The sequence below is a fragment of the Vicia villosa genome, linkage group LG2, assembly GCF_029867415.1.
Source record: "Vicia villosa cultivar HV-30 ecotype Madison, WI linkage group LG2, Vvil1.0, whole genome shotgun sequence".
NCBI lineage: Eukaryota > Viridiplantae > Streptophyta > Magnoliopsida > Fabales > Fabaceae > Vicia > Vicia villosa.
In genome coordinates, this window is record NC_081181.1 from 176,280,515 (window position 1) to 176,352,603 (window position 72,089).

General features: G+C 32.0%; 2 protein-coding genes across 2 annotated transcripts; both read left to right on the forward strand.

Moving 5' to 3' along the window:
* The first annotated feature begins 6,550 nt into the window (after positions 1-6,550).
* On the forward strand, positions 6,551-13,681 carry LOC131653057 (polypyrimidine tract-binding protein homolog 3-like). The gene is made up of 15 exons (XM_058923095.1): positions 6,551-6,630; positions 7,557-7,623; positions 8,244-8,315; positions 8,404-8,480; positions 8,597-8,675; positions 9,379-9,502; positions 9,755-9,819; positions 9,916-9,965; positions 10,716-10,757; positions 10,847-10,898; positions 11,008-11,059; positions 11,157-11,170; positions 12,225-12,332; positions 12,421-12,564; positions 12,901-13,681. Exons 2-15 carry the CDS (start codon positions 7,567-7,569, stop codon positions 13,288-13,290), a joined length of 1,326 nt encoding a protein of 441 aa, XP_058779078.1. The 5' UTR covers positions 6,551-6,630; positions 7,557-7,566; the 3' UTR covers positions 13,291-13,681.
* A 1,881-nt stretch (positions 13,682-15,562) lies between these two features.
* On the forward strand, positions 15,563-20,420 carry LOC131653058 (5-formyltetrahydrofolate cyclo-ligase-like protein COG0212). Its single transcript, XM_058923096.1, has 6 exons — positions 15,563-16,012; positions 18,695-18,785; positions 19,082-19,308; positions 19,389-19,464; positions 19,588-19,713; positions 20,122-20,420. Exons 1-6 carry the CDS (start codon positions 15,611-15,613, stop codon positions 20,274-20,276), a joined length of 1,077 nt encoding a protein of 358 aa, XP_058779079.1. The 5' UTR covers positions 15,563-15,610; the 3' UTR covers positions 20,277-20,420.
* The last annotated feature ends 51,669 nt before the right edge of the window (positions 20,421-72,089 follow it).

The window sequence follows — 72,089 nt, forward strand, 5'->3', positions numbered from 1 at the left end:
TTCCCTACCCTGTCTAAGTCGTGCCTGGTTTCCTGACATTTTCCTAAAAAAAATTGCACCAGGTAAGACGTTGAAACAATTAAGAAAATAAAAAAACAATTCAGATTATATTCGAAAGTGCATTTTCGAAACTGGTCAGAGGTGATTTCGAAAATGCACTTCCGAAAACGCTTGCGATTCTCCATTTTTTAAATCCCAATTTCTTGCCCTAAACCATTTAAAATCCAATTTTTACCAACCAAACACTACTACATGTTGCTAATAACTTCAACTAACTACATTTTGTTAATTTCTATCACCCCTAACAAGATTAAATTCAATTCAGTTTAGTGTTTAGAAACTTACAATTTGTTTGAAGCTTTTAGTGTGCCTTTGAGTGATCCTTTTAACCCTTTGATGTTGTAGAGCAACTTTAGATTGTGTGGAAAGTTTGGAGAAATGGATGTGGTGGTGAAATTTTTAAGTTTTGAGTAGAATGAAATCAGAGGGGTGGCTGTTTTGAAATAACAGAAAAACGCAGCATAATTCGGAGATGCATCTCCGAAGACGTAAAAAAAGGGTTATTTCAGAGATGCATCTCCGAAAACACCTTTTTTTTTCAAAAATAATTAGTTTCGTAAATGCATCTCCGAAATAATCTTTGTTTACGTATCCGAAGATGCATCTCCAAATTATAGGGGCATTTCTGGAATTTCTCTAGGGGTTGCCAAGAAGCCAGGGAGGAGTATAAAAAAATTGTCATAATTAATTCTTGAAAATATATCCTTTTTTCTTTTAATATTTATAAGGTTTTGGTATTTGTAAATATTTTTATTTGATTTTTTGGTTCACATTCTTATGTTTTTTTGTACGAAAGGAATGAGGGCTAAGTCCAAAACAACAAACAAAACTCAACTGATACCACTAGAGCCCCTAAATAAAATATTGAGCATAAAATTCAGACAATCTAAAAACTCCAGACGCCTTTCTCCATAAAACTTTAGGCTATGTTTAGCCAAGGTTTCAGCACACATATTGACTTTTCTGTGAATTTTCACAACGTTGACCTCTTGGAAGGAAGACATGGTAGCCTTGATGTTGTGAATTAAATTCATATCCATTAACTTGTTGATCTTCCCCTAGATTATATTAACAACTTCTAGATTATTCACTTGGATTTCAATTTGACTGTAGTCTTTATTAAGAGCAAGTCTAAAACCTTCAAGAGCACCCCAAAGTTCAGCGGTTAGGATACTACATTTACCAATACTCTTGGAGAAACCACACAACTAAACACCTTCATTATTTCTAGCTAAACCTTCATATCCAACATCGTTATTCTTTGAGACTACACCATCAGTATTGATGTAAATCCAATCTCTTTTAGGCGTTATCCACTTTGTATCCATGTTGTTTGGCTCTCTATTGATAGCCTTTTCTACAACATCATACTTTGGTTGTAGCACCTGTCAGGCTCCTTTATATACTCAACCATGTTATACGAAGTAACAAAATCTGGAACGAAATACCTTTCATTACGCCAGTACCAAAGTTGATGGCACGTAGTCGCTCAATGGGTGTACCAATTATTAATTCTCCCAGGTTTCATCTTCACATTCAGAGGAAGCCAATTTGGAATATTAGCTTCGAAAAATATATATGTGTAAAAAATTCTCAACATTTAAAGCCACACGGTTTTCGCATGCCGACAATCTCTCATAACATGAAGAATAATTTCTTCTTCTCTAGTGCAGTCTCCACAATAAGGATCCCTTAGGTTGAATTGACTAAGGTATTGATTGGTTTTGATTCCTTTATGGTGCAACATCCAAATAAAGCTTCGTATTCTCTCTAGAACATTTAATTTCCAAATGTGACGCCACAAATCCATATATTCTTCTGTTGTTCCTGCTATAATGTTAATTCTCTATTTTATGGTTGGGATTATGTTTGATAAAAACTAACTTATGGCAACATGTTAAACAAGATGTTATATCTTCAATCGGTGAGACATGTCGAGCAAGATGTCCTATGCAGAATCATCTGACAACGTGACTGTTATGAACAGTTGGTTTTTTCAAGTCTGTTTCAGTTACAGTTGCAGAATGTTTTGGAATATTATGCAATCCTATGTGGCGCTTGATTCAGGGACAAAAGATTGTCTCTATTTTCAAGATACATGATAAGCTTTTAAATATGGAGAAGATTTAGGAAACTAAAAATTGGAGCCTTATCTTTATGGAGAAGATTTTGGAGAATATTTTGCAGTGCCATACTGCGATTTGAAGGCCCGATCCAGTCCAGAAGATTGTTTTAAATAGCAAGCAACAAACCTAATTGTTTCCTGTAACTTAAGTGTATTTTGTGTTAGGGTTTGTGCAATCGTGTGAATTGTAAGCCTCTCTAATATTATCTTGATAGAAGAGTAGGACCGTGTCTTTGAGTTGTAAGTTTTGTCATTCACTCATAAGCTTTTAAGCATTGAGTTATTGTGTGTCTTGGAAGCGTGTCTTCTAAAGTTTTGAAATTGATTATCACAGTTGTGATTGAGGGGGATTGAGAACGGTCTCATACCTAGGTGAGTCTTAGGTAGAAGTGTATAACGGGTAGTGATTAGGCAAGAAGGTTGTAAACCGGAGGTTGTTTACGTGTAAACTAGAGGTTGTTTGCATAGAACTTCAAACTGATATTATTATAGTGGACTTATCCTTGACTTGGTAGCCCCTGAGTAGGTGTTTTTATACACCAAATTGGGTGAACAATTTCTTGTGTTCATTTAAGTTTCTGCACTATTTTATTGTATACATTGTCATTGTGTGTTGTTTAGAGATCATTGTCCCGACATCTCTTAGGACATTTGTGATCTAAACACCAGAATTTCAATTGGTATCAGAGCAGACATCCTGCTCTAACTCTGGGTGAGATTTTGGGAATATAATTTTTGGTACAATGGACAAGGAAGGATTAGGATTCATGAATAGTTGCTGGCCTCTTCGGATCAGTTTGTGGCTTTTTCCTTTGTTTTGGATGGTAAGGTCTTGGCTTCTGATGTGGTTTGCACTTCCAATAATATGCCTAATAGAAAAGTTTTGTGGGATGACCTTAGTAATGTTTTGGAATTGCATTTGATCCTTTGGTCGATTCTTGGTGATTTTAATGCTATCATTGGTGCCCATGAGCATAGTGGTAGTCATGCTCTGGTGAATGGTCCTATGCGAAATTTTTAGTTATGAATTGATGTGAACCAGCTGTTTCATGTCCCTACTAAGGGAGTTTATTTACTCGGTCCAATAAAAGGTTTTCCCCTTGTTTCATTGAGAGAAGGTTAGATAGGGTCATTGTCAACCAGGCTTGGTTGGATCTCTGTGTAGGTAATGTTATTTGTACTCTTACGAAGTTGCGTTTAGATCACTTTCCTCTTCTTCTTGAGTTATCCATATCTTCCTCTAAAGTGGTTTCACAATTTCAGTTTTTGAAGACTTTGTCTCTACACAATGGTTGCAAGAAGTTACTTTCGGATTGTTGGAATCATAAGGTCTCGGGGTGTCTGTTAGAGGTTCTGGACAGGAAGCTTAAGATTTTAAAGAAGTAGCTTAAAGTCTGGAATTATTCTAGTTTCGAGAATGTCACAGATAATGTTTTGATGGCTGAAACAGAGCTGGACCAGATTCAGCTTGTCCGGTAGGGGCTGATGGTAATTTCAATAGGTTGGAGAAGGATGCTCAGGACCGGGTATCTCTTGCATTGGATATGGAGGAATGGTTTTGGAAAGAAAAATCTAAGATTAAATGGCATCTTGAGGATGATTGGAACATATCATTCTTTCACCGTATGGCTAAAATTCGCAATGCGTTTAAGTCGATGTCTATTCTTAGGAAGGGAGAAGAGACTTTGACGGATCCAGTTTAGATTGCCTCGCATATGGTGGATCATTTCAAGAATCTTTTTGCTCATAACGTTTCCTTTTTTAGGATTGCTATTTGGTGGCTGACAGCATCCACTGGTTGGTAAATGTCGAGATGAACAAAATGCTCACTTTTATTCCCTCTTTGGTTGAGATAAAAGTTGCGGTGTTTGCGCTCAATTAAGATAACTCTCCTTGTCCGGACGGGTTTGGTGCTTCCTTCTATCATTCATATTGGGAGATTATTCATCACGACGTCGCAACTACGATTATTCAATTCTTCTATAATGGGTGGCTTCCCCCACAGTTTCAATGCTAATGTGTTAATGCTTATTCTGAATGTTGATAATGCAAATTCTTTGGATCTTTTTCGGCCTATAGCGTTATCTATCTTCAAGTGTATAGTATCTAAAATTATTGCGGTTAGACTTGCGACTATAATGCCGTTGTTAGTTTCTCAAGAGCAAAGGGGTTTTATTCAAGGTAGACAAATCAAAGATTGTATTGCGTTGGCTTAAGAGGCGTTTAATCTTCTTGATTCCAAGACTTGGTGCGGTAATGTTGCGCTCAAGGTGGATATTACGAAGGCCTTTGACACGTTAAATTGGAATTTTCTTCTTCAAGTTCTCCATCAGTTTGGGTTCAATGAAAAGTTATGTCAATGGATTATATGTATGATGTATCTTGCAGTTTGGTTGGCTTTCTATATCGGTATACGACGCTCTTCATGGTTTCTTTAATTGTACTAGGGGAGTCCGGCAAGGTGACCCGTTATCTTCGTTTTTTATTTTGTCTTGTGGAAGACGTTCTTGGAAGGCAAATCAGTAAGATGGTTAGTGCTGGAGCTCTTTCTTTGATTAGGGGGCCTAATCTCATTAAGGTTCCTTCTCATTTATTCTATGCCGACGATGTGCTGATTTTTTGTAAAGGAAGTGTTACTAATACAAAGAACCTGGTTATTACTTTTAAGGCTTATGAGGCAGTGTCTAGCCAGGCGGTTTATTGCATTAAGTCTAATATTTTTGGTGGAGCTATGTCACAATCTCAGTTGAATATTATCTCGGCTCTGTCGGGTTTCAATATTGCGAATTCTCCTTTAGTTTATCTCGGTGTCCCTATTTTAAGAGAAAGTCTCGGGCTAAATTCTTATGCCTATTGCGGACAAAATTATTCTTAAGCTTGCGTCGTGGAAAAGTTCTCTTCTTTCCTTCGCGGGTAGAGTGGAGTTGGTTAAATCTCCGATTCAAAGTATGCTTATCCGTTCTATATCCATCTATGATTGCCCAGTTTCGCTGTTGAGTTATATTGAGCGTGTTGTCCGTAATTTCATTTGGAACGGGGAGGTTTCCAAGAGCAAGATGGTCACTATAACGTGGAAAAAAATTGTAAACCTTATTTTGAAGGAGGGCTTGGTATTAAATCTCTGTTTCATCTTAATGTGACAACGAATCTAAAATTGGCGTGGGACTTTCTCAATTCGGCAGACTCTTGGGCTACTCTTGTTAGAGGAAGGTTCCTAAAGAAGAATAACTTCATCAAGCATCATATTTTTTCCTCTTGTTGGTCGAGCATAAAAAGTGAGATGTCGGTGATTTCTGATAATTCTTCACGACTGCTTGCAAACGATAACACTATTCGGTTCTGGTATGATTCGTGGTGTGGGGAACCGTTTAATGTGGAGGGTGGAAGCTTTTCGAATCCTACAGATTTGATGGTTAATTCTTTTATTTTCAACGGGAAATGGTCTTTCCCGAATGATTTGGGTATGATTCCGGCTACTGTGAAGGACAAAATTCTACATTCCCACATTCCATACGATCTTTGTGCTATGGAAGAAGATATAATTTCTCATCTCTTTTTTGACTGTGCCTATAAGAGGCAGTTTTCGTTCTGGTTGTGCAAAGCTTTAAAGATCTCCTTCAGTATTTCGTCATGGGATGACATTTGGAGGGTTTGCAAGCGGAATTGGTTAAACCGATGTAAGTTAGTTTTTAACGTTGCCGTCATATTCTTGCTTAATTCTATTTGGTTTACTCGTAACAGTTGCAGGGGTATTGCTAGAGATTTTGACGGTAGGTTTTTGGGGGCTTTTACTAGCTTTTTAGGTGTTACTAATTCTTTCATTGCCGAACTCACATGTGCTATGTTAGCCATTGAGTTCGACCATGAGAAGGGTTGGCGTAAGATTTGGTTAGAAGCTGACTATTTGGTTGTGGTTTGAGCCTTTTCTCCTCCTTTCAAAGTGCCTTGGCAAGTTCGGAACCGGTGGGTCAACTGTGTTATTGTCACTAATAGTATGAATTTTATGGCTTCTCATATTTTCAGAGAACGAAATAGTTGTGCCGATTCTTTGGCAAATATTGGACTAACAGTATCAAAATACATTAACTATAATTGCATTCCTAATTTTTTACAGATAGATTTTATAAAAAATAGGCTTAATTTATCTTTCTTTAAATTTATTTTTTATCGAGAGAGTTTTGATATAATCATGTTTTTTTTTTTTTTTTACAGTATCAAAATACATTAACTATAATTGCATTCCTAATTTTTTTTTTTATCGATGAAACTTTATTAAAAAAAATTAATTTAACAAATTTTAATCTTTGTGCCTTGGAACTCAATTTTATTAGGTCTTGTTACTACATAGAGCTAGAATTTCACAACTTAAAAAACAAAACATCCGAGTATAACATACAAACGCACGCGTGCTCTCTCTCTCTCTCTCTCTCTCTCTCTCTCGTCAGGCAAGCGCTCTCTCTAACTTTTTCTCAATGTTTTTTTTTTCCTCTTTTCATTTTGTAAGATTTTTACCTCCGCAATTTTGATGAATTATTTGCGCTCTTTTCTTCAACGAATTTGAGACACTCTTTTGCTCTATATCAGTTTTTCTTCACCACTTTTCATTCTACTTCACTTATAGATTCATATGTTGAAACGGGTACCTGAGTTTCTCTCGAGTTCGATTGAGTAGGACTTAATGTTTGAATTTTATGCGATTAGCACTTTGTCTGAGAAACCCTCACGGTTTTATCAATTTGGATATTGATTTACTGTAAATTGGGATTTGAAAATAATTTGGTAATGATACACATGCTTATCTTTTGTTTTTATTTTCGGTTTTATTGTTTTTATGATTAGAATTGTGTTACTGAGTTTCCTTGTAAGCATTTTCTCGTTTGCACAAATGTTACTAGAGAATTTAGGGTTTGATCATTGGTGCTATGCTACATTTAAATTGGAAGAGAATGAGATGAATATGAAGAGCTATCCAGCTCAATTGATGAGCCGTCTAATCTCAAAGGAGTTTTAAGCAAGGTTTAACAATACGGTCTGTTCCGTTACTGCGAAAATGACTGCGACAAAACAGCATTGAAAGATGCTGATACAGATACTGTTAATCTCCAGTTTTATGATAAATAACATACTGTGATTAATTCACACCGCGACGATTGCAATTACTGTCGCAACAACCCGACCGACCGAAATCACAAAAGCCTTTATACGTTTAAAAACTTTTTAGGGTTTAAACTAAGATAATCGCTCATGTGTTAATATTTGGCCACCAATCAATTGATGAGCATAAAGAATTCTAATGAGCAGTTTTAGGGTTTAAATCTTGGAAACTAACATAATCACTTACTTACTAATATTTCATTTTCTGATTTTATAGGTGATTTGAAATGGCTGAACCTTCCAAGGTTATTCATGTTCGCAATGTTGGTCATGAGATATCTGAAGTAAAATCTCTCTCCCCCTCTTTATATACGTTTGTACTTGTTGCTTATGGTTTTTAATATGATCATGTCCAGAGTCATCTCGAGTTTTTGGAGGTCCTGTGTAGGTTAACCGCAGTTTAACCATAGTAAAACAAATAGAGGTCCTGTTTAACCATGATTTAACGTTGGCAATATTTTATGAGACCTTATTTAGCCATGGTTTAACCGTGGCAAATTTTGGGATAGCCCACCTTGCACGCCCTCAAAGACAATCCTGATCATGTCATTGATTTAGTATGGGCTATGCTGCACACAGAATGTGTTTTATGTTATATTTACTCTTGTTTAGGAATGGAAGTATCTATGCTATATCTATCCTGATCTTTTTGTTATTAATTGCTAAATTTATTAAAGGAAGCTGAAAGATCATGTCAGTAGATTATATTCTGTTGGCATAATTCGAGGTTTATAATTTGATGCAATTTTGCGAGCCAGTGATTTGTATGAATTATATCTTTTAATGAATACAAATGAATTTGAATCATGCGGTATGTGTATGAATTGTTGACTTTCTGTGTCCTTTAAGAGATCTAAGTTTCAAATTTCTTCATTCATTTATATACTGTCTCATCTGGTTGCAGAATGATTTGCTTCAGCTATTTCAACCTTTTGGAGTCATAACAAAGCTTGTGATGTTGCGTGCTAAAAATCAGGTTTTCTTCATGCCTTCAAAATCAAATGAATCATTTGGTTTTTCTCAGACTCATAGAACTCACAGATTAATTGTTATCGTTCTTACAGGCTCTTCTCCAAATGCAAGAAATTCCTTCTGCAGTTAGTGCTATACAGTTCTATGAAAATGCCCAACCAAGCATAAGGTATGCAATTGTGTCAACTTGATGTTAGACGGCATATTTTTGGTATTTAGAAAACACTATTCATTCTCTTTGATGTTAAGAAGTTGCTGTTTTAATCTCGTTCTGTTGCATTCAAGGGGGAGAAATGTTTATGTCCAGTTTTCCTCTCATCAAGAACTGACGACGGTGGATCAAAATCAAGGACGAGAAGATGAGGTTGGTTTTATTTTGCTTTTTCTTTAATTGGATGATATATACTCCTTTTGTTCCCTTTTACTTGTCGCATTTGCATAAAATTTACGTTCCTATTTACTTGTCGTTTTCAAAGTTCAATGCAACATTAGTTACCATTATGTCAATATAACCCTTAATTATTTATTGCAGATAGAGTAATAGATAGATAACAATAATAAATAATTGAGTGTAATATAGGAAAAGACAAATACTTATATCAAAGGCAACAAAATTTATCAATTGTTTTGATATGTGTCAGTGTTATCAAATAGCGGTGCCATGTCCGCTATGGCGGATATACATGGCAGTTTTTGGGCTCGCCATAATGGTAAATATCGATCAATATTGCGGGTTTTTCCGGTATTATCCGCTAGAACGGCGCCACAAAACGGCCGGTATGGCGGGATTTCAGCTCTATGTCATAGGCCGCCATTGACAACACTGATATGTGTAAAAAATCCTAAAATGACAAGTAAAAAGGAACGAAGGGGATACATTTTTCTTTTAGCATTTGTATTCTCCATTTTTCATGCAATCTCTTTATAAATAATTATCTTACTTTCCATATAATGAGCTTATTATTAAATTTTCTCTTTCTCTTATCATATACTTTATTTATATCCTTTCTCTCTATCTCTTCTCCTTCTCTATGCTGTCTGCGGTCGGCAACTCTTTGGATGCACAGCCAAATCGAATTCTCTTAGTCACGGTTCATCAAATGCTCTATCCTATAACAGTGGATGTGCTACAACAAGTATTCTCTCCTCATGGATATGTGGAAAAGGTTGTAACATTTCAGAAGTCAGCTGGTCAGATTCTCTCAGATTTCTTCCTTTCTTTCTCTTTCTTTTCTTATCAAGCGCTTTTATCACGAATATCACGTCATTACATGCATCACTTTTTAAGAATCAAGAATTAACATCTCAATAAGATTTTGACGGAAAACATGGGTGAATGGCCAATAATATTATTTTAATGGATAAAGATTATCCTTATATTGGATTTACGCAAGTTTAATGGTTGCATAATCTGTTTCATCGTCTTTTTGAAAAATTGTGTAGGCTTCCAGGCTCTCATCCAGTATGAAACTCGCCAAAGTGCCATTACTGCCAGAACTGCACTTCAGGTTGTTTTGAAGTTGCATAGGTTTCACACTCTACTTAGCTTGTTGATTCTGATGTTGTTTTTCTGGAATGATGATTGTACCTTTGGATCTTTCTAGGGACGCAATATTTATGACGGTTGCTGTCAGCTGGATATTCAGTTCTCAAAGTAGGTTAAAATTATCTCTTTCTCAGCAATTTCATCTGATCTTCATCTTACAAGCTAATTTTTAAAAATGAGTCGTGCCCAATATAAAACCTACCAGGGTATCAAAACAAAACCTATCAATTCGGGCCACCCACCAAAACAAAACCTACTAAAACAGATATTGTTGGGATCAGTGTAGTCAAGAGAGTGCTGAATCGTAAGATCGTTAAATCTTATGTGCTAAGGATGCTTGAGAGTGCTACGATCAGAGAAAGATCGTTATTGCGGCCGGCGTGGTCAAGATCAAACTTTTTGAATCAAGATCGTAAAAAAAAACACGATGGGACTTTTTTGGGGCCTGTATTATAGTTTTCATGTTTTTTGCATGTGTGTGTATATATATGTATGAAATTACCATTTGATCTTACACGTCATACTAACGATCCGTGTTTTACGATCGTTCACAAGCCGAACAATCCTACATAAGATATCATGCTTGGCCACATTGGTTGGCATGTGAGGGGTGTGTGTTGGAAAAAACCGACGTTCTACATTGAAAAGAGAAAAGGCTTGAAAATAGTTTATTAAAATTGACACCCTTGCCTTACAAACTGGTTTTCATAGCTGAGTTAGGCCCAATATAAAAACCTAGTACTTGGTTTAGATAATTACGTTGTTCTCCTTTGCTGGCTCATTTTGTATCTCTCCCAACCTTCTTTTAATCTTTTATTTTATTTTTCTGGTTCGATGTTTGATTCATGTTAATTGCAGCCTTGATGAACTACAAGTGAACTACAATAATGACCGTTCAAGGTGATTCAATAAGTTCTGTTTATATCTCAACGTCATCTATTTTTTAACAGCATATTCATTGTTGCTGAGTTTGTTCCTCGTTTCTGCAGGGACTTTACGAACCCAAATCTGCCTACAGAGCAGAAAGGCCGACCTTCACAAGTATGTTCTATGTGATTTTCTTATAGTCTATTTACGAACAAATTTTCTTGTTGATCTTTATCAACTACTTTCTAATTCTAGTTTCATATTTCAATCTTCTATGAAATAGTCTGGATATGGCGATGCAGGATATGGGGTTCAAGGTTCTGGACCCAGATCAGGTGCTAAATATTTTAAATTGCTTTGGTTGATTCACTTCGTTTGGTTATTGAGGTCTGGTTGTAATGTACTAATATTTTGTCATTTCTATTTTTACAGCTGGATTCTCTCAGGTGGGTACTTTTCAAGCTAAGTTGAAGTCACCATATGCAATTATTGATGCCCGGTTTAATATATGAAGAAGTTACTATCGGTTTGCATCTTATAAGAAGTAGCATTAAAAATTTGCAACAGTTTCTGTCTTTTCATTTTCTATTTCAACAATGAAATAAAAATTTAAATATGCTAAGTACTTGTTTTGCTTGAAGCCTCTCTAGCGAGAGTCCCAAATCTCCCTCACGTTACAAGCCGGTTTTGTAAGGTTGTGCTCAACCTAAATTTTAAGATTTTAGTAGAGCTTATCCAAGAACTGTTAGGGTTACTTGCTGTCGGGCCACTCGGGTACTTCAAATGTCCGGTCCTAGCCGCGAGGGTGTGTGTTGGGAGTCCCACATTAGACGTGTTAGGAAATATGACCTGAAAACAGTGTATAAGTGACAATTTACTTATCTTACAAGTTGTTTTTAGGGTTGAGTTCGGTCCAACTAAAATTTAGACTCCCCATTTGCAATCAATTGTGGGAATATGATTTTGTTTATATTTGACAATTTACTTAGATGATGGGAAATGCATGGAAATGTCATATATTAATGGACAGAGTTATAAAGAAGCATTTTTTACCTTATGTTGGGTTTGATTAAAGGAAGAGTTTATTTAGCTTTTTGCATTTGTGAAACTCTATTGGGTTTTCATCTAGTTTTGTGATTAAGTGACATTACATAATCAACACATTACTATAAATTTCTTGTTTGTAAATCAACTGTAGATATGCATTTAATAACTTTTAAGATTTTCATTTACTTTATGATAAATTACATTATACCGTGAACCCATTATTATAACTTTCTTATGGCATTGATGAAAAAAATAACTTTCTTATGTAATTAACTGTATAACTGTATACATGCATTTGAAGTGAACTTTTTTTGCTTATGTGTAGTGCACAATTTGTTTATTTAATGTTTTCTACCCAAAATATCTATAAATAAGATTCTAATTATTAGGTGTTTTAAACACAAGTTAATCCCTCTAATACTTATCATTTATCCCTGGTGTTTTGAATTATAGATGGGCAATGCTGCGGCTGTTGCAGCTGCTTTTGGGGGAGATTTTCCTCCGGGAATAACTGGAACAAATGACAGGTGTACACTTCTTGTCACTAATCTCAATCCTGATGTAAGTACATTTGACTATAACTTTTTCATTCTGGTAGAAAGTTGTCTCCCTTTTATTTAATTATTTGCTTTAAATTTGGTTATTTCAGAGAATCGATGAGGATAAACTGTTCAACTTGTTCTCCATTTATGGGAACATTGTCAGAATCAAAATACTCCGGAATAAACCAGATCATGCACTTGTTCAGATGGGGGATGGTTTCCAAGCTGAGTTGGCAGTATATTTTCTGAAGGTTTGTATTATGCATACATTGGTGATTTTTTATATCTTTGTACTAGGCTGTTATATTATACCTGTTTTTTCTGTGTCTGTATATTATTTTCTATGAAGTAAATATGTGATAAAAAAGGATTAAAAGTGCAAGCAATAAAGAGAGTGTGAAATTTTCTGTCCAAAACTGTTCAGTTTGATTGATTTGAACTGTTGTATTTATTGAGATGCATTCAACACTCAAAGCAATGATTAATGTGGATTCATTCAAATATTGGTTTTGATTGTATTTTCTAGTTCTAGATGGTAGAATCAAACATGTAGCTGATACTAAAACCTTTTCAATCTCAAATTGTAGGGATCAATGCTATTTGGAAAGCGAATGGAGGTGAACTTCTCAAAGCATCCGAACATAACCCAAGGTGCTGATACACATGAATACATAAGCTCAAATCTCAATCGGTTCAACCGAAATGCTGCTAAAAACTATCGCTATTGCTGCTCGCCGACAAGGATCATCCACTTGTCCTCCCTCCCACAAGACATTAATGAAGAGGAGATTGCAAGTCTTCTACAGGAGCATGGAATCATTGTCAACTGCAAAGTCTTTGAGATGAATGGGAAAAAGCAGTCTCTTGTTCAATTCGAGAACGAGGAAGAGGCAACTGAAGCCCTTGTATGCAAGCATGCAACTCCACTTTCTGGCTCTGTGGTTCGCATCTCCTTTTCGCAGTTGCAGAATATATGATGCGACACACTTTGATAAGGGATTCTGAATTTTGGAAGGATAATTTTTATGGTCTCATTTTTAATTAACTTATAAAACCAGTTCTAGACTTTTTTCTCCATTGCCTTGACTACTTCTCTTATGTTAGATCGATAACATAAGGTTGATGAGGTAAGCTTTATGGTTGCAGGTGGATGAAGTTTTGAGGCATAAAAAAGAGTAAATTAGTACCTTGTTTAGAGTTGAGGGATTTATTTAAGGTTTTTATAATGATTGTTGATGTATATGCTTTGTAATTTGGGCTTAGTTGGCCTTTCTGTTGTAACATCATTAAACACCAAAATTTTCTTGCCCAACTAAACAATAAGCTACATTGTTGTATTTTCAATAAACATCAAAATTTTCATGTTCATCTAAATCAGAAGCTACATATTTGAAAACATGTTTCATTGTTTTTTAGTCTTTGCTCTGCCTTGGATGGAAGAATGGAAAATAAAAGCATCAGATTTGAGGGATGTGTTCTTATGATCTTCTATTTCTCTCAAGGGGATGTGTGCACTAGGTGATGCAAGTCCATCTATATGGCGCCATGATAAACTTTTGAGGAGAGTTGAACCTGTGTAGATTGAGTAATTATTATGGGCCTTTGGCCCGTCTAAACAATTATCTCCAAGTCCTTGTTATCATGCATGAAGCGAGGATTATTGATAAAAATTGTTGCAAGCGATGTTTAATCACCGCAATTTGTTTCGTGTGAGTATAGTTCCAATGTTTTGGGCGAAATTGCAAACGACAAAGATTTGATCGAATATAAAATGCCTATGCCATGAAGGAGTATACTGTATACCCTATGTCATGAAGGAGTATACCCCGTGTCTATTGATACAAACAATATCCCGGTAATCTTAGTTCCAACCCGAGATTATTTACAGTTAGTATTCAAACACGAAATAAATACTCCAAATTTCGTAAACAAAAAAAAAAATTAAACACAATTATTGAATAACACAAATTAGAAAAAATTCATTAAATAATATATTAGCGCAACAATTGGGGGAGGGTCGACTTCGGGAGCATTGTATGCTCAAGTCACCACATGCATTATCAATGTGGGACTATAGTCACTCTCCCTCAAGAGCCCCCCCTCATTCCACATGTATCCGTTGACTTTCAAGTACTACATGTATTCGTTGATTTTCAACTACAAGTTTTAGCCGGTCCCTCCCTTTTCTGGACATTCCACATGAGCAACACACCTTTGTGGGAGAGACACCACTTCTCCACCTAAAATCTTAAGGTGATAGGTGAGCGGATTCTCCCACTTATATATGCTCAAGTCACCACATGCATTTCCAATGTGAGACTATTATTCACACTCACACTCACTTGATTCTCAATAAAATATTATTCAATATAAGAAAACTAGCCATCTCATCTTTAAAGAAGTCATGAAAATTAATAAAAAGAAAATAATTTATACCTTAGAAACAATGAAGAATGAAACCTCATTTTCTTTTCCTTTCTCCACTATTGTAAAATATGTTTATTATCTTATTAAATTCAAAATCCTAACATTGATATAAACTTAAAATATCATTGAATTAATATAAAATATTTTAGGATTCAATTTGTTTAAAGTTAGGTATTTTTACTTTTCATCTCTTTAAAAATATTTTCTTAAAAAACTATCCATATAAAATTAAGAATTTTAATTTTTAGTCCCTCATGCAACTTAGCAATGATTTTAACAATTTAACGACTGAATTAATGATAAATTTTAGTGACAGTTTACTACTTAACGACTGAATTAATGACAGATTTTAGTGACAGTTTACTACTTAACGACTGAATTAACGACGATTTTTATAGGAGAGACTAAAAGTTAAAATTCTTAACTTTAGAGACATGATTCTTGAACAAAATTTTTTAGAGGGAAGAAAAATAAAAATGTCTAACTTTAAAAAAACTTTAACATATTTAACATAATATTTTAACATTCATGAATGAGTGCTCAAACCAGATTGAATTCACTACCCGCCAATCCGACCTCCGCACTCTTTTTTTTTCCTACGTTCTCAAAATATATTTTCTTTTTATTCATCATTAAAAAGTTTTAAGAGATACTTTTACACATGTCTCTAATATTTTTTTTTTCTTTCCTATTTATTGTTTTTTTTCAGAATTTTCTCCCTTCTACTTGTAGTTTGGTTGATGGAAGAGGGAAGAATATCTCGTGAATATTAAATAGGATGAACAAAATTTGAAAAGATTTTTATTTTTTTATAAGAAAACGTACTCGTATAACTAACTACCATAATTTGAAACCGCGAACTCTCACAAAATGGACACACAAGCATTTCGGTTATGCTATCCATTATCATTCACCAACAAAACCAACAACAACTACACCATCAAAACACTCTCTTCTCTTTGGAACAAAACCCACCTCAAATCTCGCAGTTGCAGGTTCTTCAAACTGGAAGCCACCAACAGCATCAACAACAACACCCCCTTCAATGAGGCTGCTTACGAGGCGGAGCGCCTCACCCTCGACGCTGAAGCTCGCAAATCCATGGCGGCTGAGAGAGAGAATTCTTCTCTCCAAGATGATCCCAAAGCTTGGAAATGGATAATCCGAAAGCGAATTTGGGATATGATGGAAGCTAATAATTTTTCACAAAATCCGAGACCTGTTCATCATAGAATCCCCAATTTTGTTGGTGCTTCCCTTGCCGCTGAAAAGGTATGCTTTGAAACACATGAAATTAGGGTTAACAATGCTCAAATTTGTGCTCAATTGAGTCTAGTTTATTGTTAATGAGTTATTCTATCATGATATGCTTATTAATATTAATCTCACTGAATTGGATTAATCATATTTAAGAACTCGGTGAACCATTTAAAATTTGTTGAATTCTATTGTCGAAAATTGATCTTCAAACACGACTTTTGTTAATAATAGTACAAGGTCTTGTATAGATTTTGAAGTGAATAAAGTTTTGTTATTTGAAATTGCAAGGTTGAGTAAATTTGATCCCAGATTTATAAAATGTTAAATTAGTTTCATAAAATTGAACATAATTTGTCAATCAATTTAGTCTCTTCGTCAATCAATTTTATAAACTTGGATTGTAATAGGTTAGAAAATAGGTATGATAATCCTGGATAACTTCGAAGAATCGTGTTCTAACACTTTCCGAACAAAGTATTTCGACCCTATTCTTGCCTGGGTTCACGAAATCTTTGTGGGGATAATTCTCGAAGAACAATCTGTTTCTGACAATAGAGAACATATCAGGAATGTAGAGAGGAAGTATTATTTTTGTGCTGTTCAGAAAAACGGTCATGTCTGTTGGGAAAGGGTACAACGGTCAGAAAAATTTTCGAACGGGGCGCTGCCCCGCACCCCGCCAGGGGCTCTGCCCCTTGGACCCCGACGGGGCGCTGCCCCACACCCCCGCCAGGGGCTCTGCCCCTTGGACCCCAACGGGGTGCTGCCCCCACCCTGACGGGGCGCTGCCCTGCACCCCGCCAGGGGCTACGCCCCTTGGAACTCCGTTTCAATTATTCATATTCAATTATACGTTTGGCTTGACGAGCGTGCACTCCGCACTACCCTAACTCGTTTCAAACTTAACGCATAATTGCATCGGCCTATAGTAAATCACATTACTACCAAAATACATTGATGATACTAAAATCACCAACATAATATAGAGATCCATCAAAACCTTAAACATAGTTTTGAGAATGTGCTTCAACCGAACATGTCATAAATGTACAAACTCAGCATTTCTGACTTGTGACAGATGAATTAAATGTTTATCGGTCTTCAATTTAAGTGACTTATTTTCATTTTGTAAATTTTGAAGAGTAATTAGGTGATTTATGGATAGATTTTGCTTCTCAAAATAATCTAATAACAGGTGATGAAATTTTGCATTAAGTTTTTGCCTTCATATTGCTGGCTTAAAAAAGTATCACATACTTCCAAGCTCTAATGTGTTCAGCTGACGGTTTGATTCTAGACCAGGCTTCTACTGGTGTTTTATGTTTGACAAATGATAGCAGTATGTAAATCACTTTCATTGCTTCCATCAACCTCAGACAGTAACTAAACCTGACAAATCATACTCATATTTTGGTCTCCCATTAAAACGTCTACCCTTCATTGCTACTGTCATCAATAAGGAAACCTCTAGGATTTTGTATGATGCGTGTTTGATTTTTGAAAGTGAGACATAACTGTTTCCCCCTATTTGTCTTAGACTTAGTAAATTCTCGTTTATCTTGGAAACATAGTGAACATCATGCATTACTTTCTTACCAGAAGTAGTTTTGATCATCACAAAACTCGTTCCGTTAGAATCAACACACAAATTAACAATGCCATCATGTGGTTTCTACAACCTCTATGAATATGACAGTCTCTTGGGCCTTGGCTTATGTAAGCCTTGTAACAGGATCCTAGAGCAATGAGTACTTGTTTGTTCCAAATGTGTTGGAGAATTATAGTCTTCAGCCGTGTTAGCCTGTTTCTTCACTTGCTTTCTCTTGATTTGACATACCTTTTCAATATGCCCAATCTTCTTGCAATATATGCATCGAATATAAGTTTGTGCCAGAAAAACTTCTACAAATGAATAGTGTTCTTGCAATTATAGGACATGATAAAAGTTTCCATCTTTTCATTTGCATTCCCATTGTTGGCGTAAGTACAAATCATAGTTCTTCCCTAAATATAGATGGGAAGGAGACTAAGGAGGAAAATCATGTTTGTGGAGGCCATTTCTGAGGGTTACCTTGCTTGTTCCTGTTAATCTTTCAGTCTTTAGTGTCCCTTATAGAGAATATTGTTAAGAGATAATTCATTAAAGATATAGAGGATTTACTAAGAAATTGAACCGTAAGTTTAATATAGATAACAATATTGATCATATTTCTAAATCTGTGTGTTATTAAAAGGGAGCACAAAAGAGTATCCGATGCATTTATTTTTCTTTCATTTTAAATTTGGCTCTGCAGATGGATCTGACTTACTATATAATATTAATTTAGCATTATGATGTTTCTATATGCCTTTTTCGAGATGATATACCATTGGCAGATGCCTAAATTAGTATTTCATATTTATTTACTTTCATTTTTGAAATACATACATGTGTTAAAATTAGATAGTTAAATAAAATTAAATAATTTTTTAAATTTTATTAAATAGGAGTTTGATCTAAATCTTGTGTAGTAGGTGAGTGAATGGATCTAAATCTCCGTTGGATTTGGTTAGAATTTACTTTTTTGAACTGATCTAATCGCATAAGTACTTATTATAATCGATTCTTTTTTGATGGGGTGTGGAATAGGAAATGACTGTTATTTAGAGTTTGAGTAGAATTATTTGGCATGTTGTGTGGGTTTTTTTTTGCAGATGAGGGAGCTAGATGTGTTTCGCGGTGCACAATGTGTGAAGGTTAATCCAGATTCTCCTCAGAAACAAGTCAGATTTCTCACTCTTTCAGGTTAGAAAGATGCTTTGAGTTTGTTGAGTAGGGAGAGGGAAAGTTACTTATGAAGTATTCGCATTTGTTTGGTCTTAGTATTTAACTGTGGAAAGTGTTAGCCTAGATCCTTCATACAAGTAAGCACAAAATTACAATTAAGAAACTCAACTTACTAAAACAGAAACTGTGCTTGATAATAAATTTCCAATTAATGACATGCGAGTTGTGGATATTTTTTCAAAACTTGCTGTACTTTTCCTTCTTTTTCTTCTCCTCTTGGTTCTCTTTTAATTTTACTATTGATATTTGTGCAGATGGAAAGAAGTTGTTAACTCCTCAACCACGCCTGAGGACAGGTTTTTTCTCTGTAATCGAGTCCAATATGTTAACTTTGGGTACCATCAAGGAAGCCTGTACTTCTGTTGGTGTTGCCAAATATGGACGACCAATCGGATTAGATGAAAAGATAAAGGTAGATCTCATTGTTATTGGATCTGTTGCTGTTGACCCGAATACAGGTGCTCGATTAGGAAAAGGAGAGGTACATTTCAATGACTTTCTGATCATTTACCTGACCTTGAACTAGAATGTTACTTCAACTAAGAGAGGACTAAAGTGCAGGGATTTGCAGAACTTGAATATGGTATGCTGCGGTATATGGGAGCTATTGACGATTCAACACTAGTTGTTACCTCTGGTAATTTTGGTTTCTGCTATGCTCCTTCCATGCTTCAATCATTATTGATTTACTCATCATGTGTAAAATTTACAAATTTCATTTATTGATTGATATATAACACAATGAGAAGTAGTGTTACAGTGCATGAATGCCAATTGGTGGATGATATTCCAGTTGAAAAGTTGTTAATCCATGATGTACCTGTTGATATCATTTGTACTCCAACCAAGGTCATTTTTACACACACATCCATTCCAAAGCCTCAAGGTTAGTCAAATACTTCTATCTAACTTCCCATTTTCTTTTTGCTTATTTATAGTGCCTTTCTTCTTCTCCTTTGTAACACCGATACATCTAAAAAAGGTGCGTTGTTGCTGTTGTACACCAACACGACACCGATCTTTGTGATTACGTTCAATTTATTAATTTTTTAAAATTGTTACCAGTGTCAATGTTGATATCATGTCCGTTGTTCAGTTTAAGAAAACAACTTATACATAGAAATAACTAATGCATAAATAGTTTAATACGATGAACATTTATATAGCTAGAAAGAAGGGCTTAATTAAGTTGTTTATTCACACATGACTTTTTCAGTTTTTAATTTTTTTAAAGCAAGAAATAGTTTTTGAAAAAAGAATTCGAAGGCTCTAACTCAACTTATTTCTCTCATAGGAATTTATTGGGACAAATTGTCTCCTGAGAAGCTGGGACAAATTCGTATACTTAGAGAGCTCAAAAGGAGGATTGAACAAGAGACTGGACAAAAGCTTCCTACTGGTCCATCAGAGAAATTACCTCCTACTGCTCAACGAGGTAGAAGGGCTTAATTTAGTAAATATCAATTTTAACAAATTTATGTATATTGGATATGTTTAACATATGCTTCAAAATGGAAATGTTTAATAGCTAAATAACTAGATTATCTTTACCTCAAATATTATTTTAAATAAATACATATATTTTAGTAATTATAGTTACATATAACTTATACTAATAATAATAATAATAATAATAATAATAATAATAATAATAATAATAATAATAATAATAATAATAAATATTATGAATTTATACTTTGGTGTTTTCCGTGAAATTTTATAAATAAAAAAAGTTACAACATGAAAACCAATATCATTATATATATAAATATAAGATAACTTATTTTTTATTAATTACTATTGAATAGAAAATCTTGTCTAAATTACATAAAACTGTATTTTTTCACATTTAATTATCAATTTAGAATAACCAATCGTTAGTTAGTTCAGTGGTGATTGGCGTTGAAACTTATCGGTTTTCATACAGTAAAATTTTTTATTCAACAAAAAAATTAAAGAAATCATAATTACGATAATAAACAATGGCTAGTCAATAATAAAGAAAAAGTAATGAGATTTTTTTAATTAAATAATATTTTTAAATAATATAATACTTAGTCAATATCTTCAAAACATACTTTATATATTTTATTTAATGAAATACAAAATATTTATAGAACTCAAGTATTTCTTTTAAAATAATTATCGAATATTTTTTTAATTTTTTTTTAATTTTATACAATAAAATATTTTATAATAAAAAGTATTTTAATCCAAGTTCCTAACAAATCAAACACAAAATATAATTAAGTTCAAAAATATAATCATATTCGATACAATAAATTTAATAAGTGTATAAAATCTTAAATATAATATAATATAATATAAATATTTTCAATGTCATAAATTTATTATAGTAATATTGAAGATTATAAAAAAAAACAACCTTTTTCTTTTATCACTCATGCTTCACTTGACAAACATATAAATCTCCAACACTATCTAATTGATTCATAATATTAAAAAAAATAGATAAATATTAATATAGTTCTCTTCAATACAATCAACTTAAAAAGTGAATTAAAAGTATTAAACTAATATAATATAAACAACTTCAATACTACAAATTTATTATGATAATACATTTTTATTCATTAAATTGATTTATACTATATCAATATCAATTAGATTTAAATTAATAATAAACTTAATCACATCTTATTAAGAAAACATATTCTTTATTAAAAATCTAATCTTAATTAACAAAAAAAAATTATAATAGTGGAAGAGCAACTCCTATCCTAACAAATGACAATAAAATAAAATAAAAGACAAAAATAAAAGAAAACAAGTAAAAATTGAAAAGATATTAAATAAAAATCTAAATTATGGAGGTCAAAACGATTCTTGAGAAAACTTTCTGAATGAAATGTAGTAGTGTGTTCCATCCGATAAAATTTTGTAAGATATGTCCTTGGTTTGTCAGTTTGTCAGCGCATCTATTCCATTCATTGTATGCATGCGAATAAATAAAAACATTTGTGCGATCAAGTATAATTCATAGATCTATTACTCTAACCTTCAAGTTAATTTCAATCTTGCCACCAAAATCTCATATACAGAGTTATCATGGAAGGGATACCTACAAACAACAAAACAACAATAATATTAATATAGATACATGTGTGATGAGATGACCAAATAAAGATAATGAAAGAGATATTCATAAAGAATAACAAAAATATTAATATAAATATGAATTAATATATATTTGGGAGTTACAAAATCTTAATTAATATGAATATGAATTATATTATATCAATATGATTAATGATGGTTAATCATACTCTACCGTTTTTTTGGTGAGATAATACTTCACCGTTTTAGCAAAATATATTTAGTAAGAAAGTAATTGATTTGGAGTTAGTGTGGAGAATTTGAAAAAAAGAGTAACTATAAGAACTGAGGATATGTAGATTTTTAATATGAGGTGAGTTGGTTAATGATGGTTAAATTTCGTTTTAACAAAATTGACTTGGAGTTGGTGTGGACAATTAGAAAATGAGTTGTATTAAAATTAAAAATTCTAATATAATGCCTCATCAGCATTAGGGTTAGGGTTGTATCTAGGATTGTCATCATGACAACCTTAGATTTATATTAAGTAGATACCAATTCTAAAATAAGAAAGGCTTGAAAAATAAGAAAGGCTTGAAAACCACTTTGAATGTGTATGTGAGCTGTCTTAGTATCTTGAGAATTATATTGTACCTTTACATTAAACGGATCATGCAACACATGCTAAGTGCATGATCATATAAGCTTTCATACTTCTTTTTTTTCAAAATATTGGAGCTTCAAGTCTTTTTGCTAGATTCATTGATGACTAATTACTTCAACTGAACTTGACTCTTTTAATGGACGGGGCTTGAGATGAATTATTTGATCATATGTCATATTTAGAGGTTGCTGGAAATTTATACTGTAACACCCCAATTCTACCCGAATAATTATTAAGAAAATCAGAGTTATGAAGTTCTTTTTCGACAAACAATTGGAGTATTACGATACAACTTTGCAACAATATCATGCTATCATATATACATAACACAAATACTCGAATGAACTAAAACCACATGAATCCACTTTATTAACATTAAGCAGCGGAACTACATTAATCCACTTTGATGACATAACATATTTTCAACTTAAAACCATTTTAACATCAACAATTACTCTTCATGTATCAACATAGTTATTCAACAATAAAATCAAACAACTAAACAACTAGTGTTCATCCCCCCGAGTATTATGTATCAGAGCGACAACCCGACTTGGACTAACGGCAGCTAATCCTTCAATTCTTGAATATCTGCACGTTACCAACAAAGGGTAACATTCAAACAGAAGGGTGAGAATTCAAATAATTATGAATAAACATAATATGTGAAATGTAAAACACAAGAAGAATACATTTCAAGAATTCATCACTCTTCACATAAACATGCATTCGTATACAATATATCAAGATTCACATGTTTAGCACATTCAATTCCAAGTGATCAAACATGGTTACTAAACAATGTACATAATCATATTTCACCAACATATAGATTCTATATACATATCCTTTCCAACAACATTCACAAAGTAACAATTGTATACAAACATAACCATATTCCAAATATACAAGTTATCTTCACATAATCACGTACACACGTTTTCCAATTATATATACATGTACACAATTTACAGACATATCGCAAGTATGGACATATATCCCCAAATGCACCTATTCATCTCTATCCCAATTCACAAAACATCATAGAATATATTTATATCATTGGAATCATGTCGTTTATATCAAAATATACAAGTAATTACATCTCTCATCACATGTATCATCATCAATCAAACATGATTCTCATATCCACATATATACATATATCATTAATTCATATATATTCACATCTACATCACATATATCACATCAACCATTCATATCAAATGATTTCAACTTAGAAACAATATCATCAACGCGGTACAACAATCACTTCATCATCACAACGACTCGAATGAAACTCGATATGCAACTCAATAATATGCATATGCATGTGGTACCATTTGGATTAAAACTCCCGTCTCAAACATTGTCACTTGGGCCATCGTCGTTGCCATTTTCAGGCTAAAAGTCGTTGCCATCTTTCAGGCTAATAGTCGTTGTCATTTTCAGGCTAATAGACACTTATGTAATGGATGCGACTTAAATGATGCACATCCATAAATACAACATAAACAGCACGTCACAACATCGTCTAAACAACATCAAATTAATGCCAAGGTTCTATGGCAACAACCATGTCATTACTATGATAGTAACTCATCACTTCTCAATCACGTCTTTTTGTCGTATCAACATACAACAATATTCGCTTCATACTTATCAACACAATACAACTTATCAACATTGACCATAAGGTCTACAACAACAACAAAAAATTCAACATACAACTTATCAACATTGACCATAGGGTCTACAACAACAACAAATTCAACATACAACTTATCAACATTGACCATAAGGCCTACAACAACAACAATTCATCATAGTACACAATCAAGTAACGACATGACACGGCTAACTCAACTTCTTAATAAAAGCATACATGTCATGAATATCATATCCCATAACATATCCTCTAATTCTATCCACAATTCATCAATCCATAATGCACACACACTTAATTACATGTTATCCACAATTCGTCACATAACATGTGTTGCACCGTCATTCACCAATTCACAAAACACATAAGAATAATCATAAGTTATTCACGCAAAAACATCATAGTTAATTTATCAAATGCTAACATACTCTATCCTATCATATAGATAATACATTAGCTTCCTAACGCTTCGAACGACACATAAACCAGAGTTACAGATCAAAAGTTATGACATTTTGAAGTTTCACAAAACATGGCATTTTCACCCGGCGGAAGAAATCCTTCGCCTGACGCTCTAGGTCAGTAGCGCGACCACAAAAAAGGTCACTCGCCCGGTGCTCGCCTGACGGAAGACACCAGACAACAAAATTTTGTGCATTTTCAGCACTTTCAATTCCAACTCAAATCTGATTTTTGCCAACTAAAACTCATCCAAACCACAATTTAACACACATAAAAGGTTCCTAAACATGTTTCTAATCATTAGTTCACATAAAAACATCATCAAACATGATTAATAGCACAAATCCCATGAATTCAACATAAACCCTAACATGTGAAAATCTATGAAATTGAGAAAATAAGAGATCATACACAAAACATACACACAATATTACCCAATTATATAAACCTATAATCATTTGGATTCTAACCCTTACCTTGAATCTCTAGTCCACCTTCTTCAAGAATCTAATTCCCTCTTATCTTTCTCTTCTTTCTCTATTCCTCTCTCTTTATCCTCTTTTCCCAAATGAAAGTTATGAAACAATTATCTAAATCCCTAACTCTTTTACCATCCCTCTTTTCTTAATTGGGCTTAACCCACAATCTTTCTAGCATCATAATTATAACACTTAGGCCCAATTAGTTATATCTCTCTAATAACTCAATTAACTTAAATAGCACAATTACACACATAGGAAACCCCACGCAGTATAAAGATCTGGGTAAGATTATTATAATCAGGTCGAGGGAAGGTGTTAGGCACCCTTAACCCTTTCCTAAGGTTTTGAATTGAGAGGCGGAGGTTTATGGCTAAAATTATTAAGTTAATAGCTAAGAAAGTGAATCGGGAAAAAATGAGATTTGAAACGAATTAGGATTTAGGGAAGGGGACTCGCCTTGTTGCCAAGTGCCTACGTATCTCCTTAGGGAGAGTCAGAGTCAACGTAGTTCGGGGCAGGGTTGTACGCCTTAGAATTTAGTATGAGGTGGTTTGAAGGTATTTTGAATTACCTTATCGTAGTTTTGAAATGCGAAGTTTGCAAGGTATTTTGAATTACCTTATCGTAGTTTTGAAAATCGCAGTTTTGAAGAGATGAGTTTTAAGTGTGTTAGATGGCGTACAACCCTAGTTTAAATTTGTACTATTAACCGCAATGATCAATAGGTTTGATCACCATAATTAATAGATTAGTAGGGAATTGTTACCAATTCTAATCGATAGGTTCGATTATCACTAATAACAAATAAATATATTTTTTATAATTTAATGGTTTAATTTTTATCGTTATCCCTCGTAATCGATAGATTTGATTATAAATAATGACGAATTCTTAAAGGGAAATATGCTAATCATCGTAACCAATAAGATGGTTAAAACCTTTTAGCAAAATAAAATGTATTTTGGTTTAATTAGTTAAATGATTGATTATTAACCATCGCGACCAATAGATTTGGTCGAAACGAATAATGAATTAATTTCCTAATACTTTGGCCAAATGGCCAGTGGGATTGAGCAAACCCTAATGCATCGATAACAATTTTCTAGGGTTTTTTGTGACTTTTATAATTAAAATCAATTAAACAAATTAAATCGACATAATCGGAATAATCGGGATAATCCTAACTAATCATAACCCTAATCCTAATTATGTTAATAATCCTAATTGAATAATTTAAACATAATTAATCAAATCTAGTTAAATATTAAACCTAAGAAGCTAATTAATAGTTATATAAATAGTATAAAATTAATTAAATAAAACCTGGAAAAAATCCTGTGTGATGGCTCTCTGAGTATCCATGGTGCATCTTCAGCCTTGCGTGCGTTAGATTAGATTGTAGGAGATCCAATGGTGCATGAAGGAGGACGTATGGTAGGCTTTCATGGGGTATGCTGCGTTGGATCTTGTAGGAAGTCTTTGTAAAAAGAAAATTGGCACTGCAGGGGTTCGAACCCACCCCCTTTATGTACGCTTCTCCCCTCATGAGCCAACCGAGCCAGGTTTTTCAATTGTAAATAAGTCCAACACAAAGCTATAAATATGAAATTAAATATGATAATAGAATTCAAACCCAAAAGTCTCAGTGGACCCCATCAATGCGTTGACGGACCAATTGCAGGGAGAGAGAGTAACTATTTTTTGACCAACGAATGAGAATTGGCCATGCAACAGTCAAAGGGTCCAAGTCTACTGTTCATCATCTTCCTCAATCCACCTGCGGAATTTATTGCGAATTCTGCCACGGGCTTTCCTGCGGATTTCACACGATCCTGCAACTAACCATTACCACCAATCGGAACCTGCAAAAAGTGAATCAAACAACAATAGAAACAACCCAGATCGATTAATTCAAGTATCACGAGTTGATTGGGGGCATCCTTAGGGTCTGAAACATCTTGTGTCCAGAGATTCGAAGATCATCTTCTCCATGCCCTAACCATGGCAACTCGTGTTCTATGCGGCAAAGCTCCAAAGCAAGGGTTCTATTCTTCCCTAATACAACTCAGAAACTCGAAACAATCGTCAAATCATATTTAAACACTACTATATGCGTTAAAGGAAATTTCAAGAAGTGGATGAAAGTATGAACGATATACCATGGCCTTTCAGACGTTTTATGACTCAAGCATTTGTATAGGCTTACTCTTTATCACCTTGGGAATGGAATGGAACGTCTAGGGAGCTTTGAAATTGCTTAATGGAAGCTCTTGAAAATTTACCTCTTCTTTGATCTTTTTGAACCTTGAGCCCTAGCCTCCTTTTAGCAGATTTTCGTCCCCCTAGGCGGCTGCACATCTTTGCTATATATATGGGAGAGAGTTAGGTTTAATGCCATGGAGAAATATCTTGTTTTTCTTTAGAAAAAGATTTGATTAAAACTTGTATAAAATCTTGCTATTTTTGGGCCATCTCTCTCCAATCTCTTTTGAACGAAATTTGCATCACATATGGAGCATTTGGATGATTGGATTTGGTTACAAAATCAAATCTTTGACTTAAAACTAATTTTTCATTTTTATGATAATTTATCCATATTTAAATGAATTAAAAATTCAAATAAATAAAGTAAATATTATAAAAATAAAATAATTAATAAAAAGATCATTATAAGGCCCATGGTCATGTTTGGAATCCATATTTTAGGCCCAATGGTTCAAAAAACCAAACTTCTCCACTTTGCTTTAAGTGTATTTTCTCAAAATCGCCCAACTTGTACAAGTCATAACTCCTTCAATTTTTAACATATGGAGGTGTTCTTGGACTTTTTGGAAATCTTAAAGAGTCCTTTAAGCACTCCTTTTGGTTTCATCTCCATTGAAGCTTCCATGCTCAAGTTATGAGCTTTGACCCAAAAGGTGTTTTTGTTGACCTTTCGGAGGACCTGTAATGTATTGGACTATATCTCTTGAATGAAGCATTTCTGGCCTTGGCATGTGAGTGACAAAGTTGTGGAGAGTCCAATTTCCTTCAGAATAGGCTTTGGTTGGGAAATTTTTGATACTCCATGTGAAAGTTATGACCAGTCAAAGTTGAGTTGACTTTTCCTATAAAAACCCTAATTTAAACCTTTTGACTTTGTTCATTTCTGAGTTTTTATTAATGGATCATGGTCAATCCTTTGATCAAATGATGGATATAACTTCAAATACTCGATGTTGACCAAAAGTCTTGAAGTTTGACTGTATTCTGACTATAATTGACTTTTAGGTCAACATAGTCGATTGTTGATCATCTAAGCCATTGAGTGAGCAATCCTTGGAATTGAAGCTTGACTTTTGACATGGAGATGCTTTGAGACATATGAGACACCTTGAGATCCATTTGAGGCCTTAGAGATTCAAATTCTTTTGATGAAGTGCAAACCCTAATTTTGAATAGGAGAGAGTGACTTGAGAAAACCCTTGAACCTTGAGTCATTGAAGATGAAAAGAGGAGGGCAAATTTTGGTGTATGACAATAATTACTAATATAATTAATAAAAATTACATATACCAATTACTTCACTGACCACCAGTTAACCTTAAGCATTATCATCATCATCAAAAACATCAAGATCATCTAACAATCGCATATAATTGTACTTGCAAGTGTAACACCCCAAATTCTACCCGAAAATACCATGCGAGAAATCAGAGTATTTTAAAAACTATCAACAAGCATTTGGGATATCACATTTAATTCATATAAACAACTCATAAACAGATACATAGCACTTTAATCTCATAGAAGCACAAAACAACTTATAACAGCTCTTAGACAAACTAACTTCAATTTAATATACAGCGGAATCATAACATTCGACTTTATAAACAAATCATCTTATTTAATCGGAAACAACTTCAAACATCATATTACTTCTCACTATCCAATTTGGAACTCAACAACTAAAACATGAACAACATAGAAACAACAATATAGACAACCCCCTGAGTGCTACATATCAGAGCGACACACCAACTGGACACAATGAAGCTACAAACTTCCACAACTATACTTGAGTACCTGTCTATTTCCCATGGTAGGGGAAACATCAACAGAAGGGGTGAGATATCAAACATTATAAAGGAGAGTATGATAATAGATATAGCAAGATAAGATCATACACAATTCACCACTTCTCAATATAAGCAATTTGCATCACGACAACAACATGGTTCATATATTCCAACTTATACACATATATCATTAATACATATATATTCACATTCTCATCATATATGTTTCATTCTCGTACATCATATCTACAACACATCAACAATCCATATCAAATGAATTCAACTTCACAAACTATGCATTCACACACCATAACAATGACTCGAATGCAACTCGGTATGCGACTCGAATGCGACTCAAACTATGCATATGCATGTGGTACCAATCGGAGCTTCAACCCCCGTCACCAATTGCCCAATTCAGAGGCACAAGGCATAAGCCTTCGTCACCAATTTGCCAATCCAGGCCGTCACAGAGTATGCATATGAAATGTGACTCGAAAAACAAGACATATACAACATACTCATCACAATCACACATCGTCACGAGGCATACGCCTATATCACTGATAATTACCAATTATTAGAGGTAATTCAACGTCACAATTAATCTTTCATCTTCACATAGAAACAAAATCGTCACGATATCATCACGTCTCGACACATCATCGCCAATATACAACTTCACACATTAACAAAATCATCACGACATCATCATGCTTCGGTATATCACGACAAACATATAACTTCACATATTAACAAAATCATCACAACATCATCATGTTTCGGTATATCGCAACAAATCAACGCATTAAGTAAATTCACATTAGTCTCATAATTCTCTATAAATTAGTCGTTTAATTAACTCACCAATTCACTATCAACTAACTAAAATCATTCACCTAATATTCTCTAATTAATCAGATATATCCTACGCCACTACCGGTTAAATTCACTACTTACTGTCATACCATAATCCCTATGATATTTACTAAATCCCAAAACATGATTACAGTCAAATTCTCAAGATACCGTTATTTACCGACAAACCGAATAATTTATCTAAGTCCAAGTATTTTCTAATCAAATAGACTAATTGAAATTAATTCAACTATTAATCAATAAACCAATTAATAATCACATTATATTAATTTCAATTCAATTATATTTCTATTCCATTATTTTCCAATTCCTAGCATCTACTGTACATGTCATTTGTAACATTCCATATTTTCGTAATTTAAATTAAATTAATTTAGTTAAATTATGGGAATTATTTGGAATTATTGAGAAATTAAGCAAATGGGCTTGAGCTGTGATTAGTAAAGAGGGTGTGTGTTGGTAGGCCCTATTACTAATTAGAATGGTTTTATTATTTTTTTTCACAAAATAAAGGATTGTGAGAAAAGAGGAATAGAACCAAGGAGAAGAGAAAGTCTGAACGTGAAAGAGAAGAGAAGCGGAGAAGTGCGAAAAGGGGAAGAGCGAAGAATCAACCTTCAGGTAAGGGGGGACTCTTCCATTTATCTTCTATTATGGGATTATAGGTAGTAGAATGGATTGAACATGTTGTTTGTGTCAATTGAGTTATGCTTAGGTTGTAGAATGTTAGGTTTTGGGAGAATTGATTAATAATGTTGTATTGATCATGTATGGTGTTAATTGAATGGTTGAAATGTGTTATAAATGTGTCAATTTGTATTTGTGGTTTCTGTTTGATGTTATAATACATTTGGGTGCGAATTGGTATGGATTCGGGTTTCTACGGTGCTGGAAAATTGGAGTTTTTCTGCTACAGCAGCGTCAGGAATCGGTTCCCAGTTGGGAGGAACTGGGTTCCCGTAGTAAAAATCAGAAACGAAGGATTTCTGTTCAGCAGGAACCGGTTCCCATGTAGGTGTAACCCGATTCATGGTAGTAGAAACTGTAACACCCCAATTCTACCCGCGAAATTTAAATAAAATCAGAGTATAAAAATTCACAAAAATAAGCAATTGAGGTATCACATATTCATTCTCAATGACAAATCACCTCGTCGCATAAGCGGATACATATTATTCACCAAATACGGAAGAACCGACAACATCAAAATAATAGACTTTAACATGAATCAACTTCCATAGAAGTGCAACGGAAACTCAACAATTAGTTCAAGGATTTCATAGCATCTTAATTCATCAATTAACACAATTAAAGTGGCAATCTCAAATAAACAACTCAAGTATTTGCCAAAATATAATAAATCAATAGCAAGTAAATTAACGCGTTCGTCCCCCCGAGTGCTACGTATCAGAGCGACAACGACTCAAGACCAACTCGGCTAACCTCCTCTCAATGCGAATCACCTGCACGTTACCAATATAAAGACAACGGCGAAACGAAGAAAGGGTGAGATATCTATTCGTATAATCGAGCGCATGATAAATTATATATTAGAAATTAGACATATTCGGTTAATCGCATTCACAAGTATTAATATAGTCATTATATCATTAAGTCACAAATTCACATCTTCACATAATCCCATCATTTAATAAGTCACAAAAATACAAATCACAACAAAGTCACAAACGTCACGTTATGAATCACATAGAAATATATGAGACATGACTCATGTACATGCATGTGGTACCAATCGGAGCTTCAGCCCCCGTCACCAATTGCCCAATTCAGAGGCACAAGGCATAAGCCTTCGTCAATAATTTGCCAATCCAGGCCGTCACAATAAATATGCAAATGCATGCGACTCGATGAAACGAACATCACACAACACCATCATCATCATTTACTTCACAAAAATATTCGTCACAAGGCACACACCCATATCACAATTATTACCGATTATTAAAGGTAATACACTTCACACATAATACAACAACTTCATACAACAACGAAACAATTCCGAAAATTCATCAAATCAACCGACGATGCCATTAGCAAAACAATCTCAAAGATATTCACAACAATCACATTCACAGTCAAATTCGCAAGATATCAAAATTTACCGCTAAATCGAATAGTTAATCTAAGTTCAATTTATTTTAATTAAATAGGCTTATAAAAAATTAATTCAACTATTAATTTAATCGACCGATTAATATCACAATTTCGACAAAATAACACCACCACGTTAATATACTAATTAAACTTAACTACCACGTTAATTTTCATCAAATTCCGGATAACTAATTATACCGTCTATTTCCGCTATTTCGGTCGAACGGGACTAATTATTAAATGTGTTCATTGCCAATAGGAACTAGTTATTATATATATATATATATATATATATATATATATATATATATATATATATATATATATATATATATATATATATATATATATATATATATATATATATATATATATATATATATATATATATATATATATATATATATATATATATATATATATATAAAGCTTACAAGGGGGGCTGTTATCAACATGGGTAGTAAGTCTCATTATACCAATTTACCATTCACTAATTAAAATATAGGATAGTGTCATTCAATTATTCATTCAATTAGGCATATGTATAGTTTATTTCCATTTCTACCTGAGATCAACATCTCACACCAAAAAAGGAATAAGGAAGTTCACTAGATGTAGGGGTGTGCATCTCAACTAATTAACATTTATTTAATAATAAAAGACAACTATGGATGGAGAGGCATTGCATTGGGGCGGTTTACCCAAGTAACTAGATGCATAAATTCATTTATCTTCCACTCACATGACCCACATGTTAAAGTTAAACAAATTGAAACCATTTCATTCATTGATAAAATACTACATGCCATTTCTCAGTCACTACTTTGAAATAAATAATAGCCATCTATTATATGTGAGGCGGACGCCCCTCACTTACTATGGCCATCGATTTAAGAAAAAAAACAGGGGAAACAAAAACAAGGAATCCACAAACAAGAAACAATAGTAGCATTAAGAAAAAGATTTCAGCATCATGGAAAAATACGTTAAACAAGTGTCGCAACTTTGGGTCAATCCCCCCATTCATATACATGTGTATTCATCGCCTCTCCTTTATATATATATTTTTTTAAACAGACAGCAAACAATTAAAAGCAACCACATGAACCCATATAATTTCATAGCAAAATCCTACTCCAAGCAATCAATTAACACAAACAATTGCAACAACCTAAACCCCTAAACCCCAACATACAAATAATCATAAGCCTTATTATAGGAAGAGAACCCCACCCTTACCTCTTGTTTGGATTGAAGAAATCTTTACAACTCTAGCACTTGGATTAGGACTCCTATTCTCCTCTCCAAAACCTAGCTTCCTCTCTTCAAAATGGTTTCTATTTTTTTTTCTTCTTTTGGTTTTCTTCTCTTTGTTCACTCTAACACTAACACTAAAAACCTATTTTTTTCTACAATATTGGGCCTAAGAGTTAACTCCCCCTTCACCAATCTTTACTAAATCAAAATAGCCCAATAAACTCATTAACTCAAAATAAATTAAAATACTATTTTTAATAATATTCCACTTTTTATTCAATTAAAACAAAATTCGATTATTTAATATACCGGCTTATTACTCAATAACTCATTTTTACGGTCTAATCTCAATTACTCAGAAAATTCTCAAAACGCTACATATTAGCTTATTAATATTTCTATTACTAAAAATATTAAAATTTCTGATTAAATGTCGATCCGCTATCCCGAACTAATACCGACTAAATCGCTTCAAAACGCAAAAATTCAATAAACATCACAAACGTCTAAATTAAGCGAATAAATAATTTTCCGGGCGTTACAATTCTCCCCCACTAGAATATTTTCGTCCTTGAAAATAAAAATTTACTTGATTCAAATAACTCGGGATAGGAGTCTCGCATCTTGCTCTCCAGCTCCCAGGTTAGGCTCTCACCAGCTGCTCCCAACCAGACAACTTTCACCAATGGAATCTCTTTGCCTCTTAGAACCTTCACTTCGCGATCCATAATTCGCACAGGCATCGTCTCCACTGTGAGATTATCACGCACTTGCACATCGTCCATCTGGATCACATGAGACGGATCCGAAACATACTTTCTGAGTTGTGACACATGAAACACATCGTGCAGGTTAGCAAGATTTGGCGGTAGCGCCACACGATAAGCAACTTTCCCCAGACGATCTGATATCTGATACGGACCAATAAAGCGAGGAGTGAGCTTCTTAGACTTCAGAGCTCGCCCAACACCAGTCACAGGTGTGACCCTCAAAAACACATGATCGCCAGCTTGAAATTCCAAATCTTTTCTTCTCTTGTCATGGTAACTTTTCTGCCTACTTTGAGAAGCTTTCATCTTATCTCGAATAAGTTTCACTTTCTCTGTAGTCTCCCTAACCATCTCGGGTCCAAGTACCACACTCTCACCCGACTCGTGCCAACATAACGGAGTCCTACACCTCCGACCATACAGCGCCTCAAAAGGTGCCATCCCAATACTAGAATAGTAACTGTTATTGTAAGTGAACTCAATCAACGGAAGATAAGTATCCCACGAACCTCCCTGCTCAAGAACACATGCTCTCAACAAATCCTCCAATGACTGAATAGTCCTCTCGGTCTGACCATCTGTCTGTGGATGATACGCCATACTCAACCTCAACTTAGATCCCAACGCCTCTTGCAAACTTCTCCAGAAATCGGAGGTAAACCTCAGATCTCTATCCGACACAATACACAAAGGTACACCATGCAACTTCACAATCACCTTGACATATATCTTTGCTAACTTCGTAATCGGAAATGTGATGTTAATATGTATAAAGTGTGTCGACTTCGTAAGCCTATCAACAATCACCCAAATCGAATCAAATCCTCTCAAGGTGTTAGGTAATCCCGTTACAAAGTCCATCGAAATGCTATCCCATTTCCATTATGGAACTTCTAACGGTTGCATCAATCCTGCAGGCTTCTGATGTTCGATCTTTGACTTCTGACAAGTCAAACAAGCATACACAAACTGTGCCACATCACGTTTCATACCAGGCCACCAAAACAAACCCTTCAAGTCTTGATACATCTTTGTAGCTCCTGGATGAATACTCAAATTGCTTCTATGACTCTCTTCAAGAATTGCCTTCTTAATCTCTTCATCATCAGGAATGCAAATACGATCTCGGAATCTCAACACACCACATGCATCTAACTTGAAATCACCATTCTCAATTCGATCGGTTCCTACCATCAAATCCACCAACTTCACATCTAGCTTCTGAGCCTCTCTAATATTGTCAAGGAAGTCATTGTTAATCTTCAACATTCCCAACATAACACTATGTAGTGTCACTTTGCAAACCAAACTCAAGTCTCGGAACTGCTCAATCAACTCCAACTCTTTAACCATCATAGTCGACATATGCAAAGTCTTCCGGCTTAAAGCATCGGCCACAACATTAGCTTTTCTGGGATGATAGTTCAAACCGAAATCATAGTCCGTCAACAATTCAAGCCACCTTCGCTGCCTCATATTCAACTCTTTCTGATCAAAAAGGTACTTCAAACTCTTATGGTCGCTAAATACTTTGAATCTAGAACCATAAAGATAATGTCTCCAAATCTTTAACACAAAGACCACTGCAGCCAACTCAAGATCATGCATAGGATAATTCTTTTCATGGGTCCTCAACTGTCTAGACGCATAAGCAACCACTTTACTATTCTGCATAAGCACACCGCCTAACCCCATCAAGCAAGCATCACAGTACACAATAAAAGGCTCTCATGGATTAGGAAAAGTCAAAACCGGAGCCGACGTCAACCTCTTCTTCAACTCATTGAAACTTTATTCACATTGAACATCCCACACAAAAGCCTTTCCTTTGCAAGTCAATCTCGTCAACGGAAGTGCCAACTTAGAAAATCCTTCGATAAACCGTCTATAGTAACCGGCTAAACCCAAGAAACTTCTAATCTCAGTCACTGACTTCGGAGTCTCCCATTGTAAGACAGCATCAACCTTAGAAGGATCCACGACAATGCCACTACCAGAAATGACATGACCAAGGAAACTAACTTCATGCAACCAGAATTCACACTTGGACAACTTGGCATACAACTGCTTCTCTTTTAGAACTTGTAACACAATTCTCAGATGCTCTTCATGCTCTTCTTCAGATTTAGAGTAGATAAGAATGTCATCAATGAATACCACCACAAACCGATCTAAGTAAGTATGAAAAATACGGTTCATGTACTCCATGAATACTCCTGGCGCATTAGTAACACCGAAGGGCATCACCGAATACTCGTAGTGTCTATACCGAGTCCTGAACGCGGTCTTCTAAATATCATCTTCTTTTACTCTAATTTGGTGATATCCGGACCTCAAATCAATCTTAGAAAACACACTAGCACCCACTAACTGATCCATCAAGTCATCAATTCTTGGAAGTGGATACTTGTTCTTTATCGTCACTTTATTCAATTGTCGATAATCAACACAAAGTCTCATACTTCCATCTTTCTTCTTTACAAGCAATACGGGTGCTCCCCACGGTGATACACTTGGTCTTACAAACTTCTTCTCAAGCAATTCTTCTAATTGCTTCTTCAATTCAGACAACTCCGATGCAGACATCCTGTACGGTGCCATAGAAACAGGTCTGGTACCAGGTACAAGATCAATCGTAAACTCAACTTCTCTTTCTGGAGGTACATCAGGAATGTCACCAGGAAACACTTCAGAAAATTCTCTCACCACCTTTAACTCATCAATTTGAACTTGATTCTCAAAAGACAAGGACGCCATCAATGAGAACATTTGTGCTTCATCTTGCATCAGTTGCTTCAACTGCTTACCGGTCAACAAACCAACTCCTTCTTCTTCAAGAGAAGAAAATATCACCGTGTTGTTAAAACAATTGATATGAACGTAGTTGCGTTTCAACCAATTCATACCCAAAACCACATCCAAACCAACAAGCGGTAAACACACAAAGTCAACAACAAAGTCCCTATCAAAGATTGACAGAGGACAATCCAAACACATTAGAGAAGTAGTCACCGTTCCCTTAGCGGGGAGTTCCACAACCATTTCTCCATTCATAGCAGACAAAGTAAGACCCAATCTTTTCACACAATCAACAGCAATAAAACAATGAGTGGCACCGGTATCAATAATAGTAATTAAAGGAATTCTATTAATGAAACAAGTACCTCTAACAAGGCCATCCTCACTAGATGTCTGAGTTCCTGACAAAGCAAACACTTTACCACCTACAGCTGTCTTATTTGGCTTCTGACACTGGCTATCAATATGCCCCTCCGCACCACAGTTAAAGCAAACAACATCCTTATGCTTACAATCAGATGACATGTGTCCCGTCTTACCACAACGGTAACACCTCTTCACATCAGCAGTACAAGCATTGCTCTTATGACCAGGTCGACCACACTTGAAGCATATAATCCTAGCAGGAGCATCTCCCCCACTAGTCTTATGACCATGAGTAACTCTTTGCTTCCCTTTACCAGCATCATACGGTTTCTCGCGGCTTTGTTGATTCTTGCCCCTCTTCTCATTAATAACACGATAATGAGCATTGTTGTCCTCCTCATAAATCCGACAACTATCCACCAAATCAGCAAAAATACGGATCTTCTGGTAACTAACCGCTTTCTTGATTTCTGGACGCAACCCATTCTCAAACTTGATACACTTGGAAAACTCACCATTCGCGCCATCATAGTATTGGTAAAACTTAGCCAGCTCACCAAACTTAGCAGCATACTCCACAACAGACTTGTTCCCTTGTTTCAGCTCAAGGAATTCAATCTCCTTCTTACCACGGACATCCTCAGGAAAGTATTTCCTTAAGAACTCCATGCGAAACGCAATCCAAGTGATCTCCTCACCATGAGCCTCCAACCTCCTACGGGTCTCTAGCCACCAATCATCTGCCTCCTTAGCCAGCATGAGTGCCATATCTAACCTTCTGTGTAGGAGTGCAATCCATAACACGGAAGATTCGCTCGATCTCCTTCAACCAATCAAGAGCACCATCGGGATCATGCGTACCCTTGAACACTGGCGGATTCTCCCTCTAGAAAGTTGCCAAACTACGAGACCCAGCATTCTCGTCAGCATTAGGTTGGTTCTGCATAGCCTGAGCCATCGCTTCCAAAGCAGCAACTATCGCCGCGTCATTCCTCCCAGCCATAGCGTCACTACAACACAAAAACAATCAGCACAAACAACAATACATGATTGTTAGACTACACTACGACTCAACACTTGGCCGGACAAGACCGACCTGCTCTGATACCACTAATGTAACACCCCAATTCTACCCGCGGAATTTAAATAAAATTAGAGTATAAAAATTCACAAAAATAAGCAATTGAGGTATCACATATTCATTCTCAATGACAAATCACCTCGTCGCATAAGCGGATACATAGCATTCACCAAATACGGAAGAACCGACAACATCAAAATAATAGACTTTAACATGAATCAACTTCCATAGAAGTGCAACGGAAACTCAACAATTAGTTCAAGGATTTCATAGCATCTTAATTCATCAATTAACACAATTAAAGTGGAAATCTCAAATAAACAACTCAAGTATTTGCCAAAATATAATAAATCAATAGCAAGTAAATTAACGCGTTCGTCCCCCCGAGTGCTACGTATCAGAGCGACAACGACTCAAGACCAACTCGGCTAACCTCCTCTCAATGCGAATCACCTGCACGTTACCAATATAAAGACAACGACGAAACAAAGAAAGGTTGAGATATCTATTCGTATAATCGAGCGCATGATAAATTATATATTAGAAATTAGACATATTCGGTTAATCGCATTCACAAGTATTAATATAGTCATTATATCATTAAGTCACAAATTCACATCTTCACATAATCCCATCATTTAATAAGTCACAAAAATACAAATCACAACAAAGTCACAAACGTCACGCTATGAATCACATAGAAATATATGGGACATGACTCATGTACATGCATGTGGTACCAATCGGAGCTTCAGCCCCCGTCACCAATTGCCCAATTCAGAGGCACAAGGCATAAGCCTTCGTCACTAATTTGCCAATCCAGGCCGTCACAATAAATATGCAAATGCATGCGACTCGGTGAAACGAACATCACACAACACCATCATCATCATTTACTTCACAAAAATATTCGTCACAAGGCACACGCCCATATCACAATTATTACCGATTATTAAAGGTAATACACTTCACACATAATACAACAACTTCATACAACAACGAAACAATTCCGACAATTCATCAAATCAACCGACGATGCCATTAGCAAAACAATCTCAAAGATATTCACAACAATCACATTCACGGTCAAATTCGCAAGATATCAAAATTTACCGCTAAATAGTTAATCTAAGTTCAATTTATTTTAATTAAATAGGCTTATAAAAAATTAATTCAACTATTAATTTAATCGACCGATTAATATCACAATTTCGACAAAATAACACCACCACGTTAATATACTAATTAAACTTAACTACCACGTTAATTTTTATCAAATTCCGGATAACTAATTATACCGTCTATTTCCGCTATTTCGGTCGAACGGGACTAATTATTAAATGTGTTCATTGCCAATAGGAACTAGTTATTATATATATATATATATATATATATATATATATATATATATATATATATATATATATATATATATATATATATATATATATATATATATATATATATATATATATAAAGCTTATCAACATGGGTAGTAAGTCTCATTATACCAATTTACCATTCACTAATTAAAATATAGGATAGTGTCATTCAATTATTCATTCAATTAGGCATATGTATAGTTTATTTCCATTTCTACCTGAGATCAACATCTCACACCAAGAAAGGAATAAGGAAGTTCACTAGATGTAGGGGTGTGCATCTCAACTAATTAACATTTATTTAATAATAAAAGACAACTATGGATGGAGAGGCATTGCATTGGGGCGGTTTACCCAAGTAACTAGATGCATAAATTCATTTATCTTCCACTCACATGACCCACATGTTAAAGTTAAACAAATTGAAACCATTTCATTCATTGATAAAATACTACATGCCATTTCTCAGTCACTACTTTGAAATAAATAATAGCCATCTATTATATGTGGGGCGGACACCCCTCACTTACTATGGCCATCGATTTAAGAAAAAAAAAACAGGGGAAACAGAAACAAGGAATCCACAAACAAGAAACAATAGTAGCATTAAGAAAAAGATTTCAGCATCATGGAAAAATACGTTAAACAAGTGTCGCAGCTTTGGGTCAATCCCCTCCATTCATATACATGTGTATTTATCGCCTCTCCTTTATATATATATATATATATATATATATATATATATATATATATATATATATATATATATATATATATATATATATATATATATATATATATATATATATATTTAAATAGACAGCAAACAAGTAAAAGCAACCACATGAACCCATATAATTTCATAGCAAAATCCTACTCCAAGCAATCAATTAACACAAACAATTGCAACAACCTAAACCCCTAAACCCCAACATACAAATAATCATAAGCCTTATTATAGGAAGAGAACCCCACCCTTACCTCTTGTTTGGATTGAAGAAATCTCTACAACTCTAGCACTTGGATTGGGACTCCTCTTCTTCTCTCCAAAACCTAGCTTCCTCTCTTCAAAATGGTTTCTATTTTTTTTTTCTTCTTTTGGTTTTCTTCTCTTTGTTCACTCTAACACTAACACTAAAAACCTATTTTTTTCTACAATATTGGGCCTAAGAGTTAACACCCCCTTCACCAATCTTTAGTAAATCAAAATAGCCCAATAAACTCATTAACTCAAAATAAATTAAAATACTATTTTTAATAATATTCCACTTTTTATTCAATCAAAACAAAATTCGATTATTTAATATACCGGCTTATTACTCAATAACTCATTTTTACGGTCTAATCTCAATTACTCAGAAAATTCTCAAAACGCTACATATTAGCTTATTAATATTTCTATTACTAAAAATATTAAAATTTTTGATTAAATGTCGATCCGCTATCCCGAAATAATACCGACTAAATCGCTTCAAAACGCAAAAATTCAATAAACATCACAAACGTCTAAATTAAGCGAATAAATAATTTTCCGGGCGTTACAGAAACCAGAGAGGTGTTTCTGAAGGATTTCAGGAACCGGTTCCCGCATAGGGAGGAACCGGGTTCTACGGATTTTTGCTAGATTTTACTTAACTTTGAAAACTCTTAACTTTTAAACCGTAAATCAGATTTTGATGTCGTTTCGAACATAGTAAAGCTAATCAAATGATTTACATAATAAAATAGTGTTTTGGGTCGTGATTCAATTTTATATTAAAACTCTTGATTTTAATTGGTGGTGATAGTTTATGCGTACAGGTACTATGGTGAATGTTTTATCTGTTATGATGTCGTGGTTGTAACTGATGGTTGATATACATATATTGTCGATGTAAAATATGTGTTTTATTATGGTTGAGGATAGCATAAACTATGTGTGGCTATTGATTATTGTGTTGGTTGATGATTATGATATCTGGTTGGTTAATGTTGACGACGAGCATGTTATGGTTGATACATGCATTTCATAATTATTATGTGGCTGATCCTTGACGATGGTGGATCTGTGGTAGCTAATTCCCATTGTGTGGAATTAGTGAGTGGGTGTCGCCGTATCCTTGACGATGGTGGATAGGTGAGATGGGTTATCCCAAATTTGGTACCACATGCATGTAGTTGCATTGCATTAGGCTACTTGTGTTATTATAACATGAATGGAAGATTGTCCAATGTTATAATACATGTGATTGTGTATTGGTTGTGACTAATTGTGTTGTTGTGAATCTGATCGTAACTGTAATTGGGTGAATAATATGTGATTGATATTTTATTATTTATATCTTATAACATTGGTTAAATGTGAATGAGACTCACCCTTAGTGTTGTTACTTTTCAGATTGAGGAGTAGCTTTTGTACTTGGTGAGGATTAGCTTGTCAAGTAATTTGTTAGAGTCAGTTGGGTCCGTGTCATGCTCTGGTCGTGTAACACTGGGGACGTTATTTAGAGTTATTTGATAAAATCTTACTACTGGATGTTTTATTTATGGTGGTGTTTTAAGTCTATGACTTTGGTTGTTTCATTATTCAGATGTTAAAGATATTTCTGCTGTGTTAACATGATAATCTGAATAATTTTGGTTTAACGTTCTCTTTTATGGCATGACATGAGTATTGTTTTAATTATATGGAAGTTGTGATGCCCTTTTCATGTTTTACTCTGATTATTGTTAAATATTTCCGCGGGGTTTTAGAAGGGTGTTACATCATTTATCATCATGAATTCATATCAAAACATGATTAGAGTTCAATTTCATGAAAATCTAACATAAACTCTAACATTTCTAATCCTACAACAAAACTCATTATTTCACTATCAATGGTTTACCCACAACAAACACAACAATCTAATACACATAGATTATCAATTGCACACAACTTATCACATTTATATCATCACATTCCAACAAACCATCAAATACCCAAAATTGCACATAGAAGAACATGAATATCAAGTATAAAATCTACCCACCATAACATACTATCATACAACCCTTTATCATTAAAGAACCCCACCCTTACCTTGATAAATTTGGACTCTTTCACCATAGCTCTAAGCTTTTCTCCAAACGAAATCATTTCTAACATCATTTGGAGACACACCTAAAAATCAGTTCAGGAATCAGCTTATCAGACGAACTTAAAACCCTCAAAATCAAAATCTCTCCGGTCAGAGCTTACCTCTATGAGTCAGGAACGTTGTGTCCAAGTACCTCAACGATCCAACGGTTGGATTGAGAGATACGTCCGTTTTGCTAAGGTGACTCTCTGCTGAAACATATCTGCAAAAAATGGGGTTTTCTCTAGCTTTTCTCTTCCACCACTGTTCTCTCTCTTTTGCCTCTTTTCTCTTTTTTCTATCTTTTCCCCCAAATGAAAAATAGTAACCTCTAAAACCCTAACTTCCTCTTACTATCTCACTTATGTTAATTGGGCTTAACCCACCAATCCATTTCTAGTATTATAATTCTACTACTTAGGCCCATTTCATAACATCTCTCTAATTACTCAATTAAGCCAAATAGCACAAACACACACTCATAATTAAATACTTAAATAATTATTATATTACATAATAACTAATTAAATAAGTAATTATTAAAAACACCAAATAATATAATTACTAATATAATTAATAAAATTATTAATAAAATCGGGATGTTACAGCAAGTACATAGAGATAACACATTGAATAGGTAATTTCAATAGGTAATTCATATAAGAACACTCTTGCTAGTTATCACCTAGGCATAGAGATAACACATTGAAACTGATTTGTTCTTGATAATTAAATGCTTAGTTTTATATGTAATTCATGAATAATCATATGGAATTAATTTATGACTAAATGTTTATTCACAAAAGAATTAGAGATAAATAATCTAGAAAATCAATAGTCATACCAAATAATAAGTAACATTAAGAAGGTCAATCTATAGTAAATTTGGGAATCAAAGTCAAGCTCATCCTTGACAAATTTTATTATATCAACTATAATTCAATTAAATTTACTTTTATTTTATATTCTCGAAAGAAGTCAATTTCAAACCTTTTTGTCTTTTGTTCAACTGAAACTTTACACAAACTCGGTCATCGTACGTAGTCCTTGAATTCATCGTTCAAGACTGTCTGATATTATTATATTCGTACAATTTAGCCCACTTGTTAAACCACAATCAGTGGTCACTAATAATTTTACTTAAAGTAATGAAAAATACATTTTTTTAAAATTAAAATAGTTAATATAAAACATAATTACTTAAATAAGTAACTAGTTATGAATTTTGTGTTATATTATATATAAGGAAAAAAAATCTTATTTTGAATATAATAATAAAATCAAAAGAAATTAAAATGTATGATGCCAGTTTTTACTTCAAATATTCATGAATTTTATGTTTAATTTATAATATTCAATAACAAAAGAAATTATTTTGAATATATTAATAAAAAAAATTAAGACTTACTCTCTAAGTTTTTATTTTGTTTTTAATTACTACAAAAATAGTTGGTTCCTATTTTTTTAAAAATTTATATATATATATATATATATATATATATATATATATATATATATATATATATATATATATATATATATATATATATATATATATATATATATATATATATATATATATATATATATATATATATATATATATATATATATACGAGTAGGGATTTACTCCAAGAGTAAGTGTTGAACACTTATTTCAAATCTTAATCATTGATTTTCATTAATCTAACTGTTTTAATTGATTATTTAATTTAATTATTTTTAGAAATATTTTTCTATAATGAAAACCAATGGTTAAGATTTGGAGTAAGTGTTCAACACTTACACTTGGAGTAAATATATCCCTCCTCTATATTCACGTGTTCTTTTAGGTGAATCAAAATTATATTACTTTAATTTTTTAATTTAAAATTAAGAATCTATAAATTATTTTGTAAATTCAAATGATTAATAATAAAATCAAATATTGTAGTAATATGAAAATTTTAAAAAATTATTTTGTTAAGTTCATCGCTTGATTAATCATTGATGTTTAAACAATTTTTAAAAATGCACATTTTAAATATAAATATTAGTATTTTGTTCAAAAATCAAAATTGTGTGTTGTTGATGAACTGATAATCTTAAACCGACAATGTTAATCTTTAATACAATAGTACGGAGTACACCTATAAGAATAACACTTTAATGTCTAAATTAATTCAAGATTTAAGAATTAGTGTATTTGAAGTTTATTTGTTTTCTGTGTAAAATGATTTAATATCTTAGGTCAAGTGAAGTGTATTTGAAATAAATTAAAACTCAACGATTTAGATCTTTGGTCGGTCCAAAACAATTAATAAAATTTAATTTTTTACTTTTATTTTTAAGGACATTGTAAAGAGTTAAAGTGGTACATTTATTGATGTTTGCTGAAAATAATTTCTTTTATTTGATTTTTAGAATATCAATTTTTTTGTTGTTGACAGTATTAAGCGGTTTAGATATTTATATGTATTAATTTTTTAATATTTTGAATTTTTTTCCGTATTCATAATGTTATGTTTTATGTCCGTTTTGTGATTTATTTTTATTTAACTTTGTTTGGAAGTTTGAAGAAAAAGAAATGAAAGAATTAAAAAAAAGACTGAGTGAAAAGAATAAAAAAAAATAATATGAGAATTGTTTTAGATGATCCATTTTTATTTAAAAACCAAAATCACTCTAATTTAAAAGAACAAAAAAAAAATATTAGTAGGCTTCAAACAACTTAAATAAACTATTCAAATATAATTTTTGTGTATTAAAATAATTATAAATACTATTTTATCATTTTATACAACAAAAAATTCTAAAAATGTTCAAGATTTTTCTATGTTTTAAAAAAAAAAGTTTTTTGAAATTATTATTTCCTCTCTCTTTAAACTTATATATATATATATATATATATATATATATATATATATATATATATATATATATATATATATATATATATATATATATATATATATATATATATATATATATATATATATATATATATATATATATATATATATATATATATATATATATATAAAAGGAGGGATCAAATTACACTCGAAGAGTTACACAAGTTACAATCGCTCAATAACTTCATTTCGAACGGTTGATTTTAAAAAATTATTATCCGATGTGAAGTTATTGAACGAGTGTAACTTATGGTGTATGATCTACAAATTATATCTAGGAGGATTTTTATAATAAGAAATTAGAGAATAAATACTAGCCATTAGATTTAATATTTGATCTTTGATATATATATATATATATATATATATATATATATATATATATATATATATATATATATATATATATATATATATATATATATATATATATATATATATATATATAAAGCAGTTTTATACTGTCAATAAAATTATCCATGTTAACTTTTATAGACATTTTACTTTTTCTTTAAATCATATATAAAATATTTCTTTTTTAAAGGTTGTGATGCATTGTGTGAAGTATTTTTCATTGACAATACACTACCCTTAGTTGACTTGAATTATTTCCAGAAATACTATGTATATGATATACAAATTATATTGCCGACAAATTGATTAATATATGTCTTCTTACCATTGTAATACTTTTAATTTTAAATAATTTCAATATTATTACCTTTAAAAAATTATATATATATATATATATATATATATATATATATATATATATATATATATATATATATATATATAATGCAAAGTCATGTTTTTAAATAAAAATATTTTATTTTAATAGTATTTATTTTATTAATACCACTTTGAAAATTATTTTTGAAAAATAAAATAAGTCTGCTGTTTTTTTTGTGCTTGCCACTGGTTTTACATAATAGTTAAACCAAATGAGGAAATAAGTAAATTAGTAAAAGGAAGTTTTCATATATGTAAATTTATTTAATTTCAGATCTAGTTATAAATTTTTTACTTTTCACTTTTTCTTCCTTCCATATGCATGACACATTAAGATGTATAAATACCATAAAGAAGGAATATATGATATTGTACAATTTTTTAGTAAGTTAGTTTCTGAAATAAAAATCATGAGGAGCAGTAGAAGTTGAAAGAAAAGAATAAAGTGTTGTTAGATTTAATTTCATTATCTATAGAGAGGTAAGATTTTACAACCTTATTTTTTTTATTGCATTTTTTAATTCACTATTCTTTTTGTATTGATGTTCTTTTCTTTTCAAATTATAAGACAGAAAAAACTAAATTTCTAAGCTAAATTTATATCTATCATGAGAAAGACAAATTTAAGTTTGAAAAGATAGCAAAGAATTATAAAGATATAGATGATGGTGTAGAGAATTTAAATCCATGAGTGTTTATAATTAAGCTACATATACATGTCTTTGTTTTTGTTATTATTTGATCCTTCTATATTTTATTTTAAGTCATTTTCATGTAACATTTTGCTAATATTTTCTTACATATAAAAATTTAGGACGTGTTGTAAATTTAAAACTTAATTTTAAAAACTATATTATATTTTTGTATTAATTAAGAAAATTTTCATATTTTTCTTCATTTAAATATAATTTGATAGTAAGATCATTATTTTCGAGCAACCCTCAATTTTAGGTTGCAAGGTGATTTGAAATTTTGTGTGATTGCCATGTACATAATTTATTGTATGTAAAGTGCAATGTATAATCGATAAAATAAATTTATGATTAATAATATGTATATAATATATTTATAAATTATAAATTAGCTAGAATATAGTTGGATGATTTCGATTTTATTTTATAGAAAGTTTTTAATCACCTTATCAAAATTAAATATTTTGCATATTTATTATGCATCTTCATTCTATGTATGTAGTGCATATCCATTTTATATTTCTATTTTATGTAAGATTAAATTGAGTGATGATGAAGAAATTCTACAGGGAGATTAAACATCAACGTAAGAAGAAATGACTATCAATTGGATTCAAGGAGTATTCTTTTCTTTCTTGAAGTGTTTTGGTGTCGAGTCTATCAAAGAAGATCATGCGTGTGAAGATAGTTCTTCGGAATTATCACTCCAAAATACTCAAACCCTTGTATGTATATTAATAATTCAAACATTTGTTTATTTTTCTCCAAATATATGTAAATTATTCCAAATTTCATTTATTTTATATATTAGTTACCAAAACTTATAATAGTTTATATGCAGAATGGAAGTTCAATGGAAAAGAGTAGTAATTATGTCTCAATTTCTCAATTATTATTAGTAAACATCTCTATCTTTTCATATCACATGATACATTAGTCTCTAACTCTTTCTTAAAATATTAAATTAATTTATATTATTTTTTATGGATATCATTCTAGGATACACCATTGCTCGAACGAAAGTTAGTTACGCCCAAGTCCAAGCATCATTGCGATATAAATATTCGCAATGGTGCTAACGAGCATGCTAATGATCTGTCAAAAGAAATTCAGGTATTATTTTTACACATGGTTTTTAAATTTGAATTGTTTTTTTACATATCTTTTATATATCATATGTTTAAAACTAATTATCAAGAGTATTTGTTTGATTCAGGACAACAATATTGATCCATCATCTAGTGAAAAACATGCAAAAGAGCATGCTAGTGTTAAGTTGGTGGAAATTTATAGCGACAAGAAGAAGGACCAAGTATATGGTGTTGATGTTCTTTCATCATCCTTAAAAAAAGAACCATCTGGATTAAAGTCAGATGAAATTCCAACCTTGGATTCACACAAGAAACCTCATGCACGTGCATTTAGAATTGAATCCCCTATGGAAGACTCTTCAAGTAGCAACAAGAAAACCTCCCATGCTGAAAATTCATTATTGAAAAATACTCAAACTCTTGTATGTATATTAATTATTCCAATCTCTGATTTTCTACATGCAATCTATACCGTATTTAATTATTTATTATAAATATTAATGTGTGTCCGTTTGTCCTTTTTTTTACTACGCTATTTTGTGTGACTTAAAATTTAGTTAACACAATATTATAATGGTTTGATTAAATTGTGTGTAGATTGCGAGTTCAATGGAATTGAGTGCTCTTCAAAGGTTTACTCCACCCAGCCAATGTCCACTTGATATTTTATATTCCTTTCAGCATTCGCTCCAAACAAGGAAAAAGGTAAATTAGTTCTACCATATCTATATTTTTTTTTTATATAAACAATTTATATTTAGTAGAATTTGAATTTGAGATCTTGAGAAGAACACACTTTCAGGATTCAAGTCTATATCACTATGTCACATATAAGCACACATAACTTCCTTAGTAACTTTATTGATATAACCTTTTTTTTTTTAAAATTATTCTTTATTGATTAAATTTTCTATTTTTATGTTAACAGGCTAGAATCGGACTCTTACATGTTTAAAAGAGAAATAAAAAGTTTGGTTGGCTCAGAACTATTATCACTTTAAATGGTGCACTTAGTGATTAGTTATATCCTTACTTCTTTTTATTTACATGTCAATAGGTTAGAATTGAGAAGTACCATGTTTTTACTGAAGTGACCTATGATTCATAGTTGTTTGAAACCCTAACTATTTAAGGCATATGGATTGTCTCCAGCCTAAAGCATGCTGCCGTGTATCCTGCTCTAAATCTAGTGGTTGAAAAAAATAAATAAAAGTAGTTAACTAAAAGAGAGACAAACATAACATAGATCCAATGACTATCATTAGTGCTGAATCAATGTTTGCAGAAAAAGAGTAACAGAGGATCCAAATCCCCGTTTAAGGGTAATGTTGATGTTGGAAATAAATATGCAACAAATGATGCAAATGTTATGTTGATTCTTCTTATGCAACATTAGATGTGATTTAGTTGTAATATATGGCTTTTTTCTTATGATTCATATCGCCTCCAAAACCTATCAACCCTATTTTAAAGACCTATGTGATGTCATCCAAGCTACTCATGAGCACATGGATGAAGTTATCTAAGATATCCCTCACAAACCCTTGGATGAATTTTTTCAAACCACAAATTAACATATAAAAAATCCAGCTAGTGGTGGTGCAGAACAAACTTGACAACTAACAACATATTCAAGATGCATGCTAACCATAATTCCATCAAGCTCCTTGTACAACTTAATGAACCAGATGGGACAATAATCATAATACACCTTAGCTTCATCTTCAATTATAAATTTTTGTCTCTTTTAACTAAAATCTTAATTTCACTACCCTTATTTTTGTCCCTCTAACCTTAAACCATATCCCTAACCTAATTTTCACTTATCCCTAACCTAATTTTGATTCAAGGTACATTTGTGTAGTTAAACTGGTTCTGTAAAGTTTCTATATATTTCTCTCTTGTAAGGGTTAGAGTACCCCTAGTACTCTCTCTTTCTTCTAATACAAGAGTTGCTTATTAAAAAAAAAAAAAATTCTCCACCACCTCCACAATTCCCACCACCTCAGTTTGTTGAAAGAAACCATTATAATAGTTCTGCTTAGTTACCTTATCCATTGGCTCTGCTAAGTTCAACGAATCCAAAATCAAATATGCTAAACCCAATATTTTAGAAACATTTTCAAATTTATGCTACCCAACCATATTCACAGCCAAGCTTTATACCATAAAACAACCCAATTACTGAAATTTCCAATCCTAATCTACCTTTAACCATTGTCGTAAACCCTAACCCTAGTCCTTTAAACCTAACCAAACTCCATATTAGACACTTTATCTAAACCTAATTATAATAGTATTGTGTCCAAGACCTTGTTATAATTGTGACAAAATATTATCACAATACATAAGTGTGCATGCATCTGTTTTCTTCTGATTTTGCCTAAGACTGACACAAACCCACCCAAAGTAAAGGAGCACTAAAACAATACAAAAGAATCCATAAAAGCGAATGATACAGACACCAATGTTCAACTCTCACCCCAAGTTTTTATTGGCCAATTTTTGGCTAAAATGCTCAAGTTTTAAGGTGGGATTGGAGGACTTCCATTCATGATTATGGTTGACTCTAACATCACCTATCATACTATTCAAACTCGATTTGCATAACACTTAAAGTTTCCAACTACACCATCCTAGAGTTTCACATCATAGGCACAAACAATGTTGACCAAGTGACTCCAAACATTAAGGGAGTGGTGGTTGGGCCTACCCACCTTATTTTTTCCATGATCTATTATGGGTCTACTAAAGCTACCTAATTCAATCAATTAGCCAAGATTTTGACCGGATACAAAATAAATGGTGTTCGATCTAGTGGTATTTTTTTATGGAGATTCTATCTATTGATGTAGGATCCCTATTCAAGATCATTGCAGTTCCTTTTCGAGAGGCTGTAGAACATACAAGCCCTACATGTGGTAGAGTATGGTGGATGGTACTACTCATATTGCAGAAAATCTTCCTAACTACGCACAGGTTGAGGTTAGAGCGCATGAAGCTCATCATCGTCTGAAAAGGATGTTGAGACCATAACATGTTAAACTAAATAGTCGCTTTCTATTTTTAGTCACATAGTTGCCTACTTAAATGAGCAAATCGTTGTGTAGTATTGTCATACAAGATAAGAACGACGCCTTCCAACTGATCGGGTAAATCGAAGTTATCGTTTGATAAATTATCCATCTGATCAAGTGCAAAAAACACAGTTGAATCATGCAACACATGCTTTTGGTGTGCTTCGTGCATACAAGGAAAGAAAAGTGACAAGGTTTAATTCATATTTGGTTATTTGCAACATAGGAGTGGATTACCTAAAAATACCCTAGGAACAATTAAAAAAGATACTCCCTCCGGTCTCATATATAAACTAATTTACAAAAAAACTTACCCTTTAAGAATGTCTTAATGTATTTAATTCGTAAAATCTTTCTAATTTTACCCATATTTTTTACTTTGGAAATTGTTGCTAACATTAAAATTTAAAAAAATTGTAGGGGTATATTTGGAATAGTGACATTGAATGTAATAATTATAGATTTTTTTTGTTTATATTTAAGACCATAGAATTTTTTTTGTTGCTTATATTTGAGACCGGAGGGAGTATCTCGTTAACAAAAACAATAGGGGATGTATTGGAGAAATAAAAAGGTGAATAGTTGTCCAAAAGAATAACCAAATGAAAGTTCAAAAGACTGTACTTGTCCTTTCTCCATTTTGCCTTATTCTTCTCATTAGGCCAATATAGTCTAAGGAAAATAAAACGTGCACTACTAAAAATATTACATTTGGTTACAAGATTTTATATTAGGTATAAAGATAACAGATGTGAAAAATATATGTCAAAGAATTTTACATCTGGTTTTATAACAAATTGATGTGAAAAAAATTTGATTTAGGGATTTTACATCAGACATTTAATGGAGATGATGGGAAAAATAACTCAAAAATTAAAAATCCAATACACGGTGGCATTACCGTAAATAAAGCAAAATTATTTTATTAAGGCTTTTACATCGTGCGTTTAGCAACCGATGAGAAATATATAGCATAATGGGCTTTTACTTTGGCCCTTTAGGAAAACTGATGGGAAATATATACCAGAAAGGGATTTTACTTCGGCCCATATTGTACCCGAAGGGAAATGTCTCCCACTATTTTCAACTAAACCCTAGTCTCCTTTACTCACAAAACATATCTCATTTCTTTTCTTTCTTCCTACCCAGCCGAATCTGCCATCACCACTGCTTTGACCTCCCTTCTTCGATGACCATACTCCGCCGACCGAACCTGCCATCACCACCGTCTTCGACCTCCCTCTGCGCGTGACCGATACTGTTTTCAAGACCGTATTCAGCATGTGGCGCACAACCGAACCACCGTCTTCAGCCTGACGATGCACGACTAAACAACCATCCCCGACAGAGCACGTTTGTCTTCTTCGATCTCCCTCTATTTCCTTTCAATCTCTCGCACGTTTGTGAAGAAACAGGTTTCTTTTTTTCCCCAATTCTAGACATATCATAACAATATATATTCTTCATTCTTTTGTGTGGATTCAATAGTAAAATTGCTAATTACAGTATATTAGAACTAATAGCGAGTTAGTTCTTAATGTCGGTGTCGGACTCAAGTAAAAATTCTTGTCTTAGGCTGTGTTAGGATAGTCCATACATAGCTCTCGCTTCGTGAGTTCGGCCGGTAGTCAGCGAGATTGATCTCAAGATTATTATATAGTTAGGCCAGATACTGAGTTTACAAAGGAAAAAAAGTTTAGAGTTAGAGTTAGCTAAGCTAATTATCCTTCTTATCTTCTTTACTTATATGGGAAATGTGCTGAAAATAAGAACTTTACATATACATATTGTTTACTTTTCTCCTGAATCTACTAAGTTGTTTCATGATTGGTATTTATGTATCTATAGTTTCATGGTTTCAATTGTTGGCATACACTTCACAATTAAGTAGCATTACATTTCAATCAAATATTGAATTAGTTGTTTTTCCTTTCAATTGTTTCGGAATTTGGATGAAGTGAGACTTGTATGTGGATTATTTGTTTTTCCTTGATAGTAATTTCGAAATGTAGATACCGAGCATTTGATGAATTGGAAGAAATTGAAGTGGCTTGGAATCATTAGTCAACAAGAACAAGTTGAAACTAATAATTTCTATTAATTATTGATATGTTACTTTGGTTTTTGTTGCAAGCAACTTTTCTCTTCGCGTTTGTGAATCTAAAGTCAGGATTATCTACAAATGCACGTGTGTCTTTAAGGTATGATTTCATTCTTGATTTTGAATGTGTCTTTAATATATCATTGTTGAATAGCATTAGACTAAAAAAAAATTTCTTGAAAAATAGTTTTGCGTGTGAATAGGATTTTAAGTCTAAATCATACATTTATCTATGTAGACGTGAAGTATTTAACCATATATGATGGCCATATGCAGTTTCTAAAATTTGTAACCACTGATATATTGTGGTAGAAATCCCTTGCTCGTATTTTGGAAGCTAAAGGATATATAAGAGGAGATAACAAGGTATACTTGCTTCAACAACAAAAAATAAAGCTATCCTTACCTTTTGATATTAAAATAGCATGTTTATAACTTTAATTGTTGAAATTCTTGATGATAATATTATAAGGCTAGATATCTTGTGACTTGAGTTTTTCATACAAATATAAATACATATCTGGTGGAATAAATGAGTACAAAAGCTAAACATGAAATAATTTTATTAGAAATAATGTCTGCACCCCCGCCTTTTGGACAAATTTTTAATGTCAATTGTAGGCGTCATAATGATTTAATTATGTATGCATTAATTTCGGAACATATGTATGGATCGTATGGAATATAACTGAATCTTGGATGCAGGTAATAAAATAACTTTAATTTGTTATTTACTTTGCGTTTTACAACTTAATGTGAATTTTCAAAGAATAACTCTATATTGTTATTTACGTATTGTAGGTATTTGATGATCCTACAGAATTAACACAAGATGATTTGTATGATTTGCGAATCCGTTGGGCAAAATGTTTCTTTGAGTTATATAAAGATTAAGCTTTATCTGGTGAGTTATATGGGATTGTCTATATTTCTGATTCGAGCTATTTTATTGACTTTGGTGTTGTCTACTGATGTTAATTAGTGTTATTGTTTATTCTCAGCAAATGTAATTTTGGTGTTGTCTTCAGAAGCTACAACTCATATTCTCGTGGATGCATGTTGGTATTTCAAGTGCGCTAAAGGACTTAAATGGTTGAATATTTGTTTTTTTGTTATTTTGTAGTAGTCTACCGTGTGTGAACTTTCTTATAATTTTGTACACTTGTGTATCCTAGATTAATACTTTTGTAAATTTTGAAGATATATATATATATATATATATATATATATATATATATATATATATATATATATATATATATATATATATATATATATATATATATATATCTTAGCTATTTGGTGCAATGAAATTATATCCTTCACTGGTTAGAAAAGTATGAAAATAGTGACCTATAGTGGCCTGTGTGCTGTGGAAAATTTGTGCAAAATAGTGACCTAACTTTGGTCTGTGTGTTATTTGAAACTTATATGGAAAATTAGGTACAAAAAATTTACAGGTTAAAATAGGAAAAACAGCTATTATACGCTTAAAAGCAGAAAACATATTACATCGGGCAAAATGGAAAGTTGATGTAAAAACTTATCTATTACATCGGGCAAAGTGTAAAACCGATGTAAAAACTATCTATTACATCGGGCGGACAGTACAATCGATGTAAAATATGGCGTATATATTTTTTTTATAAAAAATTGCATTATTTTTCACATCAAACATATGAATTCAACCGATGTGGTATGTTAATTTTTCACATCGGGCCTTGGCCCGATGTAAAATGTCCTTGATTTATTACATCGCCTGGCTGTACATCGGGCCCAGGCTCGATGTAAAAAGTACTTTATGTCCGATGTAAAAAGTACTTTCTGCATAGTGGTGGTATTGTGTGTAAGCTTTACCTACTTGACAAGAGGGAAAAAACTTAGTTTACTTTTTGATTTTATGGATTTGATTCAGTGAGCGTCACAACATAATCAAACAAAAGGAAAGAATGACTCTCTGATAACCAACAAAATCTTCCAAAAAAGACCCTCTTGAGTTTCCTAGATTGAAATAGCCTATATATCGTCGCCCTACCAAAAGAAAAAAGTCACCATAAAAATATCTCCCTACTGAAGTATCAAAGTTGCACTTCTCCTAGTGACTCATAAATAAACGGGTTTGAATTTTAAAGTGACGAGGGCGAAAAGAGGGAAGTAAGGCTCATATTGACTAAAAGTTGGTTATTAATTTTCCTTTAGAATAAAAATATATAAGAAGCCCATAATAATTATATTAAATTTGTTTGTTTAAAATGAAAAACCCTAACATGTTGTATGGGGTGGAGTAGTTGTGCTAAGATGCCTTGGATATGAGTATGAGAAATTCTGTATAAAAAGGCAAATTTCGGTATTTCACAAAGATCATCCTATCAATGTATATGACTTTATGTTCGATATAGGGGATATGATTCATCTGCTTTACCTCTTATTTAGTTAGGTTAATTTTGTCTAGTGCAACACAGGGTATCACTCATTTTTTGAAGGGATTTTAGAAAGGTTTTTCAAAAAAATTTATCCTCTTAACCGAATAATCATGATGGATAGATCTTGATTAAATCATTAATAAAAAATCAAATGCAAAAACAAAGATTCAAGAAACATATCTTGAAGTGTGCTTTATCTTTTATCATGAACGATTAAAGAACGAGCACAAAATAGAAAACAATGCAAGCCGTTTACTGAAAAAATTGACAATTCCAATTGCAAGGGAGGTACTAAAACGCTAATTCTCTTATTTTTTTTACTTTTACAAAAATAAGTCTGATCTTATATAATTAAAATATCTTAATTAAATAAAATAAAATATTAACTAAATGAAATAATATTAATTTAATTACCTGTTAATTAAATAAAATTTAATCAAATAAATTATATATGTGTTAGTATACTATTAAAACGTAATTAAATTTAATCTTATTCAATTTAATAATTCATTCATTATCAATATTCTATATTTGTGACCCTATAGGTTCTCGTAACATTGACAATAATAATAAGTCACCTGTTAAATATTATAAACCATGACTGATATCTAGCAACACATCACTCATACCCAAGTGACAACAATTTCATGTGATTTGACAATAACATTTCTATGATGATTATGTGTATAATTATCCTTTGCCCTTATATTTATATTAGACACATGACATAGAATGTGTCACCCTTGTATAGTTCAATATTATATTCCTTGATCCCCTAGTATACTTGAGCACGACCATACAATTTACAATCATACTTGATCAAGGTCCCATATATATTGCTAATGTATATGTAGGAGAGGGGAATCACATCTAGATCACTCATGTCCCCCAATGTGATTTATGGAGTACCCATCAACCATCTTTATGGTCATCCCGTTATGGACAATGTTTGTCACGCATAACTTTATTTTTCGTAAGTCCTTTAAGAGTAAACTTTATACCACAGAAAAATATACAAAATTTCCTAGATATTAGACTTAATAAGTATCTCATTTCATTAAGTTCAGTAGGAGAAATACCAGTTGCAAGTATGATAAAACATTTTGTCCAGTGTCGGTACTAGTTTCCATTGTTTAAATAAACTGTGCCAATTGGGATATTAAGTCCAAAAATAAAAGTTTTAGTACGATAATAAGCATTCTAAGATTTCCAAAACATATTCATTTTCTTGATTTCGACTGTGTTTGATATTCTAAAGAATTGTTCGAACCTGAAGTATGACTAGCAGAAAATATTATGTCTGGTGTCTGCACTAGTTCCTATTGTTTGATTAAACTATACCAATTGAGATCTTAAGTCTTAAAATAAAAATCATTGGCCTAAAATAGATAATCTAAGCTTTCTGAAACATATCCATTTGCTTGATTCCGACTCTGTTTGATATTTTAAATAATTATCCAAATCTGATGTATGATTAGCAGGAAATAGTATGATATGGCTGAACATAAACGAATAGAATTGGAGTTTCATAACTCCGATCGATATGTGATGAGTTGAGTTTGAAATAGGGTTTAAAGAACTTTTGAACTTGAGAGCTTCGTAATGTTATCATAAGTCTACAATATTTGGTTCTATTATGAAGTGTGGCGATTTTAGAATTAAGTACAGAGTTTTGGAAAAGCCTTTAGCAATTTAAGGAATTGTGCACGTGTGTGTGTATACTTTAATTTGAGTTATTTGATATGTTGAGTTGAGTTTAATATGTTTTAGAATCAAGTTGAATCAAGAAGGTTGAATGTTGAATTATTTGATTAGTTTAGGTTCATATTTTTATTTGTTTAAATTGTGTCAATAGAGTTGTGGGAAAATCTTAGAATCACATCGAAACGTTTTTAAAATTTAGGGAGAGGGTTTTTGAGAAATTCTTACCAATGTCAAAATAAGATTTTTTGGGAAACCCTTGAACAATTAATTTTTTTGAGTATAATTATAAATAACTTGAGTTTGAGCTGTTTAGAGTTGGATTTGAGTTTTTGAGGTGTTTAGAGTCTATTGACGTGTTTAGAGTTTGAGTTGAGGGTATATGACCCTTTAGAGTTGAGTTCGAGTTATGTATAGTTAAAAGAGTTAAATTTTGAGTTATTTAATATATTAGAGTTATATTTGAGAATCAAATAAGTTGAAATGGAATTATTGACTTGTTTTGAGTTAAAATTGAAATGTTTGGAGCTAAGTCGGGATAGAGTTGAGTTGATTTGTGTTAGAGTTTTTATGAGTTAAGGGTAGAGTACATACACCCTATAACTCTTTAATTTATTAAGTAAAAAGTGAAAGAGTTCTTATGAGTTCTGTTTAGTTATGAATTGACTCTGTTTATTGTTGTTGCTTATGCAATGCTATATATATATATATATATATATATATATATATATATATATATATATATATATATATATATATATATATATATATATATATATATATATATATATATATATATATATAAATTGAGGCGAGTAGTTCAGAGAGGAATTATTGTGAGGGCCTTATATTGGTGATATTTATGTTGAGATATGTAGTTCATAGAGAAACTACGATAGTGACCTTATATTGACGATGTTGTGGGTTCAAAGAGGAACCAACGATGATTATTGTATTGATATATTTTTGTTTGCATTGCAAGCATCATGTATATCAGAGATAGGTAGGACTCCGGTCAAGTGAGGATCACAGATTCAGAGAGGAATCGTTGGTTCAAAGTGGAACTAGTGACGAGTCTGAGGATCAGAGAGGAATTGTTGTTTTAAAGAGGAACTAGGGATGATGGATCAATCGGTAGCATAACTCTGACATTCAAACCTTGGTACCGCATGTATTTGGAGGAAAAGAGGAAAATTAAATTGCATTACATAACTACATTTATGATTATTTGTTGTTGTGAATTAATATATGTGATTGTTAAATAATTTTATTGACCTATCCTCGCTGTTTTATACACCTATAATATTTGTGAATTTATTCTCACCCCCTATTTGTTGTTGTGTTGTTCGTTATGTCGGTGTTGCAGATACTTAGGCAGAAGAGCATGAATTGTTGTTATATTGAGGAATAACGTAGATTGCCTTCTTCTTTATTTATTGTTTTGGGTTATGTGTTAGTAATTTTGCGTGTCACTCTGATATGTAACATTAGGACAGGATAACTTTGATCTTTTTGTATTCCTTTTTTATGAGATTTGTTGGATTAATTCCCTTATGCTTGAATTTGAGTTATATTAATTATGAGACATTTCAGTTGAATGTATTTTTGAGTTTCCGTTGTTTTATTCTAAAAAAAATAATTGAGAAGGAGGTTTTACGAGAGAGAGAGAGAGAGAGAGAGAGAGAGAGAGAGAGATGTGACACCCTTGTTAAATAAATAAGTATTTTTGTATAATTTTATTTAAATATGAGTTTTCGGGGTTTAGGGTGTTACATGTGGCCTTGTAGGTTCTCATGACGCTGACAATTATATTAAATCATATATTTAATATAATAATTAGTGAGCGATATCTAGAAACACATCACTGCTATCCATGTCACGAGAATGTAATGTGATATGACAAAATCTTTTTGTGATAATGCTTGCGTAAAATTACCTTTTTATCCTCATGGGTATATTGAACACAATGTATATACCATGCCACTCTTATCCAGTTCAATATTGGGAACTTAGACATTTATCTTGTTATACAGGATGGACAAATTCCATCTAGGTCACTCATGTCCCTCCGCATGATTTTTGGAGTATTAATTGTATTTATGGTTATCCACTTATAGACAATGTTTGATCAGCAATAAAGTATTTAACTCCTTATCTAGGATCCATACTGGTGTCAGGTTAAAGGGTGGTATGCAACACTATCACCATAATAATAACTTCTAACACTTTGCATAATATTCTATGTATCATTCTCATAAAGGGTCAATCCAGTATATATATTAATCCTAATATTCATACCTATGTGAAGACTTGATATTTCTTTATCCATGATCCATATTCATACCAGTCTATCCACATAATATTTTCAATCCTTAAATATTATCACACTTCACAATAAAGCTCGACTATTGATACCTTAAGAATAATGTCCTTATATTTAATGAGATATCATGATTAAGTCACACTTAATATTTTATTAAATGGGCTAGCTATTCTTGGGGCTTTACTATTTTGGAAAAACAAATATAACAAAGAAGTGTCTTTTATCATTGATAAATAAATCGATACATGTATCAAAACTACTGGCCTCTAGGACTTACACCAATAAGACCAAGCATGGAACAACATTAACACCTTCATTATAAAGGGGCAGGTCAATGGTTGGTATTGTAAGGTAATTTGAATATTATCACAAATTCCTTGATATTGTAAATTACTTAGGGAAATGAGAGATGGTAGATATACCCAAAGAGGATACTCTTGTGCGGACACTAGTGGATTTTTGAAGTCCACTTTGAGCCATTAAATTGATGAGAATAATCATAATAAACTCATATATAGAATACAAAATTTATTGTTGATTATCCATTCTAGTGTGGATGTTTCTTAATTGTAGTTTCAAATTTTGACTTGCTTCGTAAAATCTTTCATCTATTTGATAATTAGTATGGTTGATTGCATCATCATTATGTTCATGAGTATCTTGAATAACATCATCTAAATCTTTAGAGGAAGGATTTGTAGGTTTATAAGGCATCGAATCAAGGAAAGAGAATACCGATAATAAATTATTGTTAAGGAAAATGCATTAAACAAAGCTTAAAATTCCATTGATTAATACAACTTGAACCTTACGTTAAAAATAATTAGGATTTTTTAAAATACAAATGGGTCATGAGCCTCTTTTGAAAACAACGTAAAATTCTTAAAGTAGAGAATAATATTAATTCCATCATTTAATAAGAATAAAAAAAACAGCAAGATGAATTACTTCCTATATTTAGAGAATTTATTTGGCTTTATTTTAATCTTCTTATCACAACTGCTATATTGCTTGTTTCTTCATTTTGCTTTGCTAATGCTACAACATTGTTTTTAATTAAAATTTTAAAATCTCTTTCTTGTCACACGTGGGCCAAAGAAATAAAAGTCAAGTTCATAATTTTTTACCATTTTTTTCTGTTATTTTTTGTTTTCTTCACTATAAATATTAGAACTTGCTTCATATGTGAGACCACCCAATAATATATAATTTTTATAAGTGAGATTATTATTAGGGGTGACAATTAAATTCATTAAGTTAAAATCCATCTAATTCATCTATTAAATTATTCATCTAATTCATTACAAAAAAGAAAACTGATACAAAAGGACAGGGAGACATTCACCAAAATCCTATCAAGAAGATACAAACCTAAATAATGGCAAACCTAGCTAATTCTTCGCAAAATCTACCCTTAAACACGCAGGGATAGAATCAAAATAAGATGAATCAGAAAGATTAAGACCTATGTTAGCAAGCGCATCTGAACAACTATTACCCTTCCTAAAAATATGAGAGACTACAAACTTCCAATTAGTGACTATGTTCATACAATTCACTAATCTATTTCTAATATGCCAAGGCACCAAAAAAGGAGGCTTAAACGTCTTGACCACCGCCATCAAATCAGTTTCCAACCAAAGATTATGCCAATTTTTCTCATGGATGAACTCAATTGAAAACATTGCACTGGACAGTTCGACAATGAAGGAATTTGACATTCTGAAACCAATCACAAGCAGAGAGAGAAGAAACAACAACGCCATCGCAATTTATTTTGATCCAATTTCTTGGGGGAGGTTTCCAAAAGACCTCAATAATATTCGAGACTTTAGGGGGTTGGATAACCATCCGGAAACTTTAAGGATCTCAAACTCCTGTATATTCAGAATAGAAGCCTCCGTAGAACTAGCAACAAGAGCAACAACCTCTATGATAGAATAAGTTGGAGATGAAATACTAAAATTTAAATTCTAAAATCTAACCTTGTTGCGAGTAGACCAAATGACGTTAAGAACAAAAATAACTGCAACAATGAAGGTGATCCGGTGCTGACCCTTACCACTGTGATTTAGAAGAATTTCAATATCGGACCAGCCAAGAATATGGCCATGGAACTTCAAATTTTCCCCAATCCAGATCCAAAGATGAGTAGCCAAATTACAATAAAAAACAGACGATGAAAGGATTCTTCTGCCTCCTTACAAAGCTCACACCGAGAAGGGAAGGCAAAGTTTTGGCGTTTCCATTGCTCGTCCGTAGGCACCTTATTATGGAGAAGCTTCCATACAAAGCACGACTTTGAGGGGGAATTTACTTAGACCAAATCCAACGCCACCAATTTTTTCGGAAAGCTTTCGACCTCTTAAAATCATAACCAATATTAAAAGAGAAATCTCCATTCGAAGAAGGAAGAAAAACCTACGAATCTGCACAAAGATCAAAAGGAATATGACAAGAAACATTCTGCGCCTGAATAGAGGACGGAAGGGGAGTGGTGGATTTAGAAAAATCCCAACTACCATTAACAATTATACTGCTAACCTTTTGATCCATACTAGATGCTGAATCAACCAAACCGATATGGAGAGGGGCCTCACACCAATTATCAAACCAAAGGCTAATCGAATTACCATTACCCAAACACCAGGAGGAAACTTCAATTTTAGGCTAGACCAGATAGAATGGAAACTTCAATTTTACCATTTCTAAGAACTCGTTGTCGAAGCAAGGCTGCCCAAGAATTGGAAGAGTTAAAAGATCCCATACCAGCTTTAGATGATAGGCTTCATTTAATTTCACAAGAGATCTTAAATCTAGGCCTCTTTCCTCTAAAGGATGACACGTGATTTGCCACGCTACTGTAATAACTTTAGACCTAGAAGCTTCTCCACTCCAAATAAACCTCTTTACCGCACGCTCCACATCTTGAACAAGAGAAATTGGCCATGAATAAATGGCCATACTATGAGTAAGAATACTTTAGATGACATATTTTACAAGCTCCTCCTTACCAGCAAACGAAAGAAAATTGCCTTTCCAAGAAGCTAATTTATTAATGACCTTATTCGCAATAGGACACAAATAGGTCGCCTTAGGTTTGCCCTTAAATATTGGAACACTAAGTTAAACAAAGGGAGAAGAACCAATCTTAAGTCCCGAAATATCCAAAAGAATATTCAACCTTGAAGAAGACATAGCTCCAACAAAAATATGAGATTTATTGCAATTGACTCTTTGACCCAAAACAGCCTCATACTTTTCAAAAGTAGAAATGAGAATTTTAATGTTGGAGATTTTACCTTTGCAAAAGATGAAGACATCATCAACATATAGGATATGAGAAGGAACAATGATGTTATTAGGCCCCTTAATTAGATCAAGCTTCTTTTAAGAGACTAGCAAACTAATTAATCTACTAAGAACTTCTTCCGCAAGACAAAAATGCAAAGGAGAGAGCGGGTCTCCTTGCCGAACCCCACGAGAACACTTGAAATATCCATTGAGCACACCATTGACATTAACTGACAAATACGCGGAATGGAGAATATTCTTGATCCAAAAACAAAATTTATCGTTGAAACCAAACTTTTGAAGAACATTTAGTAAAAAAATCCTAGTTTGGAGTATCGAAAGCTTTTGTAATGTCAACTTTCAGAGCAACATTCCCACACTAAGCCTTAATGTCAATAAAATTAAATGCCTTAGAAGTCAAATCGATGCAATCATGAATGTGCCTTCCATGAATAAAACCACAATGCTCAGGCGAGACAAGCAAAGGCATAATAGCAACAAGCCGGTCCGCTAACATCTTAGAGATAATCTTAAACTTGAAATTAGAAACCGCAATTGGGCGGAAAAGGTCCAAAGAATCAACACCTTTGACTTTGAGAATAAGGATGAGAGATTTGGCGTTGAAACCAGGAAGGACCCATCTAGAAGTGAAAACCATTTGATCAAATTTAATTTAAAGGCTATGATTAAAAAAAAAAGTTAAAGAGATTGGATTAAAAGCTATTATAATATAAATTACGCCCATTAAATTTCGCATCAATAAAAAATGATTTGATATGTTAAAGAGAGTAATAAAAATTAACGGTTTTCATGAAGTTTTGTAAGACGTTAATATTTATGCATCTCGTTGACACGTCAAATGATTTCTGATTGATATTAAATTTTACATACACGTGTTCAATACAATGTTAGATTTTGTTATACAAATATTTGGTAAAGAGTTATAGAGATGTCATGTTACTAAGTTTGTAGCTTGGATCCTTTGGATCAGCATGTACCCATCTGTTTTTTGAAAATATATATTTTTTATTTGCTAAAAAAAAAATTAGAGACCGAAATTTCGGTCACTTATATTTTTTATTTTTAATCCTCTTTATTATGTTACTATTTTTTTTCAATTTTATAAATATTTTAATTTTTTTCAATTTTTAATTTTTACTAAATTTTTTATTATTTTAACATATAATATATTTAAATATATATATATATATATATATATATATATATATATATATATATATATTATAATATAATAATAAATATTAAGTGATGTAGTGACAAATTTTTATTAAAATATGTGGAGTTCACAGCTTAGAATTCACTCGTGAATTTTGTTGTCCTTGACAAGGATGTGCAGTCATGATTTGTATAAGATGTTGCTGTCCAATTAGAAATGTGCATTATTTAGTCACGTGTGGCTAATGAAAAGAAAACAGTATACAAAGCACCTCCAATTTCATTACAACCATTCAAATGTGTAAACCTGGCAAAATTTAGCCACGTTTTAAAAGCACAAGAATTATATATATATTATTACAAAGTATTATATTCAAACCCAAATAAAGAATTTTTTTTTAAATAACCATGTATTAAAAAAAAATTACGTAAATAACTACGTTTTAGAAAAAATTACGTAAATAATTAGATTTCAAAATTTTTTGACGCCAAGTAAAATGGCGCCACCATTGTACCAGATGAAGGGAAGCGCCATTTGGGATGACTCCTATGTCCAACTTTTCTGCAATAAGCCATCTCAGATGGCACCTTGGTGCATTTGTAGTAGACACATATACAAGGAGGAGTCATATGGGATGACTCCTCCTCCTAAAAATTGAAGGGAGGCGCCATTTGACATGGTTTATTGGACAGTGTGCCATGTCAGATGGCGCGTAGGGTTAAAAAAAAGGAATAAGCCATGTGAGATGGCGCCTTGGTGTTAAGGGTTTCAGAAACCTAGTTATTTGCGTAATTTTTTCTGAAACGTGGTTATTTGCGTAATTTTTTTAATACATAATTATTTAAAAAAAATTCCAAATAAAGATGTTCATATTAATAATATTGATATTATCGAGTTAAAATAGGTCTTGCAGACTCAATTTATTTTTTTAAATAGCGTTAATACGGACATGTATGTAAGTTATATTCTTTTAATTATTTAAAATTAAGTTACTTGTTTTTGTAAAAAATAATAAAAATGATTAAATTAAGAAAATTTAAAACACAAAACATTGAATTAAAACTTTTTTTTACCTAAAAACAAGATATTTGAAAAAATTATAAATAAAATAATTTATGTGAAGAGTAATCTTGAAAAGGAGAAAGTTTATCCAAAAATATCTTAAAAAATTTATTTAATAAAATATTTTAAATTAATTTTTTATATTTTGTGCCACTGTTTTTGGAAATTTTAGTAGAATGGAAATTTTATTAAAACAATATATTTTAGTCACTAATTTAAAATGGAGTATTTTTTTTAATTCAGCTAAAATGATTAAATTAAACTTACATTTTAAGATAAGAATAATATAGAATGGATAGAGTATCTCTCAACTGATATATTATTTGAGTTAATTGAATGTAAATTGTTGGTGTGAGATTTGTCATTGGCGGCAACATTCATTTATATTTATATATTAATGTAAAAATTTAGTAATATTTATAAATTAACAATTTTTAAAAAAGGAATATTTTATGAATAAATAATTTATAAATACCTTTGTAAATTTTCAAAATTTTCATAAAAATAATAAAATATTCTTAATTTTTTTCTTTTTTTTTTGTGTGGAGAATTTAATTCTTATTTTTTTACATTTTAAATGAAGTATAATATCAGTTGTTATTGTGAAAAGTTAATTAATTATTTGTTTTAAATAGAGATATTGATAGGATAAGATGACAAATAATATAGGAAATGATTAAAATTAGACGAGGTAACTTTTATGCAAAAGAAAAAGAAACTTAAATGGCATGAACTCCTCCGGGATAGGTCATTGGTATGAAGACATTTTATGGTCTGTTTGTATTTTTCAAATGACTCATACGTCTTGCATGATTGTTAATTTGTAATTTCTTAGGTCCAAGTAGGTTGTTGCTCGAACACAAGGTGTGTCCAAGTGTGTAATATAGATTTGTTTTAGATTTAGATAGATTTGATTTAATTTTAAAATAGATTAGATTAGATTTGTTTTAGATTTAGATAGATTTGATTTAATTTTAAAATAGATTAGATTTTTATTTAGTTTCAAAATAGTTATTTTGGGCTTTTATAGTTTTGGGCTTTGGCTTAGGGAGAAAGTTAACCTAAATATATAAATAGGGAGTAACCTTCATTATTTTGTAATCAATTCATTAACCAGTATTAGCACAATTTTCACATATTATGGGCAGAGAGAAACTCTGCAGAAAATACTTTCTTTTTCTCTTTTAATTTCCGCAAACCCTAATCCTACTTTTGTTCTTATTTTTCTTCATTTTTTTCTTCATTATCATCTTTAACGATAAATAATTACTCAAGGTTTGAGAGTATAATTATAACTTAAAGGTTTTAGAGTATAATTCTAACAATAACAACCCCAAATATAAAAGAAATATTTTACCAAACTCTTCAAAATTCGCGTGAGACGTCAATTTTTAATTTTGCCAAATCTTGTTTCCAAATAATCGTCTCTCCTTCAAAATATTTAAAAAGGTTTATAAAACAGGACTCCAACGTTGCAAAAAAAAAAAAATACTATGAAAAATTAATCACTCGTAAATATAATGTGTCGTTGAAGGTATCTAGTGACAAATCCATGCATTTTTTTTGTCAGTGGGGCTAAAAAATGATTTAGATATATTAATTGAAAATAGTGATTCTTTGTATAAAATATATAACTATAAAGAAAAAAAACAAAAAATGTATATAAACTTTTATAAATTATAACTATCTTCTACAAAATTTAATATTTTAAAAATATGCAATAATTTTTTATAGTCAATACCTTCAAAATGTCACACTATATATATTCAAATATTATTTCTCATTTAACATAATATCAATATGTTGTTAGAAAGATTAACACAAAAATTTAAATGTATTTTTGATCTCTCTATATTTAATCTCTTCATTTTAAAAATGAAGTTTTTGGTTCCTAAACATTATCTTACTCAGGATTTTGTTGACCCCCTCCAAATTTACATAGCTGGCAATGATATTGGGATTAAAAATTTATTTTTAATTATGTGGTATTGCTGACCGGATTAATAAATTAATTAATAACATTTTATAAATTAATTAATAATTTAAATTATGTTTTTATTTAGTTAATATATGAATTAATATTTTTTATTAACTAATAAATTAATTAATAATGTAATTATTTTTTGTTGAAATTAATTATTAATTATTAATTAATTTATAAAATAATAATTAAAATTATTAATTAATTTAAGAGTTATAAAAAATTGAATAGTAAAATAACCCAGTCATCAATATTACGTAATTATTATTTTTTAATTTCAATCATTACTAACAGCTACGTAAAAATAAAGGGGACCAACAAAATTTCGAGTGAGGTAAAGTTTAGGGACAAAAAATGGAGTTTTAAAATGAAAGGACTAAAACCTAAAAAAAAACTTGAAAATAGATGACCAAAAGTGCTTTTAAGTCAAAATAGTATATGCAGATAAGTCTAGTGATAAAAAAATAAGTAAATTTTTTATATCCATAAGTATCAATTTGACATTGATATCTTTAATAAAAATTAATAAAAATTTAGTTTTTTTTATTAAAATAAAAAAAATTGATGCGACATCAATAACATTATTTGATTAGATATGAAAATATCTATCCAAATAAATTCAAAGGATACTACAAAGTTCATCTAAAAATAAATTTAAAATAAAAGAAAATACATTTTAAATATTAATTGTGAGTGAATGCACATAGAAATAAATACTAAATGATGTTTAAATAAAAAATTAAACTTTATATATTGAAGGAGGGTGATAAAAAGATAAAGGGATTAAAAAATAATTTATATTGCTAAGTTGATAGAAAAAGATCCTTGAGAATTATAGAAATAAGAATATTAAAATTAAGAAAGATATTAAATAGAAATTAAGAAATAAATATTTAATTAATAAAAAATTAAAAAGTTAAATTTTAGTGGAATGTTAAGCCCTCACTCATGTGTTTGTTTGTCTGGACGTTAATACCAAATTAATTGGGAAATTTTAAATTAACTAGAAAATTTTCAAATTAATTAAGTTGATGAAATCTTCAATAACTACATTTATGGAAGGGTTTGAAAATATAGTGTTAAGTAGATGTACCTACGGAATATTCTGTTATATTTTCAAATCAGTTATATTTAACTCCTAAATTCCAATTTTTTAAATAAAAATGGAACATCAAATTATAGTAAATCAAACTAATTGAAAAACCCCAATTGCACTACTTTGATTTACTATAATTTGATGTTTCATTTTTGTTATAAAAATTGAGTTTTTGAGTGAAATGTAATTGATTTAAAATATAATAGAATATTCCGTATATACATCTACGAAACGCTTTTTTCAAACCACTCTGAAGATGTAACTACAGAAGATTTCATAAAGTTGAAATTTTTTTAATTAATTGGAAAAATCTCAAGTTATACTATGTTTTAACGCTTCCATAAATACATCTATTGAAAAAACATTTTAAGAAAAAGTATTTTTGGAGATATATTTACAAAAACAAAAATCATAATTAAAATTGCATCAGATGACTAAGAGATTCAACCGTGTGCATTGAGAAATTCTCAAAAATAATGTACTCAAAAAATTTTTTTTTTTTGGAATACTATAATTTACTCAAATTTTATAAAAGAAACTGTGAGTCTGTGACCACATTCACATGGTGTGTCATCATCCTTTTTATTTAAATTTTGTTGTGGGGTCAGACGTTTTAGATCTGACCATTGAACCTGATCTCATTCTCTCCATTCAAAGCCACTAAAGCTACAAACAAACGATCCTTTTCTCATTATATTTATTTATTTTCTAGATTGTGTGGGTCGTGACAAAAGCATATAACCATATTTGTACTTATCCATGTCATCTAAAACCTTTCTACCTTTTTCTGTTCTTATTCTTTTTTTTTTTACTCATATCTTAATTAATTGCTATAACAACACGTGACGATTTTGATTTTTTTTTAAAAATTTTTTTACACTCCTGTAGAGCAGTGTTTTAAAAACCGGACCGACCGGTCGAATCGAGAACCGGCCAGGTAACCGGTCTGGTTCAATAGTCGGATCGGGTATGCCATCAAACCGGTAAAAATCGGTGAAAACCGGAAAAACCGGAAAATCGACGATTTAATTGCTTTTTTTTTCTTTTTTTTTTTAAACTTTTTTTTTTAAATTTTTTTTAACATTTCTTTTAAATTTTTCTAAACTATTTTTTTAATATATTTAGTAGTGTATTACTTAAATAGCATTCTCACATAGTTTTTTTCGTTAGTGGCAAATTAAAAACTTTATTGTCTATTTGTTATCTTTGCTAATAAATTTTCTTAAATAGCATAAACATATTGAATTTTATTTGATTTTCTTTTTAGGAGGATCCTATTTTGAATTAAATTTGGTACACATTGGAGTTATTTTGTTATAAACTATTCAATTAGATTATGTTGTAATTAGACTTTGTTTAGATTATGTTGTAATTAGACTTTGTTTGCAATTAGACTTTGTAATTTTTTACTATTTTGTTATGCGTGATACCTTTGTTTAAAATTTGAATTTAAGTTATGAAATTGTGAATTTATGATATGATATTTTTTAAAAATTTAAAAGCTAGTTATATTTTTTTAGAGACTGAATCATCCGGTTCGAACGGTTTTATACCTATATAATGACAGGTCTATTCAACCGAGTTATCCGGTTTAATCCAGTTTGGTCGTGCGGTTTGACCAGTGACCTAGTGGTTCGACCGATAAACCAGTGACCCAGTACCCTCATCGGTTCGATGACCAGTCCGATTTTTGTAATGCATTACGAAAGAGAAATAAAAGGAGTAATATTTCCTTGATCACAAACCCAAATATAAATAATTTGAACACACTCATAAAACTATATATCAATTAATTATTTTTAAAATATATACTTTTCAATATTTTTTTCAATTTTTTGTTTTATGTGAATGTGAGTGTGCCTAACAATGTGTCCAAATAAAAGATATATGTGTACAATTTACAATTTGCAAATACAATTTTTTTAACCACAAATACCATTTTTTCTCAGCATAGTATTCTCACTTTGAAAATCAGTTACGATTTTAAAAAATTGATTGGTTCCCGCAAGGATTTATGGTCGCGGTAAATTTGATCCAAATCAATTTCGCCTTTGAAGTCGTATTTTGTCTGGAAGCTCCATTACAATAAACTGGCTACGGATGATCAATGAAAGATGAGGAATTTCGCCGTTACGTTGTGATTTGTGTAAGGAGGCGGGGGAATCTACTCCCCGCCTTTTTTAATGTAAGTTTGCTTTCTTTCTTTAAAAATGTTTAGGTAATATTTTTAACATCTATTGTCAAATTCTTGGTTGGCCTGATCTTTGGAGTCTCTGTAGAAATTTCGGCTCAGGTCAATGCAAGACCGTCGCAGTTGCTGCTTTTATCATGGTTCTTAATGTTATTTGGTTGGCTAGAAATCCGTTAAGGTTTCTGAATGTTCTCGTTTCAATTTCCAAGACCACTTACTCTATCATGGAATTTGTGGCTTTGGCTGGTGGTTCTTCTTCTATTGGCAATTCTTCGAATATGCATGATTTTAAGATTCTGAAGAGATTCAAAGTCACTATTCGGCCTCCCAAAGCCCCTAATATTCTAGAGTGATTTGGCAACCCTCTCTTAGAGATTGGTTTAAAATCAATTGCAATGAAGCTTCTATTTCCACCATATGTTTGTCTGCTTGCGGTGGTATTGTGAGGAATCAAGAAGGTAATCTTTTAGGTGTTTTTTTTCCTTCTTTCTTAGGGGTTGATAATTCTCTCATGGCCGACCTTGCGGGTGCAATGACGACAATTGAGTTCGCTTATGAGAAGAAATGGAGCAATCATTGACTGAAGACTGACTCGACGGCGGCAATCAAAGCTTTGAACTTGTCTTTTTCAGTGCTCTGGTCTATTAGGAAAAGATGGCTAAATTGTATAAACATAGTGGCAAATTGGAATTTTGTGGTTTCCCATATATATCGAGAAGGGTACATTTGTGTAGACATACTTGCTAACATATGGCTTAATCTTACTGGTACTACTTTCTATTCTTCCATCCCTTCATGTCTTAGGGCTGATTCGTAAGGAATAGGCTTGGATTGTCATTCTTTATGTCTGTTTGTTCTTGATAGGATTTTGATTGATGTCTTCCCTATTTTTTTGCATCATTATTCTTTTTAATATCAACCAACAGATTGTGGGATTAAGTTATTGTTTTTTTATATTAAAAAGGTAACTATTTACTTAAAATATTAGTTATAAATTAAAAAATATTTTAATAAATAAAAAAGAGTATATATTATAGTAAATTGAAAAGATTTTTTAAGATCTAGGATAGTTTGCACAATTTGCTAGTATTTTTAAGGTGGTAATTGTCATGGATAGATATCCTGATAGTTTATATTATAGTAAACTAAAATGTTGCTAAATGGTATAAAAGGTTGTAAACTAACTAAAAATTTACCAAAAAAATTAGAATACTCCACTTGTGCTGCCTCTCCTGTATGTCCGATTCGACTGAAATGAATTGATGATAAATAAATAAAATTAAAACTCAAA

Bases quoted from the DNA above. Each gene is read 5' to 3' on its own strand.
- LOC131653057 (XM_058923095.1), top strand. From the start codon at position 7,567: ATGGCTGAACCTTCCAAGGTTATTCATGTTCGCAATGTTGGTCATGAG. The intron at 7,624-8,243 runs GTAAAATCTCTC...ATCTGGTTGCAG, and splicing joins TTGGTCATGAGATATCTGAA to AATGATTTGCTTCAGCTATT. The intron at 12,565-12,900 runs GTTTGTATTATG...CTCAAATTGTAG, and splicing joins TGGCAGTATATTTTCTGAAG to GGATCAATGCTATTTGGAAA.
- LOC131653058 (XM_058923096.1), top strand. From the start codon at position 15,611: ATGGACACACAAGCATTTCGGTTATGCTATCCATTATCATTCACCAAC. The intron at 18,786-19,081 runs GTTAGAAAGATG...ATATTTGTGCAG, and splicing joins CAGATTTCTCACTCTTTCAG to ATGGAAAGAAGTTGTTAACT. The intron at 19,714-20,121 runs GTTAGTCAAATA...TTTCTCTCATAG, and splicing joins ATCCATTCCAAAGCCTCAAG to GAATTTATTGGGACAAATTG.